Below are 68,945 nucleotides of genomic sequence, written 5' to 3' on the forward strand. Positions count from 1 at the left end.
GTAGGCAAAAATGTTTTAAAAATATGCTAAGAAACAATAAATATATACTTGCTGTACAGTAGGGTTAGGGTTAAAGTTAACCTAACCCTTACCCTAACCCTAACCCTAAACCTGTACATTAGGGAGCAGATTTAAAAAATAATATTTCTCTCTTCTTCTTTTACACTAAAACCTTCAGATCTGAGGAAATATCAGTCCTGTGACTCTCAACCAACAGGGCGAGCAGCACGTACCTTGAACAGGGGAACAGAGCAATGGAGTGATGAAGGTGAACATGTGAACAAGTGAACATGGTGAGAAGGATGAACAGGGTGTACAGGGTGAGCAGGGTGAACAGGGTGAGCAGGGTGCACAGGGTGAACAGGGCGGCTTTATCCTGCAGGAGTCTCTCTCCAACACACGAGCTGCTGTCTGGATTAGTGCAGTGCAGATTTAGTTAATGCATCTTCGCATTGTTGGGAATCTATTTTGGGAAATGCTCGGCTTGCCATGCTGTAATACATATTGCCATTAAGCCTGGTAACATCCGCCCGCTACAGTTTAAGAGAGCAGGTTCAGGAAGACTCTTTATGTTGGGATCAAATGGATCATACTGAGATATTCAATATGAAAATATCACTGGGGACTGATGGGACATTTGGTGCTTTCATAATGAGATTCCCCTTTTGCCCAAATCTCTCTCCTTCTCCCCCTCTATCTCTCCTTCTCATTTTCTCTATCCTTCCTCCTCTCTCTCTCACTTTCTCTCCCTCCCTTCTTCCCCTTTAATATGTCCCATTTTTGTCTGGGCTGTTTAAATATTTGATGTCCTGAAAATGTTTGCGATATTCACCAGATAAGATACAGCATACATATGCCATGAGCGTTGTGTTTAAGAAGCTTGGCTTAAGGGCTGCATGAAGAACAGCAGACACAGAACAGAATGCATCTACTTTATTAGCTGCAGAGTCCACATGAGTGCAAAGACCAATAAATGCTAAGTATTTGGTACTCAATATCTAAGTATTCTTATCTCTTGAGTCATTCAAATCAGGATATATTTGCATGTAATAAAGACGCCTGTAAGATTCCTATTTTATTTATGATGATATTCAAGCCCTTTTACAGTTTGAGATATATCCACTTATTCTTCCATAAGGACAACTTCACTGAGAAACAGTTTCATGGAAGAAAAACAAACAAACAAAAATAACAAGAACAACAGATGTGATGCAGTAATCCCAGAGAAAGGGAAAGGAATCCGTGCAGCCATTTCCCTGAACTACAACTCCCATGATGCCTCAGGCTACGGCTTTGGACTTATTCTTCACACAGTGTAATGTGGGCACGGTGACAGGCAGGCAGACAATAGTGCAGCAGCAGTGGGTGTAGTGTGGGAAGAGAGGGGGAGAGAGGGAGATGGGGAGAGAGGAGAGGGAGTGGGAGATGAGGAGAGAGGGAGAGAGGAGAGGGGAGAGGGATAGGTAGAGAGAGGAGAGGGAGAGAGGGAGATGGGGAGAGAGGAGAGGGAGTGGGAGATGAGGAGAGAGGGAGAGAGGGGAGAGGGATAGGTAGAGAGAGGAGAGGGAGAGAGTGTGAGAGAGGAGAGGGAAGGGGAGAGAGAGAGGTGAGGGAGAGGGGGAGAGGTAGAGGGGAGAGAAGGTGAGAGAGGAGGGGGGAGAGAGGAGAGAGGGAGAGAAGGCAAGAGGAGGGGGAGAGAGAAGAGAGGAGAGGGGGAGAGAAGGAGAGCGGACAGGGGGAGAGAAGGAGAGAGGGAGAGAGACCCAGGCAAAAGCAAAAGACACAGGGCTTTGCGTGGAAGGCACACTAAAGCCAATGGCTTTATCAGAAGTGTGAAAGACAGGGGCCGGACATCAAACATGATTTCCCTCGGCGTGACTCTTCAAACGCTGGGTGAGTGCAGAAGCATCCCTCGCTGCCCAAGAAACCTGCCATACAGGAGGAGGGGACAGTTTGACATGAAGACCTTCACTCATTCCAGAAGGAGATTCACTCTTTAGACAGAGAGCTTTACATTTTACACAGAGAATTTAAATATTTACACAGAGAGCTTCATTTTTTACAGAGAGCTTCACCTTTATACAGCTTCTATGTTTACACAAGGAGCTTCACTCTTTACACAAATATTTTTATACAATAAGTTTCACTCTTTACCCAAGAAGCTTCACTCTTTACACAGAGAGCATCACTCTATGCTGAGAGATTCAGTTTTTACACAAGAAGACTGTATACAATATGTCACTTGAGGTTAAAATGCTCCAGTGACTGATAAATGAACAGCTTTAAACACTTCAAACACTTAGTTAAACTTAAATGTGAAAACTGATAATATAATAATACTGATATGTGGACGGTTAGGGGTGTGGGTATCAAAGGGTATCATGGGCATCATGGGTATCAGAGGGCATCGTGGGTATAAGAGGGCACCATGGTATCAGAGGGAATCATGGGTATCATGGTGGTCACTTTTTAAAGCCTTTTAATGAATGGATTGTACCACTATTATCTTGTATTGTTAAAAACTACAATAGTGAACTACAATAAATATTTTAGATTTAACAGTGACATAGAAAAGGCTTTGGATGTGATTGTACCAAAACAACAGCCATTACTTGATAACATTATTACTTCACACTTTTATTAACCTTTTATGTTAGCTTCAGACTTGCTCTTCAGTTGTAAAATAAAATAAAATACTTTTATAATATTAAAATGTTACTTTCACAATCATCAATACCTCATTCTTAAAAAAGAAATTAGAATGATATGACTATTGTATAGACATCAAGAAGCATACAGCACAATATCATCACTGGGAGTGGGGCACACACACAAGCTGACTTAGCCAGTGATTATTATTACTACTAGTGTGTCTGGTCCTACTGAGCCAAGCCACTGGCCAAAAGACCCTCACCTTTCCTTAACCCCAACCACTACGCTTTTAATCAAAGTCATATTGTGTGGAGAAAGGCCAAAATATTGACATGTTCCTTGTGTTCAGCAGGATGAACCCTAAATGGAATGGACTGACAGGTGTATCTTCCCTCTGTGTTGTATCACTTACTGTGATTTTTGTCTATGAGGAGACCCGTGAGGGCTGGGTTATGTCTAGGTTGTGTCTGTGAGTTTTGTGTGGGTTGTGTCCATAGGTTGTGTCCGTGGGTTGTGTCTGTGGGTTGTGTCTGGGTTGTGTCCGTTGGTTGTGTCTGGGTTGTGTCTGTGGATTATGTCTGGGTTGTGTCTGGGTTGTGTTTGGGTTGTGTCTGTGGGTTGTGTCTGGGTGTTGTGTCTCTGGATTATGTCTGGGTTGTGTCTGTGTTGTGTCTGGGTTGTGTTTGTGGGTTGTGTCCATAGGTTGTGTCTGGGTTGTGTCCGTGGGTTGCGTCTGTGGGTTGTGTGTGGGTTGTGTCTGTGAGTTGTGTCTGGGTTGTGTCTGTGGGTTGTGTCTGGGTTGTCTGGGGGTTGTGTCCGTGGGTTGTGTCTGGGTTGTGTTTGTGGGTTGTATACATGGGTTGTGTCTGTGGGTTGTGTCCATGGGTTGTGTCTGGGTTGTGTACGTGGGTTGTGTCTGGATTGTGTCCGTGGGTTGTGTGGGTTATTTCCGTGGGTGAAAAATCACAATTAACAAAATATGGCACATTTTTTGTTTGTGGGTTGTGTCCGTGGGTTGTGTCTGGGTTGTGTCTGTGGGTTGTATCCGTGGGTTGTGTCTGGGTTGTGTCCGTGGGTTGGGTCTGTGGGTTGTGTCCGTGGGTTTTGTCTGGGTTGTGTCTGTGGGTTGTGTTGGAATTGTGTCTGTGGGTTGTGTCTGGGTTGTGTCTGTGGGTTGTGTCTGGGTTGTCTGGGGGTTGTGTCCGTGGGTTGTGTCTGGGTTGTGTTTGTGGGTTGTATACATGGGTTGTGTCTGTGGGTTGTGTCCATGGGTTGTGTCTGGTTTGTGTCTGGGTTGTGTACGTGGGTTGTGTCTGGATTGTGTCCGTGGGTTGTGTGGGTTATTTCCGTGGGTGAAAAATCACAATTAGCAAAATATGGCACATTTTTTGTTTGTGGGTTGTGTCCGTGGGTTGTGTCTGGGTTGTGTCTGTGGGTTGTATCCGTGGGTTGTGTCTGGGTTGTGTCCGTGGGTTGGGTCTGTGGGTTGTGTCTCTGGGTTTTGTCTGGGTTGTGTCTGTGGGTTGTGTTGGAATTGTGTCTGTGGGTTGTGTCTGGGTTGTGTCTGTGGGTTGTGTCTGTGAGTTATGTCTGGGTTGGGTCCGTGGGTTGTGTCTGTGGGGTGTGTCTGTGGGTTGTGTCCATGGGTTGTGTCTGGTTTGAGTCTGGGTTGTGTCTGGGTTGTGTACGTGGGTTGTGTCTGTGGGTTGTGTCTGGATTGTGTCCGTGGGTTGTGTGGGTTATTTCTGTGGGTTGTGTTTGTGGGTTGTGTCTGTGGGTTGTATCTGGGTTGTGTTCATGGGTTGTGTCTGGGTTGAGTCCGTGGGTTGTGTCCGTGGGTTGTGTCCATGGGTTGTGTCTGTGTTGTGTCTGGGTTGTGTCCATGGGTTGTGTCTGGGTTGTGTCTGGGTTGTGTCTGTGGGTTGTGTCTGGGTTGAGCCCGTGGGTTGTGTCCGTGGGTTGTGTCTGTGGGTTGTGTCCATGGGTTGTGTCTGGTTTGAGTCTGGTTGTGTACGTGGGTTGTGTGGGTTATTTCTGTGGGTTGTGTCTGTGGGCTGTTCGGGGTTGTGTCTCTGGGTTGTGTCTGTGGGATGTGTCTGTGAGTTGTGTCTGTGGGTTATGTCTTGTTTGTGTCTGTGGTTTGTGTCTGGGTTGTGTCCGTGGGTTGTGTCTGTGGGTTGTGTCTGGGTTGTGTCCATGGATTGTGTCTGGGTTGTGTCTGGATTGTGTCTGGGCTGTGTCTGTGGGTTGAGTCTGGGTTGTGTCTGTGAGTTTGTCTGGGTTGTGTCCATGGTTTGTGTCTGGATTGTGTCTGTGGGTTGTGTCTGGGTTGAGTCTGGGTTGTGTCTGTGAGTTGTGTTTGGGTTGTGTTGGGGTTGTATCTGTGTTGTGTCCGTGGATTGTGTCTGGGTTGTGTCTGTGGGTTGTGTATCGGTTGTGTCTGGGTTTGCAGCTCTGTCTGCAGCAGCATTCAAGCGTCCCTAGTTAACTCCATTCACCGCCTGGCTCATAAAAACTTGTGGTGCGAAACCCATTTATTTGTACTAAACAAAGAGCAGAGTTAGAGCCTTCACCGCTAACTCTGTCAGATTTATGCTGGAATGCTGCTTTTTTCAGTTCGTTTTAATATCCTACCATCTGTCTTTCAGCGCACAGTGACGTTTGAGAAGTTTGATCCAACAATACATGCAAACTGGACGAGCAGATAAAGACAAAATGCTAAGGCACAGTGGTGAGCAAACACTGCGGAGAAAGGACAAAGATATTTCCTATGCAAAGCCCAAGCACAATGTCGTGTGTGATAGTGGTGGATGTTGTCCAAGTCACACGCAGAGGGGGTTCTGGGAGGTGGGGGAGGGGCGGAGTCAGGATCTGCTCAGCCGAACGGAGCTCCGTGCTTTGATTCAGTCGACCCAGGATCTCGCTGTATCCTGGGCGACACAAAGCAGATCTGGGCTTTGGGGGTAATCTCATTACGAAACTCGAACCGCAGATGAAGAAGCACGGGGGAGTGAGGGCGGGGCAGTGTCCGTGCCAGAGTGGGGCTCAGAGAGGCAGGTGTAATGTTACTAAATTAGCCTCTAAATGGCAAAAAGGAGATTATTGCAAATGGCCCAGCTAGCCTGCACATGCAGCGCCCGCCAGCACAGGCCAATTTAGAGGCACTGAAGACTCCCAGAGGCCCCTGGGGCATGAAGAGGAAGATCCATAGACTGAGTGGAGCACGGAGAGGGGGTGAAGAGCAGTAGACTGAGTGAAGCACGGCGAGGTGGTGAAGAGCCGTAGACTGTGTGGAGCAGGGTGAGGGGGTGAAGAGCCGTAGACTGTGGAGCAGGGCGAGGGGGTGAAGAGCTGTAGACTGAGTGAAGCATGGCGAGGGGGTGAAGAGCCGTAGACTGTGTTGAGCATGGCGAGGGGGTGAAGAACCGTAGACTGTGTGAAGCATGGCGAGGGGGTGAAGAACCGTAGACTGTGGAGCAGGGCGAGGGGGTGAAGAGCCGTAGACTGTGTGGAGCAGGGTGAGGCGGTGAAGAGCCGTAGACTGTGTGGAGCAGGGTGAGGCGGTGAAGAGCTGTAGACTGAGTGAAGCATGGCGAGGGGGTGAAGAGCCGTAGACTGTGTTGAGCATGGCGAGGGGGTGAAGAACCGTAGACTGTGTGAAGCATGGCGAGGGGGTGAAGAGCTGTAGACTGTGTGAAGCATGGCGAGGGGGTGAAGAACCGTAGACTGTGTGAAGCATGGCGAGGGGGTGAAGAACCGTAGACTGTGTGGAGCACCGCGAGGGAGTGAAGAGCCGTAGACTGTGTGGAGCACCGCGAGGGACTGAAGAGCCGTAGACTGTGTGGATCACGGCGAGGGGGTGAAGAGCCGTAGACTGTGTGGATCACGGTGAGGGGGTGAAGAGCCGTAGACTGTGTGGATCACGGTGAGGGGGTGAAGAGCCGTAGACTGTGTGGATCACGGCGAGGGGGTGAAGAGCCGTAGACTGTGTGGATCACGGTGAGGGGGTGAAGAGCCGTAGACTGTGTGGATCACGGCGAGAGGGTGAAGAGCCGTAGACTGTGTGAAGCAGGGTGAGGGGGAACTAGGCGGCTCCACCACCACGATCGAGCACACACTCTAAGGTTCTCTTGACATTAATCATGACATTAGCCAACAATTTCTAACCATTTCCACTGGGAGTGCCCGTAGTCAAACACAGCAATAATGTGATATTACATTTTCCATGTTATTTAACCATCCACATATCAAGAAAACCAACAATATTTGATTCCTTATTCACTTACAAAAACGTCCAGTGGCTCAAAGTTGATGCAGGTTGGTATTTGTAAAGTTGACACTCGTAAAGTTGGTACCCAGTCACTTAAAATGATGTTTGTAACCATAAATGATCAGCGAGATAGGTAAAGAGTAATGAATCAATAGGCTGGTAATGATTCAGCTGTGTGTAATAGACCCAGGGTTAGGGTTAGGGTTAGACCTAATCCTAGACCTCTGCTTCCACACATGGCCTTGTCAGATTCTCCAAGAGTGCCGACAATAGCTGTTAGTCAGCCACCTGAAAATGACAGTGATAGAGGCAGGTGGTACACAACCACCCAAAATTGACAGCGAAGGAGGTGGTGCAAGAAGAGCAAAACATCCCACTGGATCTTGTGCCCATGTTCCACTGCTGAAGGATGGTGTGTGGAAACCTTGATTTAACCCAATACTCCAATCACAGGCTGGATTAGAGAGGCAGATTGTTGCCATATGGGACATGGTGCTCCACTCCCTACCGCGCCGGCGAGGCTGCCCACACTTGGCTGGCCCCTCAGCCTCAGAGAGCAGTTTTAAACCTCCCTAAACCCTAAACCCTAAACCTTAAACCCTAGATGGGTTTTGTATCTGTGAAAGAGAAGGAGAGGGAGCTGCATCATGTCACATGACTCTAACAGATGAGGCAGAAGGAGACGTGGCGAGCCAGGGGGCAAGTCCTAACATCCTCAAACTACAAAGAGGAAGAAGGAGGAGGGAGGGGAGGAGGGAGGAGAGGGGAGGAGTGCTTTTGCTGCCCTGGATTCTTCTTCTCCTCAGACATAAGGAGGCATCAGCACGCTGGTACATAAAGTTGTATAACAAATGAGGCAGGCTGCTTTGAACTAGCTGACCACAGCAGCCTGCAGGAGTCACTAAGGGAGAGTGAGTTCCACATGTGGCAACAATAAGATCCCCCTACCCCACCCCCACCTCTGAGACATGTGGGAGACAGAGCATTCCTGCTGCACCCATTAAAGTAAAAAACGCCCATCCACAAACAGCACAGTGCGTCCAGCGCCGCCCCATGGAACACATGCCTTTATTTTCAAAGCTGCCTTTGCATTTGAAGGTCACGTGAGGAACCGTTTTGCTTTATGGGTAAAGGGGCTGATGGTGTGCTCAGTGTAGAGCTCTCTCCATAACCCTGACCCTAACACTAACCCTAACCCCGAACACAAACCCTAACTCTCTCTGGTCTGCTGTTAGTTGGTGCTGTGATGTGATCGGATCAACACTGTGTGCACCCCAACACAAACCCTAACCCCAACACTAACCCTAATCCCAATACTAACCCTAACTCCAACACTAACCCTAACCCCAACACTAACTCTAACCTCAACACTAACTCTAACCCTGACACAAAGTCAGCACTCTACAGTCCTGTCCGTCTTATTTCTACACATCTCAACACATGAATCCATAACATATGAAATATATACAGAGTTAGTGTAAACGCAATGATGCCTTAAAAATCAGGCATGAGAGGCATTTAATTTCTTACATGACATTACTACAGGAAGCCAAGTACTCCAAGGGCCCTGAAGTGTTTTCACTTAAGAGTGATAAAAATATAAATAAATAAAAATACAATAAACCCCACATGCCCATGGGGCAGACCCTTTCTCTGAGTGTAAGGAGACATCTGGCATGATTATTTTCAAGCTCTTCTGCTAATCCTCTAGAAATGTAAACTGGGGAGAGAATGTGCCAAATGGCTTTGGAGCAAGACAGTCTTTGGACTTGCAGAAGATTTAAATGAGTTTCCATACAGGCGTTTGTGGCGTTGTTGGAAAACGCAGTGAGACAATTGTAATGAGTTTTTAGGCTGTCACATTTATCATCATTATCCTACTTTTTAGGCATATGCCAAATTTACTTCACTGCGTTAACGCTGCTGTTGCATGCGATGGAGCTGCAGAAACCCACCGCTGCCTCTCACATCCATGGCTGCCTCTCACGTGCACAGCTGCCTTTCACGTTCACGGCTGCCACTGCTTGGTGAGTCTGGGCCAACACTCGGCTGAAATAATCCACACTAGAATTCTGGCTGTATCCACATTTTACCTTATTCCATAAAAAACATGATCTTGATCTACTACAAAAACTAAATTGATAAATTCACTTGCACTGACATATTAATATTTAAACATTGTGTTAAGATGGAGAAATTTTAATAAAAATTGAGACACTCTGATTAGACTCACTGAAGTGCCATCTGCAATGATCACTGAATCCTCTTTCTGACTTCAAACAACTGTCCTCATTGACTGAGAGTGATGCATTTGATGGAGGTTATAAGAGTCGCTGCAGTAATAAAGCCTGCCAGGTTGGGTTTGCTGTTCTCTCTCTCATTCATAAATCTGAAAGAGGCCACTGACCTCAGTCCTGGCCACCTCATATATCAATATCAACAAAATCACAACCATGGCAAAGAGGGCGAGATACTCTGAGCAGTAGAGCTCAGGGTTAATCTACGTTTGTAGCTGTTTAAAGCTTCTTTAGGTTCAGACACACGGACAGGCACCTGTTGAACAATTGGTTAGGAAGTCATAAATTGCCCATCTCAATAACACAGAAGAGACACACACATCTGCAGCTGTTTAGATCTACAGCAATTTGCTCTGAGGACACTTTTGATGTCAATGCTCAAATACACAGAACACATTGGTTGCTTGGGCCTCTTCTTCTGTCTGAGGTTTGCAACTTCATTCAGGTTTAAGAAGTTCCACATTGTTCAAATACTGGTCTTTTTACAGTTAGTGTGCTAGTGTGTTAGCTTGTTATGTGCCTTGAAAAATGTATAGCTTGAAAAATGCCCTTTGTATAGTTAAATAAATTTCAATTCCTCATTTTTTGCAATGTGTGTTTGTGAATTATATTCTGTAACAAGCATCTAGCATAAAAAAGCAATAAAGAACCATTTGCATATGTTCAAAATATGACACTACATACACTACACTACACACACTACACTGCATTTACACACCATACACACATAATTTGCACTCTGTACACACACCATACACATACAACTTACAAACCACACACTGCACACACAAACTGCACACCACACACTGCAAATATAGCAAACCATAAAATGTACATCACATACCATACACCATAACAGACTATTCATATACCACACACCATATAACACACCATATACCACACACTATATAACACACACCACATACCACACACACACTGTGACCAGCACCTCATCAAACCCTAAACCCTAGATGATGTAGGGTCACTGCATCATATCCACATAGGAACATCTAACACCTTTTTACTTTCAACCATGACTTCTGCAGGTCATTTTTGTACATTGTTATTTATAATATTTTGTCAGAGTTAAGATTTCCATTAGCTTTAACAGAGAGAGGAAGAGAGAGAGAAAGAGAGAGAGAGAGAGAGAGAGACGGGAGTAACTGTGATTTTTTGTTATTTATGTGTTATTCGCCCCAGCTGTGCCAGCACGGCTCTAGTCATCATCTCCTCACTCACCAGTATCCCTTTGTACTGACATCTGACGTTCTTAACTATGGAGGTATATGGGCCACGCACAGCTTTATTAGTACTACAGACTGTGTGTGTGTGTGACAGACAGAGAGAGAGAGAGAGAGAGAGAGAGAGAGAGAGAGAGAGAGAGAGAGAGAGAGAGAGAGAGAGAGAGAGAGAGAGAGAGAGAGAGAGAAAGAGAGATAAAGAGAGTGAGAGCTCATATCCCCAGTGCAGCCTTAATCATTGCATGTGTTACTATTGTGAATAAAACACAGGTTTCCTGTGCAGAGATTCAGCTGGAGTCTCCGTGTCACATAGACTATTAATATGAAATACAAGCCGGTTGAAGCTGGTCCGTAGTCTTCTGCTTTTGGCTCCATGCAGGATCACAGCAGTGGGTGAAATCCAACCTAATCTAATCTAATCTAATCCTGCTGTTCTAACAGCAGAACACAGTGACTACGTTGCCTCTTACCCTGCACAGGCTGTTCAATGCATGTACACAACTAGACTTGTGCAGCTCCTCAAGTCCTTCAGTGGTGCATGAAGATTAGGCCACCACAGACCTCATCTCCATCCATCCATCATCTGTACTTAATCCCACTAGTCATCGGGGGGTCATCGGGGGGCTGGAGTCAATCCCAGCATCATCAGGTGAAGGCAGGTACACCATGGCCAACACACATACACACACACACACACACACACACACACACACACACACACACACACACACACACACACACACACACACACACACACACACACACCTATGGGCAATTTAGAGTGACCAATCAACTTAACATGCATGTCTTTGGACTGTGGGAGGAAACCAGAGTACCCAGAAAAAAACCCACACAGTCACAGGGAGAACATACAAACTCCACACAAATCACCACACCACCATGCCACCCCATGCCTTAGTTAAGACTGATTTTAAACATTATGTTAAATGAAGTTACTGAATACCTCTCAGATAATTCACCAAATTTCATCTGAACCAGGAAAGCTGATAGCAAGACATTATGTGCCACAACTTTACTTTTTAATATATTTCCACCAGAAGATGAAATATTTGATTTTCCAGTTTTGCCATTTGAGGTTGAACTGATACTAGACTACAGCCCGGTGAAGGCTGTAAAAAAATGAAGACAGCAGTCACATTGTCAAAGTCTTTATGAATGTCACGTAGGGCTACGCCCCCATCTCCTAGCTGTCACTCCGGTTTTCCTGTTACTCGTGTCTGTGATGTTCCCTGCTCCTTGATCCTGCCTTCTTGTCTGTTTCTATGGTTTCCTCATGTCTGCCACGCCTGTGTTGTTATTGTCTTCACTTGTTTCTAGTCTAGTTCAACGTATTTATAGTCCCTGTGTCTCCCATGTCGGTATCGGTTATTTTGTGCTGTTAGCCCGTTTGTACTCTGAGTTAGTTTGTGCTATCTGTTCTCTTGCTCGTTTATGCCCGTGTGGATTTTGTAAGTGTCGTGAGTATTGTGCGTTACATTCCTGGTCTTCCTGCTTTGTTATTTTCGTGCCCCTGTGTCGTCATGCCAGTGTACATTTCATGTTCGGACTGCTTACCTGTTATGACCCCTGCCCGTTATTTTTGACCTTTGGAATTCCATTCAATAAATCTCGCTCTCCTCAGCGTTTGTGTCCACCTCCCTGCTCTGCGTCACGCAGTTCGTTACAATGAACCTTCTTTCACATCTATATTCACATCTTCACAGAGTATGTATGATTATACACACACACACACCTTATGCCTATATCCAGGCCTGTTGACAGCCTTGCTGGGGCCCGGGACAAGAAAGTTTCATGTGCAGAATTTTATATTAATGAAAGATTTCAAGATTATATTTAAAATTATAGACTTTAAATAAAAAATAAATTGCTGGGCTCTTTGATGGGCCCCCCTGACCCTGGGGCCCGGGACAACAGACCTGGTTGTCCCCCCCTGTCGATGGGGCTGCCTATATCACTATGTATATTGTAACAGGGAGCAACACACACACCAAGAAGAGTGATGTTTATTAGGAGCTGATCCTAGATCAGGGATACTAGGACTGTCAGCTTACCAATATTAATCAATCATCAAACAGGATACAAGAAAAGGAAAAGGTCCTACTATGAACAAACACAAACCAGGAATGTAGAAACCAAATGCTATGGTAAAGAGTACTTAACAGTCAACTGGGGAAAAGAATGTACAGATAAGACTAGAACCTAATCGATAGGACATGCACACAAACACAAAGGTAGAACAGAGCATACAACAGATAAACTAGGGACAAAATAGCACATATGTGACGTGCGGAGGAACGGACACGACACGTGGATGATAGGGTGCAAACACGAACTTTACTCAACAATAGACACGTAGCTTCACTGCGGTGGTGCAAGCACAACACTGCGATACTCACACTGGCATGAAACTTAGACAAAGACGAGCACACGACACTGCGCGAACGCACATTAAATAAGTGAGTTACACAGACCCACGTGACCTCGAGACAAGGCACAGGTGTAACAAACGAACACGCTCACAAACAACCCACACCCACGGAAGTACAAACATGGACATAACAGCATGCAGACGACGTCATGACACGCCCACAGGGAAGGGTCCGGAGCTGTCACCGTGACAGAACCCTCCGCCAGGGGCTCGCTACTCCCGGAGCGTCCCGCGTAGCTGGGAAGCCCCGAACCAACACCCACGGGGCAGGTCCGGAGCCGCCGGGATCGTGAGCCTCCGAGAGCAGTCACCCCCGACGGCGGGAACCGCCGCGAACAGCTCTAGCACACCCTCCCTGGGAAGACAGGGGAGAAAACATTAAACAATGGCACGCTGACAAACACACACACTGGAACATGAAACACAAATGGCACAAAAGGGAACAGTGGGTTAGGGAGACACAAGGGGACAGACAGAAACACCGGAACACACACATTCAGCCCCGAAGCCAGGCTTCCCGCCTGAGGCAACGCCAGTAGCGGCGCGAAGGCTCCGAGGGCTGGAGACGCTGCAGCAGGCGGTGCTCCTCCCACCTGTTGCGCCCGCTCACCGCCAGGTGCCGCACGGCCGGCGGACGCGCTGGGTGGAGCGCAACTGGTCGACCGCTTGGGACCAGTCCCTCTGGCGGGCGCTCGAGGGGCGGCGTGACTGTCCGACCGCTTGGGTGCCGTGCTTCGGTCGGACGCGCGGGGTGCAGCGCGACTGGTCGACCGCCTGGGGGCAGCACACCTGGCGGACGCGCGAGGTGCAGCGCGACTTTTAGCCCGCTTGGAGGCAGCGCGACCGGCGGGTCTCACGGCGACCTTCCTCCCGGGTCCGTGACTCCCTCCTCCGGGAGAACCGTAGGGGCTTGCTGCGCGATAGGCCTGCCGGCGCTCCCTCTCCGGGAATCTCCCGTAGGAAGCCCCTCCCTTGCCAGGCCAGCCCCCTCTTGGACCGGTATCGGGGGTGGTGTCCATATCCGGCTCCTCCTCCTCGGCCACGCTCCAGTCCATGGACCGAGCGGGGGTCTCGCATCGGGAGTGGTCCATGGGCTCCTCCCCGCAGGAATCCCCACTCACCGATGCGAACGAACTGTCCGGTCCGCTCCCTCCCCCTTTGTATACCGTCGGGAGCGAACATACAGACGGAGGGCTCTCCCCCTCGCTCTCCTCACCGTAGTCGGATGGGAGGGGACTGACGTCATCCCCCCCGTAACGAACGGTGCTCTCCGAGCATACGGACGGGGAATACTCCTCCTCGGAGTCCACGCCTGTCGCCTCGCACTCCGATGGCGGAGCACTGACGTCCTCCTCTCCATAGCAGACCGTGCTCCGTGAGCACACTGACGGGGAATACTCCTCCTCCTCGGAGTCCGTCCCCTCCGTCTCGCCCTCCGACGGTGGGAGACTGCCTTCCTCACCCCCGTAATCCACCGTGCTCTTCGAGCACATTGAGGGGGGATAGGACTCTTCCTCCTCTTCCTCGGGAGGGGTGAGGGAAAAGGCGCCCATGCCCACCCAAAACGGCTCATCGGTCTCTTCTTCCTCGGGGAAGACCGGGAGTAGCGCGCTATCCTCTCCTTGCTCTGCGCTCTCGGGCACTGGCATGGGAGAATACGCGTGCGGGGGTTCGTTCCTGCCGCCTCTTACCGCCCGGTGCGGGGGCTCTAGGGACGCGGCGAGGTCCTGGTCCCTCCACATGCGGACCGCGGATTGGCGTAGGTGTTCTGCCATCTCCGCGTCCTCCGCTTCCCGAGCCGCGCAGAGCATGTACGCGCACAACGGGTTCCTCATCATCTCCTGCTCGGAGACAGGGGCTTCGTGGTGACGGACCGGGGAAGAGCCGTGGTGGCGACGGCTCTTTCTCTTCCCTTTAGGCGCCCGGGTGGCGTATCCAGGCATACCTCTTTATCAACGGCTCGTCTTTCTGTGACGTGCGGAGGAACGGACACGACACGTGGATGATAGGGTGCAAACACGAACTTTACTCAACAATAGACACGTAGCTTCACTGCGGTGGTGCAAGCACAACACTGCGATACTCACACTGGCATGAAACTTAGACAAAGACGAGCACACGACACTGCGCGAACGCACATTAAATAAGTGAGTTACACAGACCCACGTGACCTCGAGACAAGGCACAGGTGTAACAAACGAACACGCTCACAAACAACCCACACCCACGGAAGTACAAACATGGACATAACAGCACGCAGACGACGTCATGACACGCCCACAGGGAAGGGTCCGGAGCTGTCACCGTGACAACATACTGACAAATAAATCACATATACCTTTAACAAGAGGTATATATACTCAAACTAACATGACAAAATAAACTAGGAACACCTGAAACTAATAACCAAGGGAGGGGATATAGATGATAAGGCATGGCAAACTGAATTAATAACAAAAACACATGGGATACAAAACAAAACAAAGACATGATTGACAGATGGGGCAGGGCGCATGACACATATACTTTATATATATATATATATATATATATATATATATATATATATATATATATATATATATATATATATATATATATATAAAGATTCCAGAGAACCAGGACATTTCGGACAGACGTTTTGGTCCTTCATCAGCTATTTTTATTTATTTATTTATTTTGCCATTATGACATCATCACCTACAGCAGCAGCTGAGTGATGTGTTGCTGATGAGCTCTGAATCCCCACAGGATGAAGCCCGTGTTAATATCACTGGGATATGGAGATGAGGGACACATTCTGTTAAAGCCGTGCAGCCTGGAGTCAGAGGGCAAAGAGCACATTAATGAGAGCACACGCTGAGCTCTGAAGGCCCATGCACTTTAAATACCATCCTATTAATTCTACAAACTGCTATTAAAACTGGCTGCAGGGTTTAAGTACTTCACTTGAGTAGTGGAATATATATACATACAGACACACTTCACTGGAGACATAGCTATCTTCTATTTAAACTCACCAGACTATGTGTATGTATGTGTGGGTTTGTGTGTGTGTTTCTGTGTGTATGCGCATGTGTGTCTGCATGCAAGTATCGGAGTGTGGTTGTTTTTATGCATGTATGTGCATGTGTGTGCGTGTTTGTGTTTGAAAGTGTGTTTAATGGTAAACTTATGTTATTATTAAACTAATGTTAGTTTAATAACATGTTTTAAGAACATGATAAGCATATAAGTAATCTGTAAGTAACAGTCTGCAAGTAACTATCCTGTTGTTTAGGGTCTGTATTCCTGTTGTTTCCCAAGTCTTTATGCAAGTTTAATTACAGTGATATACAGTTTAGGATCACAGAGAAATTCTTGTTTTCAATGGAAACACACTTACACATTGTCAGAGGAAGAAATATTGATTTTAATGAATATGATGACTGTGTACGTCAAATTTTGCCTCCATCAAAGAAGCCACCTTTTGCATATACTGCCACCAGCCTGGCAGACTCTAGGCATTCTGGCTGTCAACGTTTCGAAGTAATCTGATGTGATTTCACCCCATGCTTCCTTTAGCATGTCCCACAACAGGGATTGGCCTGATGCAGTCTTCCTTCACACCACACGGTCAAGCTGCTGCCACAACAGCTCAATAGGGTTCAGATCCGAAGACGGTGCAGGCCACTCCATTACAGTCAGAATTCCGGCTGACTCCTTATTTCTTAAGTATTGCTGACACAATTTGTAGGTGCTTGGGGTCATTATCCTGTTGTAGTTTCTGTCACTCTTCAAAGGGAGTAGTTAACAGCAACCTTAGGTAAGATCATTTCAGGTTCTTGGCAATATCTTGCATTGAGTAGCCTTCCTTCCTTAACACAACAATGGCCTGACGGGTCTCTAAACAAAGTCTTTCTGGCCATTTTGAGCCTGTAAGCAAGCCAACAACTGCTGATGCTAAACTAACCTAGAATGCTGTGCTCCCTTTTATGCTCACTTTTTTCAGCTGTGCATCACATTTGTCCTAACAACCAATTAGCGCAATAACATCCTTAACTTGGATTGGCGGCCATACCAGGAGATTTAGGCAGAGGACTAAGAATTGCTGATAATAGGACTATATGCAAAATAAGCCTGTGACGGGCAGGGAGTGCGAAATAAAATGGAAGCGATCAAGCCAAGTCTCAGGGAAAACGGAGGTTTTAATGAAGAATGTGAGCAAACCAAAAACCCGTGACAAGTTCGAAATCAAGGATACAATGACCAGCAGTCAACTGGTACAAAGACAAGACATATATAGACAAAGAAACGACCATCAGGTGAGGTGGATCATAGGCCCCGCCCACCTGAGGGACGAAAACAAAGCAACAACAACAAGGACGGGGGCGAGCAACAGGGGGTCCGCCGTACTGTGACAAAGCCTCTATATAAAAATAGGCTTTAATACAAATATTTTATTCTTTAGTCATCTGATACACTTAAATTAATTGTGAAATGGACAATATTACAATATTGTTTGTGAATTGCATGAAAATTTGTTTTTCTTTCAAAAAGAGGGGAAATTTGCAAGTGATCTTTTGAGCTGTAGTGGTATATATATGCGTTTAGGCATGTAGACATGGTTCAAACTGAACATCAGAATGGAGAAAAAACGTGATTTAAGTGACTTTGAACATGGCATGGTTGTTGGTTCCAGACAAGCTGGTCTGAGTATTTCAGAAACTGCTGATCTACTGGGATTTTCACGCACAACCATCTCTAGGGTTTACAGAGAATGGTCCAAAAAAAGAAAATATCCAGTGAGCAGCAGTTCTGTGGGCACAAATACCTTGTTGATGCCAGAGGTCAGAGGAGAATGGCCAGACTGGTTCGAGCTGATAGAACGGCAACAGTAACTCAAATAACCAGTCGTTACAACCAAGGCATGCAGAAGACCATCTCTGAATGCACAACACGTTGAACCTCGAGGTGGATGGGCTACAGCAGCAGAAGACCACACCGGGTGTCTCTCCTGTTAGCTAAGAACAGGAAACTGAGGCTCCAATTTGCACAGGCCCACCAAAATTGGACAAAAGAAGATTGGAAAAATGTTGCTTGGACTGATGAGTCACGATTTTCTGCTGCGATGTTCGGATGGTAGGGTCAGAATTTGGCTTCAACAACATGAAAGCATGGATCATGACAATGAGTACACTGTACTCGAATGGCCTCCACAGTCAGCAGATCTCAATCCAATAGAGCACCTTTGGGATGTGGTGGAATGGGAGATTCGCATCATGGATGTGCAGCCGACAAATCTGCAGCAACTGCCTGATGCTATCATGTCAATATGGACCAGACTCTGAGGAATGTTTCCAGTACCTTGTTGAATCTATGCAATGGAGGATTAAGGCAGTTCGGAAGGCAACAGGGGGTCTAATCTGGTACTAGAAAGGTGTACCTAATAAAGTTGCCATATATATATATATATATATATATATATATATATATATATATATATATATATATATATATATATATATATATACCCACACATGCACACACAAACTCACATACTCACGTGTACTCACATAAACATACTCACATACACACACATCTGACAATATGTGTGTGTGTGTGTGTGTGTGTGTGTGTGTGTGTGTGTGTGTGTGTGTGTGTCTTCATGTCTATACCTTTAGAATATAATGTAATGTCGGAAGGTAATGTGAGAATGTTTGTATGTGATTAATGTATTTTTTAAGTTCATGTATACATATATCTCCATGCATACGTGTCATGCATAAATATATGGGTGTGGATTTACTATGTTTACTCTTCTTATATGAGAACACAAAGACAGCATATAGTGCTTTAATCTCTGGGCTGATTGTATTGGTGCCTCAAATAAATAAACGCACACATGCAGGAGCAAAGAACATTAAATGCATAACACACAACTCCCCCTGCCATGCTCAGTTCATGACCCAGTTAAATCCACAGCTGAAAAGAGAATGGGTCATGGGTTGGAATGGAGTGGACAGGAATAGAGGTGTGTGTGTGTGTGTGTGTGTGTGTGTGTGTGTGTGTGTGTGTGTGTGTGAGTGAGTGTGTGTGTGTGTATGAGTGAGTGTCAAGAGAAAGAATGGAATATGATAGCATGCGGTGAATCACATTCCATCTGTGTACCAAATTGATGGCGATGAAATGGGAGTGGCGCAACACAAAAAACACTCATGCAGATCGATGTTCTGAATGGAGGTCTGTGAGTCCTTTATGGATGGATACACATGCACACCTTAAGGATTACGTGGAGCTTTACGCACACACACACACACACACACACACACACACACACACACACACACACTCTCACATACACATACATCTGACAATCAAGCAGATTACAACATTACATCTTTGCATTAAAACAAAAAACTGTAAACTGACAACAACTGATTGATATTTATTTTTATTATGTTGTTTAGGTTTGCTATAACTAGCACTATAACTTTAGTAAAATGAGTAACTTTGTTGCTTATTTATTATGTTTACTGGAAATCCAATGACTGCATTTGGAGAATTCATACATACTTGTTTACTAAATGCAATAAATAACAATTCCATAAATATTCAGTTTTTTTAATCTGGTTTAATATATCCTCCAGTTTTATGCAAATTATGAGTCATTAGCATAATCACATTTGACTACATCCTTATGAACCAAGTGAAAGATTACTGAGCAATTTTAAATATATGTATATTAAAGAAATATATTCAGATGTTAATATCAGTAAATGTGGTGTGCACTGTGGAGGAATTAGTACACATCTTGTGCATTTGGGCTCCAGTAGTGAAGTATTAAGAAATAAACAAGAGAAATCCTGTGTCAGAACCTTCATATGGAAAGTGTATATCCACTTGGTTAAGTATGTCATAACTTATGCATTCAGTTGTTAAGTAGATGGACAGATGGACTCATCTCTGTGGTCTAGGGTTCATTTGACTGTGATGTCTTGATGAACAGAAAGGACTGTGTCTCTCTCTTCTAAGTGGATACAGGATCTGTAAAAGCTTCACCCACATATCAAGCTGGATAAAGTGCTGAAGAAAAGGCCTATTATGTGCCCACAAGAGACAGTATCTGCCCCTGTTCCTGCCTGCCTAAAACTGCTCAGGGGTTCAGTGGGTGCATGTGTGGGGTAGTAGTAGGGACCCCAGTGCATGTGTGGGGTAGTAGTAGAGGCCCCAATGCATGTGTGGGGTAGAAGTAGGGGCCCCAGTGAACGTGTATGGTAGTAGTAGAGGCCCCAATGCATGTGTGGGGTAGTAGTAGGGACCCCAGTGCATGTGTGGGGTAGTAGTAGAGGCCCCAATGCATGTGTGGGGTAGAAGTAGGGGCCCCAGTGCACGTGTATGGTAGTAGTAGGGGCCCCAGTGCATGTGTGGGGTAGTAGTAGAGGCCCCAGTGAACGTGTATGGTAGTAGTAGGGACCCCAGTGCATGTGTGGGGTAGTAGTAGGGGCCCTAGTGAACGTGTATGGTAGTAGTAGAGGCCCCAATGCATGTGTGGGGTAGTAGTAGGGACCCCAATGCATGTGTGGGGTAGTAGTAGGGACCCCAGTGCACGTGTGGGGTAGTAGTAGAGGCCCCAATGTATGTGTGGGGTAGAAGTAGGGGCCCCAGTGAACGTGTATGGTAGTAGTAGAGGCCCCAATGCATGTGTGGGGTAGTAGTAGGGGCCCCAGTGAACGTGTATGGTAGTAGTAGGGACCCCAGTACATTCTCTGGTCCACATGGCCCACTTCAGGCCTAGTTTCTTTATGACTGGATAACTCACCTCTCTCTCTCTCTCTCTCTCTCTCTCTCGCTCTCTCTCACTCTCTCTCTCTTCCTCTTAGCCTAGTTTCATTATGACTAGATAACTTCTATCTTTCTCTCTCACACACACACACATACCAAACCCTGGAGTTTTATCTCTGGCCGTAACACAACATTAACTACCAAAGAGCTGGAAACAGGCAGGCCGCCCCCAAAAGCCTGGACGCCTTCCCTCGCAAATAAGATCATTAACCCAGTGGTAATCCCATTAAACAGATCATTTTGCAAATATCTAAATCCAATTAATAATATGTTTTCAGAGGGGGAGAGAAGTCGGCGCTCCACAGAGGGGTGACACACTGCGTAACGGCTTTGTTGCCAGCCTGTGCCTCCACGCCTCCACGCCTCAACAGCGCTACGAGAGGCAGCAGCTCCAGCCTGTGGCGTCACGGCAGGAAAACAGGATGATGAAAGCTACACTCATTACGGGAAAATAAGACATTCAGAGACTTTGCACGAGCATTTTAATTAATGCGTTAGACTCTGAAAAAAAGCCTTTTCCTCAACATTCACGGTGTGGGAGAGAGAAAAGAGACACTTGTGAAATCCATCAGCCCTTGAATGTGTGAGTCAAGAAAGACTTTTGTTAAGTGAATTAACTTGAAATAAATGGTGGTGGAGAAGTGATACAGCATGATTCTTATTGTGTTTAATTACAATTAATTGATGATTTTGTAGTATATGTTACACAAACTAGTTTAGAATATTTTCTTAAAATAATTTCAATCCAAAGAGCACTAATGAAGTGTCAGACTCTGCATATAGACACTGAAAAACTCAACTGTCAGTTATGTGGTGCTGCCGTAGTCTTTACAGATGCATGTCAGATATAGAAGACGAACCTTTGATACAGAGTTGGTCACTTCTATTGGCTGATGCACCACTTGGGTTTCAGGGAGTCTCCTCTTGGTCATACTGATCTGTTCACCAGAAAGCTGATTAGATTTCCATAATATGCTGACTATTGAACTCTAGATGTGCAAAAAGACAGAAGACAGTAGAAGACAGTAGGAGATGGTAGAAGATGGTAGGAGACAGCGGGAGATGGAAGGAGACAGTAGGAGATTGTAGGAGGCAGGAGGAGACAGAAGAATTAGAACAATGAGAATACAACAGCAGACCCCAGGAGCAGTAGAACTCAGGATGGAGAACATAGAATATAATTAGTAGAAGATAATTAGATCAACACATTTAGAACACAACAGAACAACATCAACTGAACACATTTAGTGGATTACAAAAACAAGACAATTATTACAGCACATTCAAATGATTAGAACACATTAAAAAGTTCTACACTACAATGAATAGAATACAGTAGAACAGTTACTAAAACACATTTAATAGAACAAAGTTAGCAGAAGACAGCGTGACAGAGCAAAAAACACAGTCCTGAAGGCACAGAGGTGTGTGGGTGTGTGATTGTGTGTGGATGCGTGATTGTGTACATGTGTGACCACTGGATGTCAGATGGGCTGGGATAACAGAAGTGAACTTGCCAGCAGTTAAATAGACCCCATGAGTTTGTGTGTGTGTGTGTGTGTGTGTGTGTGTGTGTGTGTAAGATTGCTTCTTGTATGAAGATCAAAATGTTGGCAATGTCCTTTCTCAGGTTTAGCTGTCTTATGTGGACTGGAATCATAAAAGCTGCAGTTTTAGGGTTATCTCCAACACCAGTACATACAGGGTTAGCGTAAACCCTAACCATTAACACTAACTCTAACCTCTAACCAGTCCATGAGTGAATCCTGCTGATCCTCCACTGTGCTAATGAGCATATAGGCCCAAAGTCATTATCCTTCTCATTAAAAAGGACAGGCAATGGACTTATTGACTAGGAGAGGCCGTATGGACTAGGAGAGGACGTATGGTGGACGTATGGACTGGGAGAGGACATATGGACTAAAAGAGGATGTATGGCCTGGAAGTCAAAGTCAAATTTATTTATATAGCGCTTTTCACAACACACGTTGTCACAAAGCAGCTTTACAATCGTATGGGTCCAGATCCCTAATGAGCAAGCCAAAGGTGACAGTGGCGAGGAAAAACTCCCTTTAGGGTGGGGATTAGGAAGAAACTTCGGGAGGACCAAGACTCAAAAGGGAACCCATCCTCCATTGGGCGGCCCGTTAACACAAGTCCGTGGTCGCAGGGTGGTTTCAAAGTTCCACAGCAAGAGGACGTATGGACTGGAAGAGGACGTATGGAGGATGTATGGCCTGGGAGAGGATGCATGGAGGATGTATGGAGGATGTATGGACTGGGAGAGGGCGTATGGAGGACATATGGCCTGGGAGAGGATGTATGGAGGACGTATGGACTGAGAGAGGATGTATGGAGGACGTATGGACTGGGAGAGGGTGTATGGAGGACGTATGGACTGGGAGAGGATGTATAGAGGACGTATGAACTGGGAGAGGATGTATAGAGGACGTATGAACTGGGAGAGGATGTATGGACTGGGAGAGGATGTATGAAGGACATATGGCCTGGGAGAGATAGATAGATAAAAACAGACTGACAGTGGCAGAGACAGAAACAAAGAAAGGAGAGAAGAAATAAGATTGAAAGAAAGGAGAGAGGAAATAGAGAGTGGAGAGAGAGACAGGATAGAGATGAGAGAGAGGAGAGAGAGACAAAGAGGAGAGAGAGAGAGAGAGAGAGAGAGAGAGAGAGAGAGAGAGAGAGAGAGAGAGAGAGAGAGAGAGAGAGGCTTGTGCTGAGGTCAAACCCTGGAGGTTAATATGTGCTGTTGGACATGGCAGTCAGGCTGCACCAAGATCATTGAACTAATTAAAACAGAAACACATCCTCTCCTGCAGCCACCAATCACTGCCAGAGCTGAAACAGCAGCCCATTCATATCTGCTGTGTGTGTGTGTGTGTGTGTGTGTGTGTGCGCGTGTGTGTCTGCAGAGTAGTGTTTATTTGGGGAGAGTGTGTGTCTGAGTTTTCAGTGTGTTAGTGTCTGTATTATTGAAGTTTGTATGTGTGATCTGTTTGTGTTAGGAGTGTATATGTGAGCGCGTGTGTGTGTACATGTGTATGTGTGTATGTATTGCAGATGTGTGTGTGTGTGTGTGTGTGTCTGTGTGTGTAGTTGAGGAATGCTGTCATGTCTTAGTTTGATTAATTCAGAGAACAATGGTGCTCTTGTGATCTCTGTCCTGCTCCGTGTTCTGAACCTACCTGTCTTTCTTCCTGGCTGTCTGTCTCTGCCTCATCCTGTCTGTGTGTGCCTGGGTCTCCCTCCACATCCAGGAGTGTCTGCATGACCATGGTTGCGTGTCCTGATAAGCTCAGAAGTCATGCAGGCATACTTCCCGGTGGAGAACCCTCTAATCACTGCACAACACCGCCAACACCAGCTTGAAAAATGTAATGTCAGCTTGTCTGTGAAAAAACTTACCCTAACCTATCCACTACTTAACCTAACTCATACACTACTTACCCTAACCCATGCACTACTTACTCTAACCTATACACTACTTACCCTAACCTATCCACTACTTACATAAACTGAATGCAAAACTAATATGGTCATAGATGAGCAGAGATTGTTTATGTTAGTTGCATGAAGCCATTCAACATCATGATATCCAAAGATCTGTGTGCGAATGGTAATGTCTAGGATGGATCACATTACTTCATAATACACTTTTATTGTGGTAACTAATGTTTGTATGATCTTTGTCTTCCATGTCCATGCAGGTTTAAGTCTCTTTTCATATTGTTACTCGTACACGAGTGACAGGCAACATTTACCTCTGTGCAATGAAGACATCAGTAACTCCACTCTCACACACTGACAACATAATTCTAGACACGTCAAAACTGACTTCTCATTATTAATTACTCGTGATTTCCCACAGCACTAACAGAGTCGCTCTGTGAATCTCTCTGCTTCATGCGCTGTCCTGTATAAAAAATGTGAGGTTCAAATTGAACCACCTGTGCACAGTTTGCAGGGCTGACCCTGAGCTTCATTACACTTGCAAATCGAGGACATTTTGGAAAATATCTTGAGAAGAAAAACGAAAAAAGAGAAGCAGGGTGTGTGAAGGTCACTGAGATTCCAACCCGACGTAATGCAGCCTGAGTGGCCTGATGGCTTGTCATGCAGCTCTGTGACATGCACAAAAACACTGGAGACTTTCACTCTCATTTCAGGGGTGGAAAAGCTGTGTGAGAAGCCCTAACGAGAACATATGGCCAGGGGAAAGGTGCTCGCGCTTGTCTGGTGAATGATATTACTGAGCTGTTTTGAGAAGTGCTTACGATTATCTGCCGTGTTCGCGTGTTTATAAAACAAACCTTGGCATGTTTGCAGGCATGCTGCGGAGGTCGGCATGAAAGCTGTTGCTGTCGGCCGTGCCTGGGAACTGAACTGCCATCCTTTAAGCCACGAGCCTCGTATCATTTACAGTGCTTGCTGCAAAAGTAAAAATGTAACAAAGGTATAGAGAAGCTGGGTTAGCACGTGTTATAATTACCTGACCAAATACAAGGAGGTAAAGCAGGTATAACCTTATCAGTGCAGTTAAGGTCACAGAGAGGTCGTGCACGCAGCAGTAACCCGGACGACAAGCCTGTTCTTCATTCCATACAAAGTAAAGTCAGTGTTTACTATTATGACCTTATAACCTCTGGCAGTATTGAGAGATGGGAAGGGATTTTTGGACCATAATACATGGTAGACAGAGAGAGAGAGAGAGAGAGAGAGAGAGAGAGAGAGAGAGAGAGAGAGAGAGAGAGAGAGAAAGAGAGAGAGATACATGGAAGAACAGAAGGAGGTTGGTTATGAATAAGAAAGGCATCTACTAATTATTCATTTTTGTTTTTTAATTTTTTTAATGCCATTGTAATCCTAACTGGAAGCCATTTTAGAGTGGGTTAAATGATTGTTTATCTCAGATTAATTTGATTAAAGAGCCATTAAAGCCTGTCTCCCTAACCCTCGTCTTTAAAGCCTGTCTCCCTCACCCTCGTCTTTAAAGCCTGTCTGCTGTGCCATTCCCATGGAGTTTCTCTCTGTTCACCAACACAGCAGGTCTCCCTTCCAGCTGCTCATCTTCTCCAGATTATTGAACTGTAATTAATTGGTCATTTGGTTAATTGCTCTACTCTTTAATGACAGGCCGTTAAGAACTGCTGCTCTCCGCTCTCTGACCTCCCTTTTCATGAGAGACATAGCAATGTGCTTTTAAAAATTACCTCAATCAAAGGACATTAAATTTATTTCATATGCAGTGGCTAATACATCACACACCAAAAGAATGAGGACCGTCCATGGCCATGTCACAAAACCACAGCAAGCACTGAGGTGGAAGAGAAATAGACACTGTTGTGTGTGAAACCAATGCACCTACTGGCAGATAAGAGAATTGGGCTTAGGGTTACGGGCTAGGGTTAGGGTTATTATGTCAATTTGGAATGAAACTGAAGAAAAAAAAAGTTTATTTACACTCAATGAATTTGTGGTTTTATAAAGCTGTATTATATGTTGAGGGTTAGGGTTATGGTTGTGAGTGCAATTCACACTTAAACAAAGAAGACAGGCTCCAAGATAACATGATAATCTTTACAGGAATGGGAACTCTCACTTTTAGAAAGTACATACAGTTAAAGAACTTTTTATAGCATTGTGAACATTATCACATATCTGTCAAACTACAGAAAGATTAATCATGCGGTCACAATCTTTAATGAGAGCTATCCTGACCTCTTGTCTTTTAATCCCCTAAACTTCTTAAAAGCCATTATTGGAATATGATAATACACAAGCAATAAGAGACAGAAAATTATAACTTACTGTTTTAATGAAGCTACTTTACTACATAGAGAAAATGGGTAATTTAACTATTTTTGCAAACAATAAAATGAATGCTTTTGAATCTTTATTAAGAGTATTTTTTAAATTAAAATCCTAAAATTGTGTATGCAAGTTAATTAAGAATATAGTGCTTAAGGGTGAAATTTGATTGGAATAATCAGTATGTCCACAAGAAAATACATCCTTAGGCAAGGGGTAGAATCTCATTGCCAGTCATACAAATCTCCACAGGCTCTACAAACCTTTTCTACAGACCTTCTCTACAGACCAGCTCTACAGACTCAGCTCTTCAAACACATCCTGAAACATCTCACAGTCCACAAACTCTAAGGTAGACGTCTTTTCCTATACATTTTTAAATACTCATTCTGATTTTCATCCCGGCTGTCTCATTCTCGGCTGCAAGCAGATCCAGCGAGAGCTGTAGGTCTCAGCCCGATGATGCCAACAGGACCGCATCATCCGCAAAAAGTAGACGCTGAAATCCTGAGGACACCAAACCGAAGCCCCTCTGCTACTTGGCTATGCTGAGAAATTCTGTCCATTAAAGTTATGAACAGAATGGGTGACAAAGGACAGACTTGACGGAGTCTAACTCCACCGGGAAACAGTCTGACTTACTGCTGGCAATGCAAACCTAGCTACTGCTCCATTTGTACAGGGACTGGTCCAGTGTTCCAGGGCCAGGACAGAACCTGCATTGTTCCTCATGTAACTGAGATTCGACTATCGTCCAGACTCTCTCCTCCAGTACCCCTGCATAGACCTTACCGGGGAGGCTGAGGAGTGTGATCCCCCGATAGTTGGAGCACACCCGCCAGTCCCCTTCCTTAAAAAGGGGAACCACCACCCTGGTTTGCCAGTCCAGAGGCACTGCCCCCGATGTACACGCAATGTTGCAAAGACATGTCAGCCAGGACAGTCCCACAACATCCAGAACCTTTAGGAACTCAGGGCAGATCTCATCCACCCCCAGAGAGAAGTTTCACAACTACCCTTGTCACCTCAGCCTGAGTGCTGGCAAAACCCTCATCCGAGTCCTCCAGTTCTGCTTCCTCTATGGAAGGCATGATTGAGGGATTGAGAAGATCCTCGCAACATTCTTCAACCATCTGATGACATCAGTTGAGGTCAGCAGATCCCCAGCCTCACTGTGTACAGTGTTGGTTGGGAATGGGCAGTCGTGGCCTGGTGGTTAGGGAACTGGTCTTGTGACCGGAGGGTCGTGGGTTCTATTCCCAGACCTGAGGCCATGACTGAGGTCCCCCTAAGCAAGGCCCTTAAACTTCAATTGCTCACTTGTATAAAAATGAAAGTCGCTCTGGATAAGGGCGTCTGCCAAATGCTGTAAATGTAAACTGCTTTCCCCTCCTGAGTTGCCTGACAGTTTGCCAGAATCTTCACAGAGCCAATTGAAAGTCACTTTCCATGGCCTCGCCTAACTTCCCACACCCGAGTTTTTGCCTCTGTGACAGCCAAAGTTGTGATCCACTTGGCCCATCTGTACTCATCTGCTGCCTCCACAAGCCAACCAAGCCCAATAGGACTCTTTCTTCAGCATAACAGCCTCCCTTACCCAAGGTGTTCACCGTCAGGTTTGAGGATTTCCACCACAACAGGCACCAACATCCTTATGGCCACAGCTCCAGTCTGCCACATTGACAATGGAGACACGGAACAAGGTCCACTTGGACTCAATGTCTCCGGCCTCCCTTGGGATGCGGTCAAAGTTCTGCCAGATGTGGGAGTTAAAGATCTTTCTGGCAGGTTCCTCTGCCAGATGTTCCCAGCAAACCATCATGATACGTTTGGGTCTGCCAGTTTACCCGAGTGTCCAAGACACACAGATGCAAGTCCAACAACGTGACTTCAAATTATTGAACTGTGACCTAAGGTGTCCTGGTGCCATGCACACTTATGGGCAACTCTGTGCTTGAACATGGTGTTCGTTATGGACACACTGTGATGAGCACAGAGGTCCAATAACACAACACCACTTGGATTCAGATTGGAGAGGCTGTACAGAGCCAGGGGTTCGTGAGCAAATGGTTCTATGGTAAACAGAGGTGCTGTTGTCCTGTCACTGCAAGTGATCACTTAAGGTTGTTGACAGTGTAGTGGATGGATGCCAAAGTCTGTGTTACCTTCTGGTTCTGCCCTTTTAGTTAGGCTGTAATAATTTAATGCCAGAGTTGCTGCCACACTCCATCCCATACAGAGCTCATTTTCCCTCTTTTCATTTTCCAAATAGTTGCCCTCCTACCCAAAAAATAGTGAGACAAATAAACGAGCCTTTCCTGCTGCTGGGCCTGCCACCTCCTGCCTAACCAGTTATGGATGAAGGATCAACCCACTGCCATGTCTAACCACCTGTGGATGAAGGATCAACCCACTGCCCCAGCCCCTCTCACCACCCCGAATTCTCCCCTACTATGGCTACATCTCAACTTGTAAAGCTGCTTTGTGACAACTGTTGTAAAAAGTGCTATATAAATCAATTTTGATTAACATAACACCTCTTAGCATAACCCTGCACCTCTTAGCGTAGCCCTGCACCTCTTAGCATAGCCCTGCACCTCTTGGCATAGCCCTGCACCTCTTGGCATAGCCCTGCACCTCTTAGCATAGCCATGCACCTTTTAGCGTAGCCCTGCACATCTTAGCATAGCCATGCACCTCTTAGCGTAGCCTTGCACCTCTTAGCATAGCCCTGCACCTCTTAGCATAGCTCTACACTAGGGTGGCCAAACATCCTTATTTCCCGGGACATGTCCATATTTCACGTCCTGTCCTGTTTTTTTTTTAAAGTGAGGAAATGTCCTGGTTTTTAAATTACCTTCATCGGGCCATTAATTCTACAGGCACTAGGACCCTAAGCATGGTGCTGCATGACACGGAATCCCTGAGCCTCATCAGTTGAGCCTCATCGTACTCAACTGGCGGACCGTGGTGTGTTACGTTGCCCCCCCCCGGCTCAACAACTTGAGCGAATGCACACACACACACACACACACACACACACACACACACAAAGTGTCCTGGTTTTCCCAAATAAAAATATGGTCACCCTACTCTACACGTCTCCCCTTTTCCAGTAAACACAACACTACCAACCAACTCAGGCCCGCAACAGTGTTATAAACATCATGTATTATACATGGACATCATTCATAATGCAATGCTGATCAGCAGCAGTGAAATTACCATGGCATTATCATGCGTTAATATGACGCACATCATTTATGTACAAATATACTGTCCATCTCTTCAAGATTATTCATTCAATAATTCAACATCAGGAAGCTATATAATCTGCACAGTGTTTATGAACAAATATTTAATTTTTTATCAAAATTAGAGTTAAAGATGCTGTGATAAGTTGATCACTACTGGACCTCTCTAACCATCTTTTAGCCAGACTGAAGACTCAACTTGTGGATACAACCAGACTGGTATTCCTGCCTGGTGGGTACAATCAGACTGTTTTCCTTTTGCTGGTAATATAGCCCTGACCCATCCAAACAATGTTCCATATAATATATTTTTTAATCAGATAAACAATTTCAATTACAGTTGTCAGGAAAGTTCAGAGATTTGAAAGTAAATCACGTACAGCCTCTTTAGCTTCTATGAAATGATCATTCACAGTTTTGTTCAGGAATTCTCTATCTGCACAAAACCTCACTACGTCTCGCTGATCACACACTTACATTTCAGCGATGGCTGCTCTGTCTTTAAAAGTGAACAAGCACATAAGGAAAAGAGAGAAAGAAGGAGAGAGGCAGGTAGATGGAGAGACAGAGAGTGAGGGAAGGGGGATAAGCTGCAAAAAAAATGACATGCTATATCTTGTCTCACATTTCCAGGGGATTATTCATTGGGTTATAGTTTATTAGTGATTATTTATGTCTCTGGAAGTTGTCATCTCCCAGAAACTGTGTATGGGGAGACCTGTTAAGACACGGTGGGAATCAACCCAGTCTCTCTGCTTCCACCCAGATCATTGTGACGTTAGGCTATGTTTGGATGTAAACACAATTAAACTGGTCAGCTTGTGATTTTATACATCTCAGGCAGAGAATGCCCCAATGAACACTCAGTTATACCAGTAAATGTACTGCTCAGGTGAACAAAACAACAAGAAATATAATAATAATAATAATAATAATAAAAAAGAAATAATAACAATGGGTGGTATTGTGATCCATTCAGTCCCTGAGGTTGTACTTTTCAAACGTATGTAATTATTTTCAACTTGGCTTTTATCTTGTCTACTTAAGCAACCAAAGGCTAGTCTACAAATGCATTTCATTAATTAAACATGGTTTATTACAAATAGAATGACTTTATAAATGTAGTTAACTGACCTTGGAAAATGACTCTACCCTTCAGTACAGGCTACATGGCAAAAATAATAATGTCTAAAGTTTAACTGCACTAAAGTAGAAATGTTTAGTGTCTTGCGTACACTGAAGTAGAATTATAAAATAGCATTACCAACGGAAGCATTAACGTATAGTGAAACTACAAAAAAGCTGTCCTTTACTGTGACCTCTGTTATTTGTCCTGTTTTCAAATAAGTGACAAGAAACATCTACATAAGTTGACGAAATCATCATCAGTACATTTGTGGCAACTATTCAATTCCAGCATGTGCTGAATTCCAACAAAGCCTCATTCTACTTAATGAGGTTCTGAAGAGGTGATTATCTGATTTGGGAGAAATGTTGCTAGCAGTTATCGTATCAAATGTCAGTAGTTATATGTTGTCATATGAAATGTTGTCAAATCGCTGTGAGTTACCAAACAAACCACAATGACAATAAAATGTTGTCAGTAGTTAAAGCATTTTCACTTATTTTTCACTTATTTTCACTTATCCTTTCAGTGTTCTGGTACACAGACCGGGTGAAAATGAAAAATATAAGTAAATAAAAACACGCCCACCAATTCAGACCATAACATGCTCCAGAACAAGCTTACCATTTGAGCCCGTAAATAATGCAATGGAGCGCACGTACTGTTTCAGCTTGTAAGGAACGCGGCCACCAATTCAGACCTTAAGGAAGGCGCCCACTGATTCAGCCTGTAAGGAACACACAGGAACACCCCTACTGATTCAGCCCACTGTTCTTCTGCCTAAGCAGCCAGTAAGAGGGCTGGATTTGGGCAAGCTGTTGGTGCTGCGATCAGGTGTGGCACACCTGCGTTGCCATGGTTTCAGATAAGATGACAAAGTGGCTGGTAGAAAAGTGATCCAGTTTATCATGCTGTATGTTTTTTGAGATTGTGCGTGTATCACCATTTTGAGAAAGTGTGTGTGTGTGGGGGGGATGGGGGGTGGCTGTACTAACTTATTTTGATTGCAGTGAGTGTAATCTCTGTAATATTCATCACAAATCCAAAGATGAGGTCAACTCCAAGTGTCCGGAACTGAACAAGTGCTAAAGATTACATAAATGTAAAGATTAGATCAGCATTCCTGCTCAAGTCTCTTGGTGTCGCCACTAACACAGGGACCCAATGCATTTGGTTGCTCCGAGCACCTCAGGGTGTCACCTGGGCTCCTTCACCTGATCTAGGGCGCGTGGCAGCAATCAAGCTCACAATGGAAGACATAACAGGGCCTCATGGGGGTCTTTTCTGCTCTGAGAAGCTCATTTGACAGCCGGTTTTACACTGTAGACCAAGTGCTTGCTCAGATTATCTTTCCGTTTGCCCCAGGCGTTCACGACACAGGGAGGGTGTTAACCTTGACATCTGGTGCAGGTTCAGTCATGTTCAGTCTGGCGTCAGAAGGGTGTGTGTGTTTTCAGCATGGACACACCTGTGTTTTTGTGCTCCAAAGTGGATCATCCATCTGCTGAATTTCACTTGTCACGCGTTGTGCCCAGCAGGCGCTTACTTCGACTGGGCACGTGCGGGGGGTCTCACGTCTGCTTGAAGACGCTCATCCATATTTAAAAGGGAACACAGGTGATCTATCAGGGGCCTTCTGTACACACCTGCCCACACCTGTGAATGGATCATGCTGTCTGCAGCCAACGCTGACCATACTGGGATTTATCATCACAGGTGGTGTAGGTGTAGGATTACAGCTAGAAATAGATTTAGGGTTATGCTTAGAGTTAGAGCTATGTTTAAAGTTTTACTGAATATATTACAAACAAGCAGCATGAGTGTCCAGGTTTATCAATGCCGATAAGCAGTGTACTCCCCTGGGCTCCACAGGCAGAGAAACATTACCTTATGACGGATGTGTAAACGGCACAGTAAGTGTTCCAATTAGGACATGCGAGAACAGACACCACATATAAGCCAAGCTGTGCAGACATTGCTAATTCATGAAACACACAAACAAGAGCAACTCCTTGGATATTCCTGAGAGAAACACACCATCAGGTTGGCACAGACACCATCAGCCACCCAAAATCCCAAAAGGAGGAAAACCCAGATCTGCTTTCAACAAGTAATTAATGTACAACTACATTAACACACCTTCACAAGCCATTTCTCCCTGAAATCGTCTGTAAAGGATCCACTGGTTCACTTAATCAGCAGCAAATGACAGTTGACAATTTGGACTTTTTCCCCTCAATATTAAAATTGAAAAGAAAGCAGTCATAACCCGTGGATCCACAGGGAGATCCCTGCACATTATGGACTCAGGAACTACATTAATAACTCAACAACAGAAATACATCTCACTTATAAATCAATAAAGGCAAATGTGTGAATTTCCCTCTGATAAGCTCAACTGAAGTTACTTCAGCACGTTTACCACTGAACTGAAGGCTCAGCCTGGCTCCTAACCCTAGTGCTAAAAGTCCCATTGAATCCAATTATTTTTATGTCAAATGTCACAGTCAAATTTATTTATATAGCACTTTTTACAACACGTTACAAAGCAGTTTTACATGGGTCCAGATGCAATGGATATTGTATTATTATTTTTTTGGTAAGATCAAACTATGATTTTTTTAATGACAAGTTCATTATCTTGAAAGCCCATATTCATGAGCCCGGGTGACTCCAACCTCTTCCCATCAGAAATCAGAAACTTGCAGAAATCATATACCTATCACCCGCATGCAGTACACTACTGAGTGCTGAATTCTGCCATGGTAAGAAACTAATGGTAATGACCATGTCTTCATGTCATATTTTGTCAGTTTAGATACACGCCACACATGGGCCCAAAAATACAACGTTCTTTGTAATACAAAGTAAAATATTTCAAAATAGTCAATAACATTGACTATCTGCACAAACACAGAAAAGAGATGTTCTTATACAACAGCACTGAACCAGCAAAGCAGTTCTAACAAACAAATAACCATATAATAACCCAATAATTGAATAACTCATGCTTGGTTGAAATATGCCAACAAAGTCATCTCAAGAAAGGTAGCACATTTATTCCATGCAGAAAGAGAATCATAAGAAGAGCAGGTGTTTATTGAAAAGGCCACAGCACACGTGTCTTCCACCGCAGGAGCAGCGATGACTCATAACACACTCGACATTCTTGTCCATAACACAACAGGACATGTGACAGCACCTTCACATTTGAGGTGGCATACATAAATACAAATACAGTATAAAACACCAGTGCTGTATACAGAGACAAAGTTGTATCCAGTGTCCTGTTGATTACTACAGAAATGTATCAGCATAGTAAAACATCTCGCACACAAACCCCAGGACTAGTCATCACTCCAGTATGCCATGTTCTACTATGTCACTGTAATAAATGTATGTAATGTTTAAAAGGCTGTTCTACATCTAAGAGATGGGTGGAGGCAGAACCCCCCCTCCTCAACTACACCTCCTTAACAACTAAATAATTGTTTTATCAGCACTGCCAAAAGTGACTATTTTCAAATTAACAGTACTGACTGTAAAAAAACAAGGGGGGAAGATGTCAATCTTGTTCTTAACAGATAATGTAGTTAAAGTAATAAACAAATAAAACTAACATTCGGAATAAAATATCAAGATAGATATAAAAAAGAACAGAAATGATGCATTAGTGATTATATACAGCCTAATAAATATAATTAAATTAAATACAGATAATAACAGTGTTAAATGATAGAGACAGACAAAGAGAGAAAGGATGTAAGCATGAGTTTACGTTTACAGTACAAGGATGCGAACATTACCTAGAACATTTCCTAGAACTGAGGGTGATTCAGTGAGCTTTTCAAAAAACAAGTGATGACGTAAAACAAATGATGTTCTATTTGGAAGACTAAAGTAAAATATTTCATATTTCAGAAGATGCATCAAACACTCAGCACACATTTAACATGTAATTAAAATCATAACATCAAAACACTTTTTTCTGAGCTTTTGGTAGCACATTTCTTCAAAATACTTTTTAATATCTTGTCAAACTGACATTGATACAAACTCAAACCCATTCTCATTAAGTGCAACACTGCTTTCCATGAATGTGAACATGATGTGAATATGTGAACATGACCATGTGGATGTGTGAACAGTTTTCCTCGTGAAGCTCATGTAATGAGAACATCTGTGATGAGGGCCAGCGTATGTACACCAACTGTGTGCTTTTTCTTGAACTCTAAACCTCTACTGAGGACATCTAGGTGGCTACATCATCCATATATATTTTTTTCTCTCCCTTTCTCCCCCCTCTCTCTATCCCTCTCTCTCTATCCCCCTCTCCAAATGCCTTGTTGATGCCAGAAGTCAGAGGAAAATGGCCAGACTAGTTCGAGCTGATATAACGGCAATAGTAACTCAAATAACCAGTCATTACAACCGAGGCATGCACAAGAGCATCTCTGAATGCACAACATGTCGAACCTTGGGGTGCATAGTCTACAGCAGCAGAAGACCACACCGGGTGCCACTCCTGTCAGCTAAGAAACTGAGGCTACCAATTTGCACAGGCTCACCAAAATTGGAAAACTATTACCTGGTCTTTTGAGTCTTGATTGCTGCTGCAACATTCAGATGGTAGGGTCAGAATTTGGCATCAACAACATGAAAGTATGGATCCATACACTTTGGGCCCATTAGTACCTATTGAGCATCGTGTCAACGCCACAACCTACCTGAGTATTGGTGCTGGCCATGTCCACCCCTTTATGACCACAGTGTACCCATCTTCTGATGTCTACTTCCAGCAGGATAATGTGCCATATCATGAAGAGTGAATCGTCTCAGACTGGGTTGTTGAACAGGACAATGAGTTCACTGTACTCGAATAGCCTACACAGTCACCAGATCTCAATCCAATAGAGCATCTCTGGGATGTGATGGAACAGGAGATTCACATCATGGATGTGCAGCCAACAAATCTGCAGCAACTGTGTGATGCTATCATGTCAATATGGACCAGACACTCTGAGGAATGTTTCCAGTACCTTCTTGAATCTATGCCACAAAGGTTAAGGCAGTTCTGAAGGCAAAAGTGTGTCCAACCCAGTACTAGCATGGTGTACCTAATAAAGTGATCGGTTAGTGCAGTGGTTCTCAAACTTTTTCTATCATTCCCCACCTTAGAAGAAGGGGAAATTCCATGCCCCACCTGTCCCATATCACCCTAACAAAATGGTAATAAAATACAAATGGGGGGGGGGCTTGGTGGCGAACATAATTTGTTGACCGGGGGGGCCGGTACAAATTTATTAAAGGGCCGAATCTAGCCCTGGTTCACACTATTCCGCAGACATTTTAAACATCCGGGGCTTATGTAAAACGACAGGCTTAAAAAGGTTCATTTCTTCCAATTGCTTGCGCCTCACCTGCAATAAATAATGGTGGTCAGTTTGCTTTCATCACCAAATACATAAAGGGTGAAAACTGCAAAAAAAAAAAAACTTTGCTGTCTCAGACTTATCCATTTATTTATTCATTATTTTTGTTTTTAACTAGGGATCCCCACTGAGATTTTTTCTTGGTTGTTCCACCATCTCTGTTGCAGTTCATTACTATGTGCATGTGCTCAAGTAACAGGAGTTTTGTAACTGGCAAATCCTTTAGGAAAAGAACTGATTCAAAAACTACAGACAAAACTACTGAAATACATTCACTGATTTATATTTGAATTAACTGTGGAAGTTGGAACTCAGTAGCGCTATATGGTGAGTGATAACCCAGCCAGCATGTCTGTAACAGTTCATAACGCACAATCCACACTTACAGTTGGACAGGAAGCAGAATCCACAAGGATAAATATCTGTAAAAAAGAAAAGAAAAAAAAAGAAAAATGCTAAAAAAATGCTAAACCAACATTTAGCTTGTGACAAAACAAGGACTAGAAAATTTTACTAAAATATATGCAAAATGCATAAAAAATCACTGCAGAACAAAGAGATGGAGGTTAAAGGTTAGGGCATCTCACTGTATAGAGAACAGGTTCAACTACTAATGAGAGTTCTGCAGTAGCTGGTGTGGTCTCTGTAGCACAGAGAATGACTGATGAGATCTCTACCTCAATGTATATCCCAGTTTAAACAGAGGTTGACTTCAGTTGCATGGTTACATTTTTCCATTCTTAGGTTGGCCTACCCACAGACAGCTGGCTTGGGTTAGGCCTAGCGAACACCAACTTGGGTTAGAGCTACCTGACCCTGGTTTGCTTAGGAGTTCACAGTAATACTGCCATAAACAGCACTCTTCCTGAAAGTAGTGAGGTTCTCATCACAGGGGAGTTACCATAAAAGAAGGACACTTTATACAGTGGGAACCTCTGCTCTGACAGCATACTGGCATAATTTTGGTTCAACAGATGGCTTTGTTCACAGGAAGGTCGTGGACAGAACGCTACATGCACAATCATGCTGGACTTTTCAGGCTGCAACAACAATCAAATGCTGGGGCTCTCTTATAAACACCTTACACGTTAAACTGTTAGCGGAAGGCAACTGTTGGCAGTTTAGATGGGTGTCTATATCCATCTCCACACAGCTTTCTGTAGTTCACGGTCACACTACTGCTACGTGGAGCACAAGACCGTCCCAACAGTTGAGCTCCTAGCATGTGTTCTGGAGATGGACAATCAAGCCCCCAGCCCAGACTCCTGCTAAGGGTTGGGGTTCGGGTCACATCCCAGCCCAGACTCCTGCTGAGGGTTGGGGTTAGGGTCACGTCCCAGCCCAGATCCTGCTGAGGGTTGGGGGTTAGGGTTTGGGTCATGCCCCAGCTCAGACTCCTGCTAAGGGTTGGGGTTGGGGTTGGGGTCATGCCCCAGCTCAGACTCCTGCTGAGGGTTGGGGCTGAGGTTGGGGTTGGGGTCACATCCCAGCCCAGACTCCTGCTGAGCCAACGCAGTGCTTGATGTGTGTTTCAAGATTCATTTGGCAAAAATCAACAGAAGTTGATTTGACTCAAATGTAATACAACATCAAACTCTGATAATAACTATCTCTAGTAGCAGTGCACTATAAAATAACCTGTAAACAATGTTTTCACAACATAAAAGTACTGTTCATCAATGTTGTTGCTTATAGTTCACTCATCGTGTACTATGTACTGTAATGAATTTTAATCTTATAAACAGGCTAATGAAATGTCCCCTATGAACCCTAACCCAAACCCTATCCAACTTTTATATAAGTTTTAAACATTTTACCAAATTTGACCTCACTCAAGTTGGCTGAGAATAATTAAGAATGAGTGTAAAACTGAACACATCACTGCAGACGTGTCGTATTATTTTCAAACCAGGTCATTATAGGTTTACCTAGAATTAAATACTCAGTAGTGTGACTGTACATCAGTCCAGTGTATATAGCAGTTAGCTAGTATTCTTTCCTGACCTAGATTCCAAACCACATTACAGTACCGGCTCAAATCATCATCACTAGAAATTAGTGACAGTAGTGATAATGACATTCACTAACTCATCATACACTAACATCACAGGTAACATTCAATTACCAAGGAAATTGACATTGCTATGGCAGAAAGTTTGGAATTCCAGTGCTAAGCACAGTGTCTATACTCCAGCTCAAGGTAAGGCTAGTCACCGAGACACATGATGGCCAACAGACTGGCAGTGAATGGTACAAGACCTCTGATCCAAGACTTGCAGTGCTGAGCATGAATATGATGATGAATCCAGAGTCTTGTGCAGATAAGCTCCTCCTGCAGGGCTTCCTAAACTGTATCCTGCATATTGATATGTTTAGAACACACAGCAGTGTGAAGTCCAGTAAGGACTCTGTGAGTTCTGGGTGTGATTACAACATTGGCCCTTTTGCTCAAAAACGTTTGTTTTTCTACAGCTTACTGCAAATAAATTTTAAATGGTGAGAGCAGAAGGTGGTTACACATATCAGTGTACAAACATCAGTCTATAGCAGATTTAACACACTTTCATGCAACCTGTATTAGGGAGCCTTCATTTAGATGTACACGGTAATTGGCATCTGTGTGGTCAAACTGTAACCACTTTTTAAAGGTCTAACAACCTCAAGCTGTCAAACTAAAAAATGGTCATAGTGGTATGAAGTTCATCTCCACTTCTTGTAAACCATCCTGAAACTGGTTGTACCAGTATGAAGTCCATCTCAACTTCTTAGAGATCAGTGTGATTGTGGTTATACTGGTAGGACATTCATCTCTAGTTCTTGGCGATCTTTGTGACTGCGATCAATCCGGTATGAAGTTCATCTCTACTTCTTGGAGATCTTTGTGACTGTGGTCATACCAGTATGAAGTTTATCTCTACTTCTTGGAGATCTTGCCGGCCTTCCTCTTGGGTTCATATGGTGTCCTTAAGATGCTGGGTGTTTCTTCCATCACTCTTACAAGCAGGTTGTCGATGTAGTCCTCCAGCTCACGGATGTGCGCATCCTTCTTTCGCACCACCTCCTTCTGCTTCATTAACTCCTGCACAACTTCCTCGAATGACAGACTGAAGTATCCCTGGAGCTGCTCCTGGGCCTACAAAGAACACAGTAACTACAGATCAACTGTATGCTGTCTACAGTGCAAAAACTGTAGATCCATTGTGTGAATTACCACTGTAAGAAGAGCCTGAACAGGTTACACAACCACCAGAACAAAGAACTTATTGAACAGCTTTAAACTATGAACTTTAATTGTACAACAAAATAATTTACATTTGTACGTACAGTACATTTAACAATTTAAATAACAAAAAACAATTAAATCATTAAAATAACCAATTACATAATATACTAATGATTATAATTTCCTGGCAAATGAGTCCATGAAGTTGGTGCAGGCTACACAACATACATTTTCTGTACATACATTTCTATTGAGTACACAACAGTGCTGCTACCTACATTACCACGGATGTTTGCACTAAAGCAGTTACTACAAGGAAAACAATTCGCACTTTCCCAAAGCAATGATGGTGGATGACCAGGGTTGTCCGGCAACTGCCGAAAGCCAGAGACAGAACATTTAAGTCTGGCGTACAGTACAGCTTAGTCCAACCTCCAAAAACAGACAGCCAATACATACATACAGGTGCTGACCCACTGACCCTGACTACAGAACAGGTGAGACAAACACTATGCAAAGTGTTTCCACTATGTGGAAAGCTGCTGGTCTGGATGGAGTCTAAGGATGAAGGTCTGACTAGCTGTCTTCACCTGCATATTTAACCTCTCAATAGTCCTGTCATGATAACAAAATTTTCAGAATGATATATTGTCCCAGAAATTATTGCGATAAATGATAATATTGTCATTTTAAAGTGCCATTATAGATTTTTTTTCTTGCTTCTGGGCTCCCCAAAGGAGCTTTAAGACAATGCGCCACAATAATAATATAGTATAATACAATTACACCAGTTTGCAGTAATGTAATGTACTGTAAAGCTCATATATGGGGTCATATTTGAACTTGACCACATATCTGTAGTGGCAGAGTAAAATGAGATATCTTTAATCTCCTTCAGAATGCCATATTTCACTTCATTATATAAGGTTGGAATGACAGTTTGGGAGATATAGGTTTTCTTTGGCAGTTCATACTGCTTGTCAAATCTTTGCAGCATGTTTATAAATGTTTTCTTTTCGGCATTTAACGGCAGCATCTCTTTGGTTATATAGCGAGTTACACTATCTGTGAGTGTGCGCCATTTTGTGCTATTGCGTTTGTATTTACACTGCAGAGCAAAGGCATCCGTAATAGCCACCTGACGGGAAGACCCCTTTCCAGCTGAAGTTTTTGTTTTCAGCTCGGAAAATTGGGCTGGATGGTTGTGCTTTAAATGTGACCTCAGGTTAGTTGTATTGCCGGCTTTCGTTGACCCAGTTTTGAAACAACATACCGGCTCATTCACGTTGTTGGGTTGTCTGCACTCATTTGGCTTAAAGCCAAAATACTCCCACACCGGAGCTGTGGAATGTGGCTTTGAAAGTCCATCTGGACTGGATGACTCTAAATGTCGTCCAGTCCAGAAATCTAACATAGTTGCAGTTTATTCTCATGGAAACAAATTTGCGTGGAAACCCAATGGCCAATTATCGACATCAGCAAAAATTATCGCGGTTAAAAAAATTATCATGCAATAAGTCGAGAATATAATTATCACGACAGGCCTACCTCTCGATGTCCCAGTCCATCACTACCACATGTCTCAAGACTCCATCTGTTATCCCCATCACCAGCATGGCTCAATAACTGCTCACTTATATTGTGATGAAGTGCTTCGACTGGTATTGGTTTACATCAAGAAAACACACCCCCTCACTCCATCCATGTCAATTTGCCTATCGCTCAAAAAAGTCTGCAAAATGCCACTGCCGTCCTGTACGCTACCTTGACCCTTCGGGAACGCAACAATACAAATGTTGTTAAATGGAATGTCATTCAATGAAAAAATTGTGTTGTTCAATGATCACTGTTCTGTCTTTAACACCATCATCCCCTCTTACAGTTACAGTCCACCCTGACCCTCAGGGCAGATACACTTCAACATTCTGTCCTGGGTCCCCTGACCCCCAGGACAGATACCCTTCAACATTCTGTCCTGGGTCCCCTCATTTACTCCCATTACTGCCAGGGAACACACCAGTCTAACTCAAAACCCAAGTTTGTGGATGAAGGCAGAATGCTAGGCAGAATCAGCAACGATGATGAGATGGACTACAGAGATAGAATTCTCATGGTATGGTGCAACACCCACACCCTAACTCTAACCCTAAACCCTGGATCCTCCAACAACATCCTCCTGAATGTAGTGGAATAAGGAACTGTTGAGGACATCAGGTGATGACAAGCAGGCACTCACCCACCTATATCAATACCTTCTGAGCACTGGGGTGCCCCAGGGGTGTGTACTCAGGCCCCTCCTGTACTCACTGTACACACACGACTATGTTGCCAAACACATGTCTAACACCATCTACACGTTTGCTGATGATACGACAGTCCAAGGCCTCATCACAGATGGAGATGAGACAGACTACAGAGACGAGGTCAGAGCTCTGTCTCAGTGGAGTTCTAATAACCACCTGTGTATCAATGTCAGCAAAACGATGGAAATGATAGTAGACTACAGGAAGCTGCAGAGGGGGGAACAATCTCCTCTTCACATCAATAAAGACATAGTGGAGGGAGTCAACAGTGTGACGTTTCTCGGTGTACACCGTACTGAGGACCTTACCTGGTCCCTTCACATCAATAAAACAGTGAAATAAGCACGTCAGTGTCTCTTCTTCCTGTAGAGACTCAAGAAGTTTGGTTTACCTCCACATATCTTCACCAACTTCTACAGATGCAAGATAGAGAGCATCTTCACAGGGTGCATCACTGTCTGGTACAGCAGCTGCTTCACCTGTAACCGCAAGGCTCTGAAGAGGGTGGTGAAGACAGCAGTGTCCATAATAGGCAGCAAACACCCAGCACTAGAGGACATACACAAGTCTCATTGCTTGAGGAAGGTCCACAAAATCCAGAAAGACAGCAGTCATCTGGCACATGGGCTGTTCACCTTACTGCCATCAGGCAGGAGGTACAGAAGCATCCAGGCCAGAACGACCTGGCTAATGAACAGTTTCTACCTGCAGGCTATCAGGCTTCTGAATAAGATGGGCGATAAATGACTATATATACTCCCTCTGCACACTCGCCATTACATCTGGTATATCCAAGCCTTCTGCATCACTAAGTCACTTTTTATCACTTGATCAATTCTCGCCACCATCATCTCTTTTCAGGTGCTATTTGATTTGATGTTACTATACAAAATATTAAACATTACCTCTGCAAATGCGTATTGTGTATATACTGCTTCCTGTGTGTAATTGTCTAGTCCAGTCTAGTCTATCTATATATGCAGTGTGAACTTCTGGTTAGAGCACGCTGTGCGCACTTGTGCTGCCGCTTCTAATTGGATTATTTAGTTATTAATTCTTTTGGCGTATTCTATATTTTTATTTGCTCTTGCCTGTTACTGATTCATTTTGTTTTGCCAAAGCAATATCCAATATCCTGGATTACAAACGTTTCACTCGGAGTGAACTCGTGTTGGAGAGCTGTTGTGTTGTTTGCGCTTTACCTCTACTTGTTACGAGCTTTCTCTCCTCTGAACCACACCTATAGCTGCTTCATTCTGGGTGAGCTTACACTCATTCCTTTATGATTTATGCTGCCAGCTTTTCAATCTGTATGGTTGTGCTGAGCTTCCTTGCTGTTCTTGTTGCTGGTTGGTGTTTGGTTAGCGGACCGGCTATGGTAGCATTGTGAGGTTACTGAGCGCTTCATCCTAACGAACATATTGAGTGCTTCGTCCTAAAGCTCTCACTGAAAGGTCTGGTAACTAATATTCTAATAATTACCCATCAGCTAAGATTTAAAACTTGAGTTATGGCGCTTACATAGACAACAGTGCAATTCAGAAACCTCTGTATTCCATCCCGTCTGGACAGTGCTACATATAAATTATGTCAGTCACTTGGCATCACTTGTCCTCTCCTCTACACTGTTGTCCTGTCCCGATGAGATTTTGTCTGTTTACAATCATACATTGTCTGAAATATTGGACCAAACTGCTCCCATGAAGACTAGGCAGGTTCCTGCTGGCCGCTCTTGCCCATGATTTACCCCAGAACTCCATATTATGGAAACCATTGGTCGACGCCTGGAACGGCGTTACAAAAAACACTGGTCCCTCTGTTGACCAATTAGCATACACAAACCACATGCAGATCTACAGCTCTGCTTTAAAGACTGATCACTCCACCTATATTTCTTCAGCTATTAATACTTCTGGTAATAGGCACAAAGCTCTTTTCTACCATTAATAAACTCAATAAACCTTCATCATCTGATCATGTTAGCAGCACAGAACAGTGTGAAGAATTTTTAAAAAACTAAATTCATGAAATATACCAGCAGTTTCCATCTTCCCTTCTGCTTATAGTTAAGGGTGATAGCTACTTAAACCCAGAACACAAAGCTTTATCTACCTTTTCCCTCACTGAACCAGATGATATTGGTAAACTCATGACTAAATCAAATGCTTCTACACGTCTCCTTGACCCTGCCCCAACTTTGCTTCTCAAAAAGTGTCCTCTAGCTTTAACTACCCCCATATCACACTTCATTAATAGATCTCTACTTACTGGTCATGTCCCAGGGCCCCTTAAGACATCTATCATTATTCCCAAACTTAAAAATCCCGGTCTGGATACAGACAAAATTGACAGCTACTGACCAATCTCAAACCTCCCATTTCTTGCTAAACTGTTAGAAAGGGTAGTGGCCGCACAGGTACAGACATACATGACCAATAATGCGCTCTTTGAGCCTTTTCAGTCTAGATTCCGGACATTTCACAGTACTGAGACTGCCTTGTTACGGATACTGAACGATCTTCTCTTAGCTGTAGATGCCGGTGAACTTAGTATTCTCCTCCTGCTCGACTTGAGCTCAGCATTTGACACAGTTAACCATAGCATTTCCCCATCTCTCATCCCTAGGCACAACTGGCACTTCCCTATCATGGTTCAATTCGTATCTCTCACAATAGATCACACATCCTGGGAGAAGGCTCAGTTTCCTCTGGTTCCCCTGGACCTGCGCTCATTGGCTGGGGGGGGGGGGGGGGGGGGGGGGGGGGGGTCACTGTCCGGGGCATGCAGGGGTCACTGGGAAGTGCAGTCCTGGGACTCCACTGCTCCTGGAGGGGCCATGGGCAGGTGGGATTCCTGGGTCTTTCTCTGCCTGCCTCTGGGGGAATGTTGTCGCAGCTTTCTACCCTTGCTGGTAAGTACATTCAGTACATTTATCCTATGTTGCACTTTTAGGTTGCACATAAACACACAGACATACATCACAGTCATTTCCACAAAAAGAAAAAAAAAGGCAAAATAAAAACAAAAACTATTATTTCAAAATTCCTTTTGAGGGCTTTAGTTAAAAGTTCACATTTACATCTGTGTAACATTGGTCGCTTGCGCCCTGTGCTGTCAGACAAAAATGCTGAAATCCTGGTCCATGCCTTCATCTAGTCTCATTTAGATTATTGAAATCCATACAGTCTCTCCAATATGTTCAGAATTCAGCTGCTCGAATTCTTACACACACTAAAAAATCAGCTCATATCACACCTATTCTTCATCAGCTTCACTGGCTACCCATCCCTCTGTGTATACAGTTTAAAATCCTGCTCCTAACATAAATCCCTTAATGGTCTGGCTCCGGACTATTTAGCACAACTTCTATACCCCTATAACCCAAACCAAACACTTAGGTCCTCTGACAATGGTCTTCTGGAGGTTCTGAAATACAAATGTGTCATTGCTGGTGGGCGCTCATTCTGTGTAATGGCCCCAAAACTTTGGAATGCCCTCCCGCAAATCACCGTTTCTCTCTGTATTTTCTCCCTTTCACCTAGTCATATTGTGTTTTTTTCCTTCATAGGATTTTTGTAAAGTGTCCTTGGGTACTAGATGCGCACTATATAAGTTTAACTTATTATTATTGTGTACATTTTGTATATCTGTCCATATGTAATTTTTTTTCTTTAGTTTTGTGCATTTTTAAATACATATTTAAGCTTTTAGTGTAATTCATTATTTTCTTTTTATTGTAGAGTTGTACACTCATGTCTCTCACCACAAGAATTTCAATGCACATATGTCCTAGCATGTAGTGCAAATGACAAATAAACTTGAAACTATTGGAAGCTGTACTGGGAGCTGTACTGGGAGCTGTACTGGGAGCTGTATTGTATAGTAGAGTGTGTTTAACCCTGATGAGATCCGGGCGTGGTCTACCTTCTTGGGGTCCAGCTGGGCGTGGGGGACCCATTGCATTTTTTGTTAAAATAATCAGCAGATTTAGCCCAATTGCAAGTAAAATAAACAATACATATGTTAAATTAGTTTGCTCTCATTTATTTATTAGTTACTTTTTTATTAAAATGTAACACAATAAGGAAATGAATCATAAATCATGCTGGCTGACAGGCTGGTCCTATGGCTAGCTGCTGACGGGCTGGTGCTAACGGAGCTGGCTGCTGCTCATCCTCCTTTTCATTATCACTATCAGACTCTGATATTTCAGAAATGTGATCCTGAATTTCTTCTTCTGAATCACCATCAAAATCCTCTGTCTCTTCCAATAGCAGCTGTAAGGCAGTCTGAACTGAGAATCGCTTTGCCATCTTTTATAGCATTTTTAGCATTTTTAGCATTTATAGCATCATGTCCCCATGATTGGATGAAACACACACTCACACACACATACACACACACACACACACACACACACACACACACACACACACACACAGGTCCAGAGAGGAGGGATTGATAATGAGGGCTGAGAGAAAAGATGCTTCTTTCAGATCTCACCCCTTTGTCTCTATAGAGATTCTTCGTCTGCTGTCTGACAATATGCAATCAACCCCTGATGTGACAACCATCAAAAGTGTTGATGGTTGCTCACCTTTGCATGCCAAACTCCTCTGTCCTTTGTTTGTATATCCTTTAAAGTCATACAGACGACTATCAACTACCCAACCCAATGTTGATTGCCCACTTTGACTAGCCCAGGGCCCAGTGGACCCTGGACCCTGTATGTAATACAAATGTGAAGGGGGGGGGTACGGGGGGGTGGTCATTGAAAATATTTTCTGATTTATGTTGCTCACAGAAAATGAGCCAAGGACCAATGAATCTCAGTTTGAAAAAAAAAAAATTGTAGAATTTTTTTAAGCTGATTTTTTAAAAATGGGTCCCACAGACCCTTGGACCATATAAGGGTTAATCAGAAAGTCCTACAGAGGATTGTTAAGGCAGTCCAGTATATCACAGGTATATCACGGGTATCTCACCCGTGATGAACAGTGTTTGTGCAAAGGTCTTTCCCCTCAAAGCTGTTAAACATCTAAACCTGGCAACTCACCACTAACTGTCCTGACTACAAACTACTGACAGTATATGAACCCCCTGAATCTGCAACACTAGACTTTTCTTTGGAGTAATCTCTAACTTGCTGCACTCTTGATATGTGCACAGTGGTTGTTCTGTCATATATGCAACACCTCCATATAAATCATAACCTCTGTGGTGTACAGTTTCAATATAATTGTATATGAACCAGTCCATTTGAAAGCAATATCGGTGCAACCTACAACTTTGAACTTGAAACCAAAAAACTGTGGATGCAAAATACTGTGGACCTAAAGACCTAAAATTCTAGCATCATCTTCTTGCACAAATTTCCTTCATCTATCGTACTCCTAACAAAATCACTTAAATAAACTTAAATAGATGGCGTGGGTCTGTCATTGGCCCTGTCCAGAAGGTTAGATGAGTCTTCCTTTGTCCATTTCAGAAATACAAAAAAAGAAAGAAAGCGCTGATCTACATGGATATGTTCACTACATTATGTCCACCCTCCACTAGCCAAGAAACACCTCTTAAGGCAAACATCTGACTACAAAATTCATTGTCAAGTAATGAAGGCATTTCCTAGGGTGCACACAGGGTGGGTGTGGAGTGAGTAGAGTAGGGTTTCTGCTGCAGAGGCCCCAACATTGATGAGAACACAAGGAATGACCATGACCCAGCAGCCTGTGGACGAGCAGATTCGGGAACAGTGGTGAGATAAGACTAGTGCTTGGCGTTCTCTAGTTGTCTCATTACAGAAGCTAATGAGCCTTTGCGCTGAAATCTCAAACTTGAGTCCTTTGAAATGTCTCAGACGTCTTCCTCCCCCTCACGCCTTAATTAGGCCCGCAGTGCCGGGCTGCTGACGTGCTGCTAACAGGCTTCAGTGCTGTGTGAGCAAAGCCATTTTCAGCACAGTGTTAACCATTTAAACATTTCAGTCTCTCTTCTTGCAAGGTAAACGCTACTCCACATCAGACATAATGACAAGAACCATTATTACAATTACTACACAGCTAGAAGTGGCACTTCACCCTGGTTTAACGCTGGCCGTGGTTTGACCTGTCAGACCGGCAACAAATTGCACAATACTATAATCGCAATTCCAATTATTAAGTGCGTAGTACAAGCCTGCTCACGCGCTTAAAAAAAGGAACATGTTAATAACATCACACCATTTCAAATTACAAGCAGATCAAAGACGATGACCAGCTATTTCATCTGTTAATTAGCTAAATGGTTCTGGAAGCAGAGCGTGGCTGGTAACACCATGGCAGAGATCAGATCCATCTCCTACTGTGTCAAACTGCTACGCAGTAAATGATTCATTAAAAGTTTTGGCAAGTTTGAACTTTTCAATCTAAATATATAAGGAGAAAAAAACACCATTCAACAGCTTTTTAAACTTATACTTAATACTGATTACATGTAAACTACAGTTCCACTACTCTAAAACATAGTTAACACTAACCTTGAAACCCAAGTCTAACCCCCAAACTTAACCATTACATTTTATAGTTTGAAACTAGGAATAGTCTGATGTAGTATTTTCCTTATTTAGCCACAACTGATGGGGCAGAGAGCATGTATAATACAGATTAGGTTCATTTGAAGCATAATCGAACATATGTGGTATAATGTAACATATGCAGTGCACATGTAGTGAACATCTAATGTATGTTTTGGGTGTATAGCAACTTATGTAGTGTACATGTAGTGTATATGTTTTAGTGGTATAATGTAACGCATGTAGTGTACATACACAGTTCTACACGAGAGTGCTACAACAGAAACAAAAGTTCCAAAACACAGAAACAGGCTGAGTTTCTGTGTGATGTGATGTTTCTGTTCATTTCTTGTGAACAGACTGTAGTGTCAGTCAGAGTGTTCCACCTAGTGTCGTAGTGCCCTCTGAGGTAGTGGTTATAGGTACAGTGTCGTAGTGCCCTCTGAGGTAGTGGTTATAGGTACAGTGTCGTAGTGCCCTCTAAGGTATTGGATATAGTTATAGGTACAGTGTCGTAGTGCCCTCTAAGGTATTGGATATAGTTATAGGTACAGTGTCGTAGTGCCCTCTGAGGTAGTGGATATAGTTATAGGTACAGTGTCGTAGTACCCTCTGAGGTAGTGGATATAGTTATAGGTACAGTGTCGTAGTGCCCTCTGAGGTAGTGGATATAGTTATAGGTACAGTGTCTTAGTGCCCTCTGAGGTAGTGGATATAGTTATAGGTACAGTGTCGTAGTACCCTCTGAGGTAGTGGATATAGTTATAGGTACAGTGTCGTAGTGCCCTCTGAGGTAGTGGATATAGTTATAGGTACAGTGTCATAGTACCCTCTGAGGTAGTGGATATAGTTATAGGTGCAGTGTCGTAGTGCCCTCTGAGGTAGTGGTTATAGGTACAGTGTCGTAGTACCCTCTAAGGTATTGGATATAGTTATAGGTACAGTGTCGTAGTGCCCTTTGAGGGACAAAATCATGTTTCTGTCATGATTTTGTCCCTGTCTTGACACTGCCGAAAGGCCTCCTGGGGTTTGTTTTGGCTCTAGTGATCGGATCGTATAGAGTGATTGCTGAACGCTGTCTCGTTCATGGACGGTAGGGGTTCAAACGCCATCCAGGTAAATGCACCACACAACACAATTAGAATCCTTTGGGAAAACTCCTAATACTACATCTTCCTACCTCTGTAAAATGAGACTGTCAGTCTGCATAAGACTGTCAGCAAAATGTAATATACAAAATGTAAATGATAAGCACATCTGGGTAATGTCACTAAATATGCATGAGCCATCACACTGACGTGTTTTCGCAATAATATGCTACCACATGTCCTCACCACTCACCACTGTAGGTCATGGGGAAGGTCAAATGTTCCCACAGAGCTGATGTGAATAAAACAGGTCTTCTAGCTCCTGTGTGTCATTTGAATGACATAGTATGACCAGTCACACATCAATAATCACAGCTTAGCATAGCATTATGCTAAGATTAAGGTTAAGGTTTTGAACTTGAGGTGGAACTCGATTGATTGGTGGAATTTGATTGATTTATGGAATTTGATGGTGTTTTATAACACATTTTCTCCATATGGCTGCATTCACTAAACATAACATACTGTACATGTAGGTACATGTAACACATATGTATTGTACATGGAGTGTACATTTATTATATTTGTAGTGTTAATTACAATTATCTTTATTGGACATATAGTGTATATGTAGTATATGTGTAGCATATATGTAGTGTGTATGTAGCACACATCAGTCACATGAGAACTTACAGTCTCTCTAGTTGTCTGCTTGCCCTGTGTCTTCTCAGGGGATCCCGTCTTCTTCTTCTTGAGGCTCAAGTCTTCATTGCTGCTGGGCTTTTGTATACCATCACTTCAAAACAGGAAACAGAAAACAACCAATCAGCTTAGTCTGCTGTTACATTCATGATCTAATGAGGACCACAAACATAAGCACATATGTAATTCTGCCATACACAACATGTACATACCATCATACATACTCATACAATCACAGACACACACGTACATACAATCATACATGCACGTAAGTAAAAATGAAAATGTACACATAAAACACTAGCATATAAAATCAGTATGAGAATAACCTCAATAATCTGTCTTTACTGAACCATGGCAGCGTAGTCACAGCCCTCTAACAGGAAAATGAGGCCAACTGTTACGGTCACCTCCCACTCTGACAGAAAGCTGGGGTCTATTTTCCATTTCCCAGTAATCACTGTGTTACTGTGGTTATATACCACAACAAGGCCAACACAGCATATTTCAAACAGCACAAAAATCCCACATGTGGTTTCTGGCGGACTCTCTTATAAACAATCTATTAACAATTTATTTAGCACAAAATATTTTTTTTAAATGCATGTATTTTCACAAGCCATAATAATTGAAGACTACATGTTTAGCAGAATATCTACAGAAAATAAGGTCAATCAGGAAAATTCAAACTAATCAAACTAATTTGAGCTATTTAGCTTATGTGGTTCCCCTAGGGTGTGGGGCCCCCTAGGGTGTGGGGCCCCTAGGGTGTGGGGCCCCTAGGGTGTGGGGCCCCCTAGGGTGTGGGGCCCCCTAGGGTGTGGGGCCCTGGGTGGCTGGTGGTCTGAGGGTGTGTAGAGAGCAGCACCCTAAGCAAACAGCTGGGTAACTCATGCAGCTTCTTTTCCAGTACAGTCTCATGGACATTTGGACAGATCCTGTGAAGTCAGCTTTCTGACAGTGATAACATCTCCCTAATGACACACATCACTGAGGGCCCCTCCATCACCTCATATGAAGATGAGGGACATGACCTGAGTTTCAAGCAGATCAGGGGGAGCTCCAAGTTGAAAGGGTTTTGAACGCTTAGTGTGGTGTCCAACATGTGTAATATATATTTACATACATATATAGTAAATATATACAGGCCTCTCCCAGAAGATAAGAAGATGAACAAGATGCATCATTGTGGAAAAATATATATTTCTCAGCTTTTATTTACATTTGAACAAAAGGTGGCATGTCCAAAATGACTCCTACCCTTCACAATAATTAATAGAAAAGCCTTTATTGACTATTACAGCAATCAAGCTCTTCCTATAGTTGCTGACCAGTCTCCACTGGTATTTTTGCCCCTTCACCTTTAGTGATGCGCTCCAACTCTTTCAGGTTGAGCTCCAACGCCCTTCAGCTCCCTCCACTAATTCTCCATTGGCTGCCAATCAGGACTCTGGCTGGGCCACTGCATACCGTTCATGTTTTGGTCCTAACTATTTCTCCACCACTTCTGCTGTGTGTTTTGGGTTATTGTCAAGCTGTAATGTCATTGGTGCCCAAGGCCATGTTTCTCTGCTACCTGATGATGAGGTTGAGAATCTTAATGTATTGTTTTTTTCTCATGGTGCTGTTTACCGGTTCTCTGGTCCACTGGATTAGGTTGCCTGGTCCACTGGCTGAAGAACACTCTCAGATCTTTAGGTTAGGGTTAGCATCAGGGTTAACCCAGCAGTGTGCAGTGACTTTCTGTCTTGAGACGTTGCCCCCAGCAGAGCCAGATTCACAAGGATGGCCTTGGTGGTAATCCCTGGGTTAATCCCTGGGTTCTCACCTCTGTCACTATCCTCCAGGCTAGAACAGGTGTCACCTTTGACTTACGACCATGTCCTCTGAGATTTTCCACAGTGCAAAATTTATTTATTTTTACTTTTTATAATACTTTGCACTGTAGCCACTGGAACCTGAAGACATTTCATTATGGCCATACAGCCCCGCCCAGACGTGAGCAGCCACAGTGCAGGGAAGGTGCGTGTCCTTGATGAACTCCTCATCTTCACCATGACTGTTCACAAACCAACCAGAGATGTGCTGTTCTTCCTCTGTTGAGTTGAGTGAAACAGCTGTCCCTATTGAATCAGCGAGGATGCTTTAGTACAGCTTGCACTATTTGGAATGGTATAGAACTTTGGATTTTCCCAGACTGTGACACTACATTGGGTTTACAATGGGTTTGAATCATTTTAGACATGCCACTAACCGTAATCCTAACCCTAGGCATGGAATTAATTATTATTATTTTTTTTTACACCTGGGCATTTTTCCTACCTGGGCATGTAGTGTGGTAGGAAGGGGTTGGTGTCACCGCCTGAGTCAGGGTCAAAAGGGTTGGGGTTGGGTGAGCGGAGGTCGCCGGAGCTGCCCGCCCGCCCGCCGCCGCCCATCCTACGTCCTTCCTTCTTCCCCGTCACGCGCTCCAGCAGGCTGATCTTCTCCCTCTTGTCCTTGCGCTCTGCCCGCTCCCATGTCAACCCCTGCTCGCCCTCGAAGGGGTTGCGGTTGCGTGGCAGCGTGGCGTATTTCTGTGGCATGTGCTCGCCCACATCGGGGAAGGGGTCTTCGGCACTGCTGCCACCCTGCTGGCCAACGACCTCACTGTGCGAGCGCCCATGGGAAGCTGGAGCACCTGGGCAAATGAAAGCTCACGATCAATCTGAAACTAACGACTTCACACAGCGAGTCCCCTATTCAACCTAAGTGACCGTGGGATGAAACAGTTCATCAGAGAATTCACCACTTCACCACAGCACTGATTTATGTCTATGGTAAACGATTAAAATTTTGGTTCACACACAAAATAATTTCTGGAAAGTAAAATCTTGGTGTAAAAATCAAGATCATTTGGCAAACAAAACATTCTTCTGTTTGGTGTGTGTATGTATAAGTAGATTTATGTTAAATAAAGATAGTGTAGAGTTGCTTAACACTGTTTTAGAAAAGAAGACTTTAAAAAGTGAGACAGACTTGCCCTCATTCAATATCAAAGCCACTATGCAGTCCATGACAGTGAGTACCTCATCATGCAGACTCACCGCTCTCCTCTATGGAGCCAGAGGAGTCCACCTTGGGCCTGAAGTGGCCTCCAGTCAGGTCGGACATGGAGTGAGCAGCAGAGAGCTTCTGAGCCCCAGCCAGGAGAGAGCGAGTGGGTCCAGGCCGGGGCGGTCCGGGCCGGGAATGTTCAGCGGTACTGTGCTGTGGGTCGGTGTCACACTGCGCTGAACGTGGCAGGATGGCGGAGGAAGTGTCCGAGAAGCTGCCCTCGTGTTTACGGCCCTTCACCCTGTCCTTCAGCTTGGAGAAAGGTGAGCGAGGCTTCTCCTTCATGGACAGGTCGAACATGCTGGCCGTCAGGTTGTTCCGCACGAACTGCACGCTCACTTGGATCTTTCCTCGATCTTTCCTTTTCTTACCGGCACGGGAGTCAAGGGTATACCAGCTGCCACAGGCCAGCCGTGCAAGCAGGAAGCAAAAGGATTAGCATGACTAAACATACATACGGTAGACATGTTTGTGCTGTTTAAGGACACAACAACACACAATTCATAAGGGAACATCACTAGTTAAAAAGAAACATACAAATATTTTTATCTGGATTGTTTCCATACAGCTAGTGTTGAAAAGACACAGTGTATGGTTATGACATCATAACGGAACACTGTGCTGGGGCCATTAGTGTAACAGAACACAGTGCTGGGGCCTTTAGTGTAACAGAACACAGTGCTGGGGCCATGAGTGTAACAGAACAGAGTGCTGGGGCCATGAGTGTAACAGAACAGAGTGCTGGGGCCATGAGTGTAACAGAACAGTGTGCTGGGGCCATTAGTGTAACAGAACAGGTTGGTGGGAGTGAGCGCTTTACTAAAAATGAAACAAAGAGCTTCATGCAACTCTGATGTAGCAAATTGGAAAGTCAGTCACCTCTGTGATGGAAGAACACTAGTCTAAGATCCAGCACATATTCATAATCAATTACAAAGCACAAAGGACAAAACCCAAAGTGTTTTTTTTCTGGCCAACTGCAGCTCAAATTCATTCCCCCACAAGTCCACATTGTGCTCCTGACTGACGCCTCAGCTTCTTCCAAAGCGAGGGCAGGATTGCGAACTCTACTGTCCTGGTTAGTGTGCGGCTTTGAGACACAACCCCCCTGCTTACTTAAACTCCATCACCTTCTCTTCTGCTGGTAAGATTACTGAAGCCATAACTCTTGTGAACGGGAGGTGACATTTACACAAACCTGCCCTTTGTTCACTTGGTGCTTATAGTGGGATTTGAAGATTATCATGAATATTTCTGTGTAACAACACAGAGGGACCTGGACAGGCTCTTTCCAATTCAGATTGACAGTGAATCACAGAAAACAGAGGACCTGTGAGAACTCATCTCATTTCAGGCTCGGTCAAACCTTACACTTCTAAACCATCAGATACTCCAGGAGATGTGACTGCAGCTCAGGTACTAAATTTATTCCCACTGTATAAGGGCTGATACAATGGTGCATCATTTATTTTACTTGTTTCTTAGTTAAACTGAGAACCTTACTTTGTACTATACTGTTTTATGTACTTTTCCATTGACATACTTTTTTTTCCTCAGGTGTCAGGTAGGCTAGTCCATACAGAACAGCCTTTAAAGCAAATTCTTCTCAGTCTGCCTGAACTAACCTACAGCAGAACTACAACAGAACCCGAAATCATCAGTTGCATTTAAATGAAATAAACAGGGTTGGATTCCCTCATTTACTCTTTGAAATATACTCAAGACTGAGACCCCCAGCAAGAGTGAGCTCTGGCCGTGGCAGAGATGAAGCCATGTCCCTGTGGCCGAGATGAAGCCATATCCCTGTGGCCGAGATGAAGCCATATCCCTGTGGCCGAGATGAAGCCATATCCCTGTGGCCTGCATGGGCGTTGCTGGGCTGCAAACACCCTCTCAGTTAACAGACACAGGGGCACAAAAATTAGGCTGCACAAAATTAGGGGCACAAAAATATGAAAACCTGCTTCTGATAGCATGTCTCAGAAAACCCAAAAGAGCTCAAGGCCCACAGAGCTCTGAACACACAGTGTCCAGGTCATCCGACCCAGACAAATGGCCGGTAAGATCAGAGTGGTTAGGTATAAGGCCCAAACCGGCACACAGGGGCCATGTGTTCATCCCTGAAGATCCAAGAGGTTGACCACCAAATACAGTGAACATTCCTCCAGTCATGGCTTCCCTTCTACAATATACTAGAACCTACAATTTAAAGAATTAAGACTGTTAATTTAATCCTACACAATAGATCGAAGCAATTTTTGTTTAGCTTGTTTTATAACAGGGGTGCACAACATACGGTGCCTCCGTTACGGCCCGCCGGCTGATAAATAATTTGGCCCGCCTTCTGGCTTTGTGCCTGAATTTGAATGCCGAACCAACAGTGTTGTTTTTTGGGCTACTTTTTACTTGGGCTACCGCGGGAGTAAGTAAACATTAAGAATCAAGCACGACATAATACATAATTTGTCTCCATTTTACACTACTCAAAAATGGCCCGGCTCCTCCTTCAAGTTGTGCATCCCTGTTTTATAACAACCTTGCAGAGTATGTCAAATAACTAGAAATTTTAGAAACCTTAGTTGGTGTTTAAAAATGTGTCACTGGCATTATAAGCACACTGTTGGTAACTACTCATAGATCAGTCTAAGTAAAACTTTTTTTGTCAAAAAAGCTTAACGTGAAAAGGCAGGAGGGGATGGCTACAGGGACGTAGTGCTAAGCACACACATGCCATCATACACAGGCCATCACATCTCGCTGTAGCACCTCCCTTCCTCTTCCATTTAAACAGGAAGAAGTCAGAAGTGCAGCTGTCTTCGTGCCTGAATGAGCGTGTTTCTAATCGATACTGCAGGCTACGTCACATGGGCCCACTGGGAACACCACACCTGTTAACTCACTGTCTGGACTAACCAGACAGACGATGTCATATTTCTGATTGTCCTCACCAGACTTGTTCAGGGCGTATGGGCTTCACCACACACCTTTTCATTGGGTGTTCCATACAATGCTGACTGTCTAAGACCTTGGATGACATGTTTAAGGCATGGCCTTTTTTTTCTTTAATTATTGTTATTTTCAATGATGCTAATTTTGAAACATCAGTTGAGTGTGTTCTGCCACCTTTGTTTCACAAACCTGCTAATCACACACTGGAACGGCCTGATAGCTTTGCTGCTTTGCATGGTTAACATCTTAGATGACATTTAGATTCTACAGGCTGAAATTTTTATTCTGATACTGGCATGTGTATTCAGGTTAAACACCTCCAGAAAGTCCATGTTCCTATCAATGACCTTAAAAAGAGAGCTGTGGTGTAAGAACCACCCTGCTCAACTGGTGGGTGGATGTGGACACTGAATGCTGCAAATAGAATATTCACCAGACAGAGTTCATCTACTGCCTGTGCATTGCTCAACAAAATGTGACCCATTATGAATACAGAGGGTAAAACACAGTGATTCAGGCACATGATTACAGGTATATAATCTTGATGTGCAAAAGGCCAAGATGTCTACCAACGGGTAGATTATGATCAGCTGGGTAATGGTCATTAAATAAAACTTGGAGAAGGCTCTTTATAGGAATGGTAAAATTGCATAGGGTGTAAGCTTCAATGATTGGACACTTTTATATACACTATGATCGACCAGTGATCGGCTACACGGGCTGTGAGCTCCAGTGATCGGCTACACGGGCTGTGAGCTCCAGTGATCGGCTACACGGGCTGGGAGCTCCAGTGATCGGCGACACGGGCTGGGAGCTCCAGTGATCGGCGACACGGGCTGGGAGCTCCAGTGATCGGCGACACGGGCTGGGAGCTCCAGTGATCGGCGACACGGGCTGGGAGCTCCAGTGATCGGCGACACGGGCTGGGAGCTCCAGTGATCGGCGACACGGGCTGGGAGCTCCAGTGATCGGCGACACGGGCTGGGAGCTCCAGTGATCGGCGACACGGGCTGGGAGCTCCAGTGATCGGCGACACGGGCTGGGAGCTCCAGTGATCGGCGACACGGGCTGGGAGCTCCAGTGATCGGCGACACGGGCTGGGAGCTCCAGTGATCGGCGACACGGGCTGGGAGCTCCAGTGATCGGCTACAGGGGCTGGGAGCTCCAGTGATCGGCTACAGGGGCTGGGAGCTCCAGTGATCGGCTACAGGGGCTGGGAGCTCCAGTGATCGGCTACAGGGGCTGGGAGCTCCAGTGATCGGCGACACGGGCTGGGAGCTCCAGTGATCGGCGACACGGGCTGGGAGCTCCAGTGATCGGCGACACGGGCTGGGAGCTCCAGTGATCGGCGACACGGGCTGGGAGCTCCAGTGATCGGCGACACGGGCTGGGAGCTCCAGTGATCGGCGACACGGGCTGGGAGCTCCAGTGATCGGCGACACGGGCTGGGAGCTCCAGTGATCGGCTACAGGGGCTGGGAGCTCCAGTGATCGGCTACAGGGGCTGGGAGCTCCAGTGATCGGCGACACGGGCTGGGAGCTCCAGTGATCGGCGACACGGGCTGGGAGCTCCAGTGATCGGCGACACGGGCTGGGAGCTCCAGTGATCGGCGACACGGGCTGGGAGCTCCAGTGATCGGCGACACGGGCTGGGAGCTCCAGTGAACGGCTACACGGGCTGGGAGCTCCAGTGAACGGAGTGGTCAGCACAGGTCGTTCGGAACTGCTCAAATGACAGTTATTAATAGGTACGCTTCTCATTTGTCATGTTTACATAAGGACATTACAAATAGCAGCAGCCAATGTATTCCAGCATTCCACAGAACATCACAAGACATAAAGTTCTCTTACTTGATTTTTCGCCGCTCCTTGTTGTCAAATATCTCATTGAGGTTGATGTTCTTTTGGCCAAGAAATTTATCCATTCCAACCAGAGATCTGTGCATCACTACAAGACATAATACATAAATATCTGGGTTTCCCTCCATTAGCAAGCCTGGCAGTTCAAATGAGGCTTCCTCTCTCCACACTGGACTCAGGGTCTTTTCTGCCACAGAGGTGGAGTACTTCTCCTTGCCCAGCTGGATGATGGTGTAGGCGTCATTAGTGCCGTGCTTGCCCTTTGGCTGCAGGCTTGTTGCTTGAAGAACTGTTACTTGAACGTGGGTGGGGAACCACTTCTGCGACTGTTCAGCTAAGGACATTGTTATGCTTTATGGACAACGGCGTTTGTAGCTATGTATGCCAAATAGTTTTGATAGGATCACTTAAGGATTTGGTTTAGGAGGCTTGTGCAAAAGAAGTTCCATTGCCGGAGTGACCAACTTAAAAGACGTTAGAAATTTAAATAATCTAGATAAATGTAGATAACTGTAGATAAATCTCTTCAGCACATCAGCACATCCGACACACCCACAGCACATCAGTCAGTTAACCTAAAAAACAACATGACAGAAAACTCAGTCACTGCTTTAACGGCTCGTATCTTACATTAACTTATGGAAAACAGTGCAAATAAATACAATTAACCGAATAATTGTAGCTGGCTATCAAACAACTAAAAAAAGAAGTTGACTATCAAGTGTAGCTCACAAAAAAACATCATGACATACTTATGATATACGACGTTTTATTCTGCTGGAGCACTGCTGACTTCCACAGGCGCGTATCTCGAGTTTTACAGATATATTTTTGTTACATTTACTCCCTGTCAAAGCATGAAGACTGCGGTTCATTTACCTTAAAGTCAACATTTCCGGGCCAAGGTGGCGAAAGGTCCGGGTAGTGAATATCCTACTACATTCACTGCATGGTCGATTCTCTTTTGTTCATTCTTTTTGATGGAAACGAAGATATTAGCTAATTTATCTTACAATTCAGACTAAACAAAAGTGTGATGATCCAGCTCAGTCCTTCTACACTTCCTACTTCCTCACTTCCGTTGACGTAGTCACAGTTCAGAGTTCAAACTCCTCCTCTGTTGCCATGGAAGCACAGAGGGAGAAGGGGGAGGCCGGAAGCGCGTTTGTGATCTCATCCCGGAATTTAAAATCTGGACATGGTTTGTTGTGATGAGCCTAACTTTCACTTAGCTGTATTTTTGAAAGGCGTTACATATTGCTTCAATTTGAATGAGTAACCTCAATGAATGTATATTTACCAAGCTAGGTAATACTATATATATTTTTTTGTTTGTCTTTCATAGAGTGGCAAACATTTCACACTTTGCTATAACATAAAAGGATGAAGAACAGGACATTTCTGAAGGCCTGTGTACTATGGAGAGCATGATGTGCTTCCTGTGTGGAGACACTGAATAGTTCAGTGGTTCATTTGAATAGGCATAAATGCAGGACACCTGTTTAACATGTACGTGTGTGCTTGACATGTACGTGTGTATTTGACATGTATGTGTGTGCTTGCCCATTTTCCTTTCATTTTCCCCTTTTAGTCAGTCAGCTGCGCTTTGTCAGGAAGGTTGTGAGTACATACCAGAGTCAGAGGTCTGAGGCTGGTCCATTCATCACGCATAGATTATAACTCATATCTGAAGTGTATCTCCAAAAGAAAATGGGTTTGACTTAGTAAAATAAAATGAAATATTAGGTCATATAACTGTTTTGGACAGCTTAAAATAAAGACAAGTCTCTCTCTGTGCCACTTTGAGGCAGAAAACGGGGGGGGGGGGGGGGGGGGGGGTGTCATGAAATCATGTGGATGATGTGTAAAAGTGCTCATAAACACAGCACAGTCATACAGAGCAGTCATATAGAGCAGTCATAGAGTAGTCACATATCTCATTCCTATGCAGAACTGTTATGGACAACATATGTCTCCTGCTCGTTAGTCCACAATTTATTTTATTTCACCTTCTTTGCATAGTTCATAGTTCTTTAAGGAATATCACAAAGTGAAATAGTGTCACTGCTGAAACCTTTGCCAGGGGTCATGACACCAATCCTTAATTTGACAATTTGTCAAACCCTTTCTTGTCTCTCCTTCCAGGACTGTAATGTGTCTGTCTGTCTATGGAGTAGAGCATAACATAAAAGGATCTACATTCCAGCATCACCTGCTTCCTTTCATTGTTTCCATCTGACAGAATATATAAAAGGAAAAAAAAAGTCAAGTCATAAATTAGCCTGGAGTAATGGTTGCAGTCCTCTCTCCAGAGGAATGATGGTGAAACCTATAAACTGTCCAGTATCCAACAGGAACCTGGACTGCGTAGCAGCAGGGGCCACATGTTGGCCTGCATTAGGCAACATCCTTATGGGCCGCTGCCCTCTCCAGGCACTGCGGTCACACAGCTGTTTCTGATTCAGAACTCTTTCTTCAACACTACATAGGTTGTATTACATTTATTAAACACTTTTACGCATCTCTGGCTGCAAGATTGTCCATCTGTTAGCACGGAACAATATATGTGTTCCAAGTGGGAAGTGAGAGGGAGAGAGAGAGGAAGAGAGGGAGGGAGAGGAAGAGAGAGAGGGAGAGGATACTCTTGTATCATAATGCACTCCGGGTTTGAAGTAGGTATCTGAGATTGATTTAAGAGGCGGTCCTTTAAGCTGAGACATTTAGATCATAGATGAAAATGTAATAAAAGAGAGAGTAAGATAAAAGAAGAGAGCCACATGATTGCTGCAGTGTTTGGGCTCTGCTGGATATGTCCTGCTGGATAGGTCCTGCTGGAGAGGTCCTGCTGGAGAGGTCCTGCTGGATAGGCTCTGCTGGATAGGTCCTGCTGGATAGGCCCTGCTGGATAAGCTCTGCTGGATATAATGTTACAGATGTGTAAGTGGTTCATGACGGCCACAGCTGTAACGTCAGCAATGCAGGGGTTGCCTGAGGCAGGATGGTGAGAATGTTCTTTTAAATGTGCTTATTAAACACAGAACGATACACATTGACGTAGTCAAACAATGACTGACACAGAACACTGGCAATACGCACACTAAAATAGGGTGACCATATTTTCATTTGGGAAAACCAGGACACTTTGGAGCAGGGGGTTGCAGCACATATAATGTGGCATGCATTCACTATTACAATAACATGATATTTACAGTTGGTTTATTAAAAATGCTTTTCAGTAAAAGTCAACAACAGAAACTCCAATAACAAATGATGGTAATTTAAAAACCAGGACATTTCTCACTAAAAAAAAAACCCGGGACGCCCGGGACAGGACGTGAAATATGGACATGTACCGGGAAATACGGACACTAAAACATGCTAACAATAATGAGACATGAGTGCAACACATCACATTACAAACGTGGCAGAGCATAAAAATCTATGTGTAACGCAGCTCGTGCTGCGGAGCTAGGAGGCGGACACAAACGCTGAGGAGAGCGAGATTTATTAGAGGGAATTCCATAATTGTAGTCGTAACAACTGGCAGGGGTCGTAACAGGTGAGCCATCCAGGTTTGACAAGTAGATGATCAGATCATCATCTACTCATCTATTATGTGGCATGATCAGACACACAAAGAGAACGAACAGGGCAACGGGGAGAACACTAAAAGGAATGAACAATGGAACAGGAACAATACTCATGAAATCAAATAACATAAGGATCGTGGCGCACATAGGCAAGACGGCGCAAATGAACAGAACAACCAACAATGGGCTAGGGAGACACAGGGATATAAATACACAGAACTAACAAGACACAGCTGAGGACGATGACGACACGGGTGTGGCAGACAGAGGGAGAAACCAAGGCAACAGACAAGCAGGGCGGGATAAACTGGCAAGGAATAGCACAGACACGGGGAATAGAGACACCGGAGTGACAGCTAAGAGAGGGGGGCATAGCCCTACGGGACACTATGTTCTAATCTCTGTTTTTATTATCTCTATGCAAAGACATTGTAGAAACGTGGTTCAAAACATTTTACGAAGTCTGAAGTCTGGCCCTTAAAATTTTGGCCATAGTAGGAGTTATGAACCAATGAACAGAGGTTTAAAAACCATGTTTACATTGGATTTGTACGTTCATGTGTCACTAAATTTACACCTGCCACGCCCCTCATGTGATTAGACTTGGCGTGTCATTCACTACGTGACCGATACATTATGACATCACTAGTATCTATGTCATATCGTAAAAAGGCGGAACCTCAGGGCTCTCAAGTCTCACGCATTGAGCGTGTGACACACGCATTTGACCGTCTTCACACGCTCACACGGCACACTTCCGATTTCACACGGCAAGAAAAAAAAATCTAGTTTATTTACCTCCGATCCATATCTATGTCGCCCTCCACTGGCGATCGATCGCGATATACAAAGTTCAACACCCCCCCCCCCCCCCCCGCTCAACAACTCACGTTCGCCCCCCCCCCTCCCCCGCTCAACAATTAACATTCGCCACCCCCCCCCCCCCCCCAACAACTCTCACACTCTGACATGAATCCAAAACTTGAGAGCCCTGCGGAACCTTCTGTTCTCATTCAACATCTGGTTGGCTAGCGAGCTTTTTGCTGGCGAGCTAAATTGTTTTGTAGATCATATTTTGCAAACAGCTGCAGAAGCGACACCTTCTACTAGCTAGTTAGCATTAGCTAGTTACATAGGTAACATAGCGATATACAGTACATAGCAGTGATGAATGTAGCTTGAAATCCTGAGGCGTTTGATGAAGAAGCATAAAAGATTGATGGCTAAATGAATGCTGTTTTACAATTTCACTAACTAACAGTGGACATACACAGCTAGGTTCACATATAGGCATGAGGATTGTTATTTGCTCGCTTGCTAAACGCTAGTAGTCATGTAGATAATAGTGATGAAGATATGGGAGCTATGGGAATGTAAATTATTACTGGGGCGGTGTAAAACAGACACAAATTAAGTTAGCTACTAGCTGGCTAGCTAGAAGCTGGTTCTGTGCAAAAGTCATGTAATCGATTCATAATAAAATCGTCATGATTTCGTTTTTTGACTTTTGCCTACAATGACTGCCCATTAGTAAATGTTTACTTTGTATGTTTCCGATTGTGAAAGTATAGTATGGAATAATATAGTATAGATGGGTGGATATGTTTTGGCCATGCTGAACACTGCTCTATGTGTTTGTTTTTATAGTTGCTGTAATGTTTCACACTTGCACACATAAATCTTGACATTTTGATACTCCACGAAGCTTTATATGTAATTAAAAAAGCATTGATCAATCACATTTTATGTCCCTCAGACCAAACTTTTATGCAATACGTGATTGTAAAAGAAAAATTTTATACATTATTTTTTAACCACATTTCTATACTAGTTTATTCAAATATTTCACTATTTTTGCGAAGCCAACACCTTTGCAAACTCATTTCAAACATCAGTATAGTTTGTTTCAGTAAAGGTGGTTTCATACGAGATATGAGAAAAATTTGAAAATCAGACCTCATATTTTGAGCTTTAGGACCATATAATTTATGCAATGTTCATTAGTCAATTTTAACCTCATTGTGACCATTTTGATATGAATTATATGTGTGTAATGTTATTAATAAGTATGATTAGAGACAAATTTAGGAAAACACACTTAAACAGAAAAAAAGGCCTCAAGGGGGAGTCAGGGGCGGTGCTATTAGAGCTCAGACATGCCCAATGGAGGAGACAGGGGCGATGCTATTAGAGCTCAGACATGCCCAATGGAGGAGTCTGGGGCGGTGCTATTACAGCTCAGACATGCCCAAGGGAGGAGTTAGGGGCGGTGCTATTAGAGCTCGGAAATGCCCAATGAAGGAGTCAGGGGCTGGTGCTATTAGAGCTCAAATATGCCCAAGGGAAGAGTCAGGGCTGGTGCTTTTAGAGCTTAGATATATGAGCTACTATTTATTACTAATACTAGTATTATTCTTTTTCTTCTTCTAATAATAATAATAGTTATTTTTTTGAAGTTACACACTCACCTCTGTATTAAACTGCGGCACTGTTTGGATTAAGTGCTGGTGTAAATGTTTCTATGAGCAGTCTGGTCATGAATAAGACAAATACAAGCACCACATTGTTGGTTCTACACACTGCATGAGTAAGGTGGGCAGTCACAGAGCCAAATATTGCAACTATATGTCCAAATCATATAATTATAGCAAATGAGATGTAATTCTACCATCTATTCCGCAACAGCGAGATGTTGCTTTAATTTCCATTTCTTGAGTCCACAGAGTAGTTTATGGTACATTAGATTAGCAGCACAGTTCTGTGCATTTATCCTGTTGGAGCTGTACTGGTGTGTGCTCAAAGCTCTTCATTCTAGAGCTGTACTGGAGTGTGTTTACAACTCTTTACTGCAGAGATTCTATAGTATCATCAGATAGATAAAATTATTCTTACATGATCCAAGCATTTTAATTCCTAATTTATTTTAAATTGGAAGAATGCAGTCCTTGACATCAAGACTTATTAAATATTATTGAAGTGTTTAATTGACTCTAAAATTACTATAAACATTATTTTCTACTACTTAGCCAATGGAGTCAGATAAAAATTAGCATGTTATTGAAAGTAAGCAAATCTAATTTTCCTGAGGATCATCACATCATTTCCACATAAAGTTCATGTTCATGTTGAGGTTCATGTTGAGGTTTTACTGCTAGCAAGGGTTTATTGTTCCACATTCTACATATGTTGAAAATAGATAGATAGATAGATAGATAGATCTTTCAAATTAATTAATTTCTAGGTGCTTTATTGGCATGACAAATAATGATACGTTTGTACTAGGGGTGACCTGCAATAGTCACTGATTCGACTAGAGTCGACTATACCCCATAGTCGACTATGAACGTCTTAGTCGAATGTACCATTCTAACTGCATGGGGGTGCCCAAGGATGCTGCTAAGCATTAGTTGTTACATGAAATGTCTTTGTTTTCGTTATATATAGCTTTTTGTCAAATAACATTATCCTAATTTCTGTTAATAAATATTTTTAAAAGATGTGTGCGCATTATCAATAGGCATCTCCCTTACTACTCATTAATAAATCACACCCTGCAGTTGCACAATCCAAATGAGCGGAGCTGAACACGCTACAGGATAGTCAGCATCTGCCAAGATTATAATGGCTACTAAAAAAACTTGTGGGAGTGTTTTGAAAAAGATAAAGATGAATAAAACAAAGTAAAGTGCAAGTTATGTCATCAACGTCTTTCATTTCACATGACAACAACCAACATGGCATACCATTTATGTGACGGGCAGGTGTGAGCAACAAAAAGGAAGCGATCACGCCAAGTCTCAGGGAAAAAGGGTGGTTTAATATAAAGTGTGCAAAACCTAAAACCCGTGCAATAGATCCAAATTAAGGATATAATGACCAGCGGTCAACTGGTACAAAGACAAGACATATATAGGCAAACAAACGACCCTCAGGTGAGACGGATCACGGGCTCCGCCCACCTGAGGAACGCACATGACGTCACCAAACAACAACAACAACAGCCGCTGTGGACAGAGACGGCCGGTAGGGGGCCGCCTCACCGTGACAGACCCCCCCACCAAGCCGCACTCCCCTCCACTGGGTGTGTGGCACACAGCGGCTGCACACAAAACATGAAGGGGCAGGAAGGCAGAGACAGGCAGGAACACACCTCCTGCCGTCCGGGAGCTGAAACATAAAACACAAAACATTACTCAACTCACCTCCCCGGGCGGGACCCTGGACCGACCGGGCCGTTAACAACACAAAACCACGCCCCGGTCGGTCACAGGGCCCTCACGCCCTAACCGGCATTCAGCTGGTAAGCCCCATGGGTGTGAGGACGAGGGGCTACGGCTCCTCTCTCGTCCCTCGTGTGTGTGTGGGTGTGCAGGCTACCTCTCCAAGGCGTGGCTACTTCACCTCCTGGACCTACCTCCTCCCAGAGCTGACCCCTGCCTTCTGCTAGGGGTCACCCCAGCCTCCTGGGGAGCCAACCCCTCCCGGGGCCTCTCATCTCAAGGTGGACTCCTCCACCCAACCCAGGAGCGCCAGAGACCGAGGCCCAGAGCACCCCCGACGCGGGCTAGGGAGCAGCCCCAAGGGCCTCCTGGTCACCCCGGGCAGGAGGGAGGATCTCCATCCCCAGCAGGAGCTTTTCAGACCGGAGCCCCATGGTCCCCAAACATCCGGGGGCCCCAGCCCTCTAGGGAGGGGCTCTTCACGACCGGGCTCCGGTCACCCCACAACACAAGGGGGCTCCTGCCAGGTGGAGACCCCCACAAGGTCCAGGAACACTGCCAAGGAGAAGCACCTGCACAAAGAACACAACCACACACACACACACACACACACACACACACACATACAAACAGGAAACACAAACGCGCCTTACCCTATTCAGGGCCTCCCTTGGGAGAGACGCCCTCCGTGCCACACCCCATGGCACGGGACCACAGCCGGTCCCCCCCCAAACACACATTTAAGGGGAGGAGCATGCGTGGAATTACATGTAAACATTAGACAACACGCTAGGACAAAACACACACGCAAATACTAGACAAACAAAAAACGGTGTACAAACAGTAAACGAACGGGTTCAAAACGTGCGTGCTCTACATAAACACAATAGTGACGCGCCGCTCAGAGTCGCAGTCGCTCCCCACATTAAACACAAGACACACGGGGAGCGAGGCGACCGTGACGAGCGGCGACCGCGTCACACACATTAAACACTAAACACATAACGACGCGCACGCACACTGATCCTCCGGTCCGTTACCCGTACACACTTATCACACACACATACACGAGAGTTTTCCCAGGCAGACACCCTGGTCCTCACCGGCCACACACAAACAAACGCACGGCGGAACTCTCTCAACACACAACGGACACGAAGGGCTTTCCCAGGGCAGACTGCCCTGGTCCTCGCCGTGCTACACATACACACACACACACAAAACACAAAAGCACGGCGGAGCTCTTCAAACAAAACACCACGTAGACAAACACTTACCACGAGACATGACCACGAACGAAGGAGAAAGTAAAAGAGACTCGGCGGCTTCCGAAGGGTGGCTGGTCATTCTGTGACGGGCAGGTGTGAGCAACAAAAAGGAAGCGATCACGCCAAGTCTCAGGGAAAAAGGGTGGTTTAATATAAAGTGTGCAAAACCTAAAACCCGTGCAATAGATCCAAATTAAGGATATAATGACCAGCGGTCAACTGGTACAAAGACAAGACATATATAGGCAAACAAACGACCCTCAGGTGAGACGGATCACGGGCTCCGCCCACCTGAGGAACGCACATGACGTCACCAAACAACAACAACAACAGCCGCTGTGGACAGAGACGGCCGGTAGGGGGCCGCCTCACCGTGACAATTTAAAACGAAAAAAAAAACAGTTCAGCCGTTTGTCGTTTCGGTCGTGTCGTGTCGTTTCCTCGGTGCGTCTCAGCAAGTAGGACTATAAATATTTTTTGTTGTTGTTTGCTTTTTAAACCCCATTACTTGAACCTTTACTTATATATATTTTTTGCTCTGGTGTGGCAAATTGTTTTTATATTTTCAGGCAGGCATATTTTATTTAAAATATTTTTGACATTTTGCACAGTGCTTGTCAAAGTTCAATATGCACATGGACGGTGACTTTTTTTGTTCATGTTCTCTAACGTTTCATAAAAAAAAAAAAAAGTAAATAAATAAATAAAAGCTACCATGTTTTTTAGGTGTTTTAGTATCATTTTAAGTGGAAAAAAGTCCTGAATGAGAACGGGATCCCGTTTAAGGCGCTCTAGAGAAAAATACCTGATTCGACTAATAGTCGACTAAAGGGAAAATTTGTCGAATCAGATTCGACTATGAAAATTCTTAGTTAAATACACCTCTAGTTTGTACTGAAATGCTTGGATTACAGAATTCGAGAGTATTAAATAATAATAAAACAAGAAATTGAACAATGTGGGAAAAATGTTAAATTAAACTCTTTAAGGATCTTTCTTCTTCTTCTCTCTCTCTCTCTCTCTCTCTCTCTCCCTCTCTCCCTCTCTCTCTGCCCTTCTTCTGTCTCTCTCACTCACATGTGTGGAGGTGTGGTGTTGTAGTTAGTAGTCATGGGCATTGCTGGCTGTGCTGGAATCTAGTAGGAGATTCTGTAGCAGCCCATGTGCTATTATTTACATCAGAGAGAATAAAATATACTCACCTGAATTGATCTGTTTATATACTGTCTTTATAGACTGACTTGATATGTATATAGTGTCTCATTAATTGACATGCTTTTCTGGTGACATTTGACAAATAAACAACTAGAGAGATATCCATTTATCACACTTAATTAACTTAAGTCTGACATATCGCCATATCACACTCACTGGCATCTGTGTGAAACAGATGCTACCATTGGCTCCCCTTTCACATTAAACCAGTAAAGCACTTCATTAGACACCAGTCAAGCATTTACCTACAAACCAGGGGTGGGTTTCCCAAAACGTTCGTAGCACTAAGTACTTCTTAACCTCATACGTTTCATACGAGGTTACGAAGTACTTAGCGCTACGAACGTTTCGGGAAACCCACCCCAGTAAAGCATTTCACTACAAACAAGTAGGCCTAAAGCATTTCCCTACAAACCAGTGAAGCATTTCTCTATAAACCACTAAAACATTCATTAGAAACCAGTGCACTATTTTAAGGGTTAAATCATAATAATCAAACCCTAGAAGT

General features: G+C 44.2%; 1 protein-coding gene and 1 long non-coding RNA gene across 2 annotated transcripts; one reads left to right on the forward strand and one right to left on the reverse strand.

Annotated features, from left to right (window-relative positions):
- Positions 1-33,981: 33,981 nt before the first annotated feature.
- Positions 33,982-59,206, reverse strand: rab11fip2 (RAB11 family interacting protein 2 (class I)). Its single transcript, XM_076974268.1, has 6 exons — positions 59,024-59,206; positions 58,136-58,719; positions 53,327-53,733; positions 52,563-52,920; positions 50,232-50,334; positions 33,982-39,507 (listed from the first exon to the last, which is right to left on the reverse strand). The coding sequence occupies exons 2-6, from the start codon at positions 58,486-58,488 to the stop codon at positions 39,289-39,291; spliced, it is 1,440 nt and encodes a 479-aa protein (XP_076830383.1). The 5' UTR covers positions 58,489-58,719; positions 59,024-59,206; the 3' UTR covers positions 33,982-39,288.
- Positions 59,207-59,296: 90 nt separating this feature from the next.
- LOC143476213 (uncharacterized) lies at positions 59,297-60,579 on the forward strand. The gene is made up of 3 exons (XR_013121239.1): positions 59,297-59,345; positions 59,490-59,653; positions 60,290-60,579. It is a non-coding gene; the product is annotated as an uncharacterized LOC143476213 (long non-coding RNA).
- The last annotated feature ends 8,366 nt before the right edge of the window (positions 60,580-68,945 follow it).

This window comes from Brachyhypopomus gauderio, chromosome 15 (assembly GCF_052324685.1).
Source record: "Brachyhypopomus gauderio isolate BG-103 chromosome 15, BGAUD_0.2, whole genome shotgun sequence".
Lineage (NCBI taxonomy): Eukaryota > Metazoa > Chordata > Actinopteri > Gymnotiformes > Hypopomidae > Brachyhypopomus > Brachyhypopomus gauderio.

Excerpts from the sequence above, each read along its gene's own strand:
- rab11fip2 (XM_076974268.1), bottom strand. The coding sequence starts at position 58,488 with ATGTCCTTAGCTGAACAGTCGCAGAAGTGGTTCCCCACCCACGTTCAA. Across the intron at positions 52,921-53,326 it reads TGGCTCCATAGAGGAGAGCG|GTGCTCCAGCTTCCCATGGG; the intron begins GTGAGTCTGCAT and ends TCATTTGCCCAG. Across the intron at positions 50,335-52,562 it reads CTACCACACTACATGCCCAG|TGATGGTATACAAAAGCCCA; the intron begins GTAGGAAAAATG and ends CCTGTTTTGAAG.